Source organism: Misgurnus anguillicaudatus, chromosome 23 (assembly GCF_027580225.2).
Source record: "Misgurnus anguillicaudatus chromosome 23, ASM2758022v2, whole genome shotgun sequence".
NCBI classification, from domain to species: Eukaryota; Metazoa; Chordata; class Actinopteri; order Cypriniformes; family Cobitidae; genus Misgurnus; species Misgurnus anguillicaudatus.
Window position 1 is genome coordinate 15,334,100 of NC_073359.2, and position 72,089 is coordinate 15,406,188.

The following is a 72,089-nucleotide window of genomic DNA, read 5'->3' on the forward strand; positions in this document are numbered from 1 at the left end:
GCATTGTCTTAGACAAGGGAAAGTGTCGCAACACACAGGTAAGTTACTCACAGGGCTTGGGCGTTGCACTCACTTCGGGCATTCACTGGTACACGGGGAGGTGGCTCACACAATTCACACTGTTCATTCCTCCTCAGAACATTCCTATAAACACAGGTGAGAGGCACGACACACTGGTGGCTACTAGCGAAACTTGGGCTTTACACTCATAGGCAGTGGACTTTCGCTACAGCGTCGGTGCACCATATGCCTTCACCCGTCCACTCAAGCTTCTCGGGCGTCGTAGGGACTGATGGGTCGAGTGACACGGAGCCGAACGCTTCCCAAACTCCCCCTCCTGTTTTCGACTGCCGGGGTCACGAGCTGGGGCGAACTCTCGTCGAGGCTCCGCACACCACAGGCTTCTGTTGGATGGATCAACACACACAGCTATGACCCACAATCCGTACAGTGCACTTCGTCTAATACTCACTACGATCTACCGCTGGGCTTCGCCACCCCCCGCTCTCTAGGGGAGTGGAGCTCTCGCTGACACACCGGGGCAAATAGCTTTATTTCCTTCTCTGTAGGGCTCGGGCCACAACGTGTGTTATCGTCTCACGACTCGTCCGAGGCCGGGCAGTTTGGTCACTACAAGCACAGCATACACACAGCAAGCATAGCGTAAACACCAATGATAAGTGAAACTCACCCACAGCACTCTTATACACACTTCACGTGATTTTCAATGGACTTGGCCGCCTGGCCTCGGCTCCCTCGTGAGGGTAGTTGGGCGATGTTCTTGCCACCGAGGAGAATAGGTTGATTCACAATTATAATACTCACAGCCCCGGTATGTTCTTTATTACTTCTCTGGCTCACCCACGCTCTCTGTACCCGCAGGGCCAGCTGACCTCATGGCAGACGGTTTTCCCAACCGAAGTGTCTCGTCCGTGCTTCTGGTCGATCCACGGCTCGCCCACGCTTTCCTCTTCGGTGGGGCCAAGGACCTTAAACACACGTAAAACATACACCAAGCAACTCCTTCTCTGGGTACTTCACATAACACACAACGGTGGTTACTCACTCTTCGTTGTCAATATATTCCTGCATCAATGGACTCAATGACTCTGTTTATTTCCCCAAGGGAATCGATCAAGGCCAGCACAAAGCGTCTGCACAGCAGTAACACAGCGCACACAAAGTACACCAAAAGCACCCTGTTTGATGTCTTCAAAGGTCTTTTTATACTCTGCCTCTCTTCCTTATCGGCCTATCAGCAACCCCTGCGTAAATCACTCTCACCTGTGCGTAATCGGGCTTGATTTCGTGTTTGGGGAAACCCCGGAAATTCCGGTGTTCAGAGTAATCGTCCGGGCGGAACCTCCGTCGGGCGGAACCCGTCTTCCACACTTTTGGTTCCGCCCTCACAGATCGTCACCTGTGACAAACATTTAGCTTTAAAATACAGTGAAATGAGAGTGAGACAGTTATTATATCTGATGCCCCAGAGCAGGTTTATTGCTTATTAGTATTCATCATGAAACTGGTGGTTTGTTTTTTCTTTTTAGCATCCTCTTTTAAGAAGCCACCTCTCCTAACTTAAATTATTTCGTGCAGACCCTGCTCCCAGTTCTGGATTCAGGACTCAATAAATACTCTTAAAGAACAAGTTCGGTATTTTACACTTAAAGCCCTGTTTTCAGATTGTTTATGGTGAAATAGAACGTTTTGACTGAAATTTCGACATATGCGGCTGCCCTGAGAATTTTCTGGTGTTTGTGTTTCACCTCACACCTCTACAATGGGTTTAATGGTGCACTGGAACAATCCTTCCTAAAATGCATTAAACTTTCGTTTACAAAGACGTGAAACTCACCGAATGGTCAGGGGTGTTCACTGATATGCTCACACAAAAATCGCTGCAAAAGATGCTTTCCAACAGCTGTTTTAGCATTCGTTGTTAACTTGTGGACCTATTGTTCCAAATGCCTCACACCCGTACATGCTTCCGCTTAGAGCTTGAATAATAGACACTCCAGCCCAGGTGGTGGTGCTAATCCGCCATTGCCAATTGCAAGAATAGTTCCCGGCGCGGAGTAATACCGTACCTCACAGCACATCTAATACAAGTCAATGGAGTTGGCAGAAACTACGACAAAACCTGTTGGAATGCGTATTTTGCAGCGATTTTTGTGTGAGCACACCAGTGAACACCCCCGACCACTCGGTGAGTTTCATGTCTTTGTAAACGAAAGTTTAATGCATTTTAGGAAGGATTGTTCCAATGCACCATTAAACCCATTGTAAAGGTGGGAGGTGAAACACAAACACCTGAAAATTCTCGGGGCAGCCGCATATGTCGAAACTTCAGTCAAAACCGTTCTACCTCATCACAAACAATCTGAAAACAGGGCCCCAAGTGCAAAATACCGAACTTGTCCTTTAATGATCTTAGTACTGTACATATATTAATTAACAAAATGTTTAAACTTACAGCAGTAAGCAGTAACAATACAAGTTGAATATCGCAGTATTAAAGATAAGTCTGCTGGCTGCTGCTACTGCAGCTGGTTAGCGGTGTCAGGTTACAAATGAGTGTGCGTCAATCGAAGCACCGTGATGCGCTATTATCAGATTTGCAAACATGCAATTAAACATACATTTGAACAAATATGCCATATAGATGTATTTAAATAGATTGACATTCATATTAAATTGAAAATAAACCTTTGAGTTATCGATTTTGTGTGGATTACAGCTGCTTTCCCGAGGTTATTATGGAAGCTTTAATGAGGTACCTTTAACCAAATAAATACTATCATCATGATTTACTGATTTTATTGATATATTCCTAAATTTCAGTTTCCACTTTCTCTTACGTACCCCCTGTAGTACCCCTAGGGGCACGCGTACCCCCATTTGAGACCATCTCATTTCAGTTCGCTTTGTGGACTTCAGAGTGAACTCCCTAGCTCCCGAGTTCGTATTGTATATTCAGTATAATCAGTATATTGTGTATGCAGGATCGGGCACTAGTTAGGAGCCTAGCACTTTACATTGGGACATTGCTCATTTATTTTCCTGTGACGTGACTGCTTAAGCGCATTGTGATAATTCACAGCTGTTATTCGTCAACAACCTGCAAAGCCAAGATCGCTCTGACGTATATTATGAATAAACACTTTCATTATTCTCTTACATATACATGAATTCATTTGGAGGAATTGTCACTGACAGAAGACAACGGAGACAGATGTATATAAAATATAACAGAGTTTATTGAATGACAGGAAATATATGCAGAGTTGTGATGAGTATTGATGATCTCCAGAGGGGAACCACAGACACACAGACACACTGGGGAAGAGGTAATCCGGACGATGATGACGATGATGATGAAGGTGTTCAAGGGAAGTTCTGAAAAGACACATAGGTTAGTGAGTCAGGTAATCACAGGAACAGTAGCGTACGTGTGACGAGACCGGACGATGACTGTGTGTTTGTGACTGGTTTTTAAAGGGAAGACTTCATGAAGGGTGACAGGTGCAGCTGATTAGAATTCTGGTGACAGTGATCTGTGTTGATGAGGGGTGTGTGTAGAAGGACCTGGCAAATCCGTGACAGTATCCCCCCCCTGAGGGTCCGCTCCTGAGGACCCTTGAGCTCTAGGACGCCGAAGGAGGATGGCCTCTGGGTCTGGGAGCTGGCCTGTCCGGATTAGCTTGATGGAAATTGCTGAGGAGTTCTGGGTCCAGGAGAGGGTTGTGCCGATAGACGATAGTATCGTGTATCGACGATCTTTAGACATATCGCCAATGGGAGGCTTTCATGGCGATAGTCATGACGATAGTTGGCGAATGGTTATTATTATCATCATAGTTTCACATTAACATCCACATTGCATGCTTTTCCTCGCATGAGGGTTTGTGGGCTTCGCTTTACACGGAGAGCTTGTAAAGAGAGAATTCCTTCTTGCACGTACCTGCACTTAATGTGCGCGTCTTGGACTCCTTCTAGCAAATCCATCGTGTCATGAACAGCTGCGCTTCTCTCTGTCTCACGTGCACGCGCTCTCGCATCTGTCCGAAGTCTGAACAAAAACTAAAGTAGTAATCCTCATGTCTTTGTTCTGTTTGATGCGTTTCATGCGAGCTGAGGCAAACTTTACTTTTTGTTTAAAACATGACCCGCTGCATATTGGCGCCTCTCACTCTCGCGTACGTGCAGAGAGAGCTGCGCTCTGTCTGAAGTCAGATCACTAATCCTGTTTATGATATGCATTATAATGAGTTCTAGCAACACGTCCCTCGTGTTTAAAATATGATTGTGTTTAAAATATGATCGCGTTCCGCTGGACCAATGTGTTTAAAAAGGCACCTCTGAGAGCACCACTGCTTGACAAGTGTAGTCTTCTGCAACAGCACCTAACAAATGCATTGACTTGTTTGTTTGTGTATGTGCGCGCACGTGTGTGTGTGTGTGTGTGTGCGCGCAGATGCATGTTTTTACAGTTATTAAGTAATCATGATTAGGGTTTTAATGACGCGCTCGCATTAATGGCATCAGTTTTAAGAAGGTTGCGGTCATGACGGTGTTGCTTTTGTTCTTTTTTTGTCCACCAATCAAGTGACTTGTTATAATGAGTAAAAAATTAACAAATAAAAGAACGAGTAAACTACTGCCCCGCCCCCAGATACTACCGGATTGACCTCCTTGATGATGGTGAATGGGCCAATGTACCTGGGACTCAGCTTTTTGCAGGGTAGTCTGAGACGGATATTTTGAGTAGATAACCAAACCTTGTTCCCAACTTGAAAGCTCGGTGTAGGGGCCCTTCTGGTATCTGCTTGGTGTTGATGACGACGGATGGCGGATTGAAGATGATGGTGAGCTGAGTCCCAGACCCTCTCGCTCTCTTGGAACCAGTGCTGCACTGATGGTACATTGCAGGGTTCCTCAGTCCAGGGAAACATGGGCGGCTGGTAACCGAGTACGCACTGGAAAGGCGTAAGACCTGTAGCCTGCTGGTGTAGAGAGTTCTGTGCGTACTCAGCCCAGGGTAGAAACTGGCTCCAAGAGTCCTGATGGTTATGGCAGAAGGTTCGGAGGAAGCGACCCACTTCCTGGATTTTGCGTTCCGTTTGACCATTGGTTTGGGGGTGATAACCTGAGGAGAGACTCACAGTCACATCTAAGAGTTTAAAAAATTCCTTCCAGACTCTTGATATAAATTGGGGACCTCGGTCCGAGACGATGTCTTCTGGGAGGCCAAAATATCTGAAGACATGCTGGAAAAGGAGTTCTGCAGATTCCATTGCTGTAGGAAAACCTTTGAGAGGTATTAATCGCAGCATTTTAGAAAAGCGATCTACCACAACGAAAATACATGTATTACCTTGAGATGGGGGAAGATTGGTAGCAAAATCCACTCCGAGATGTGACCATGGACGATGAGAGACAGGAAGAGGACGTAGTTTACCATGGGGTAAATGTCATGGGGTTTTTGCCATTGCTCATTCCTTACACCCCCTCACGAACCTTCTGATGTCTTCTGCCATATTAGACCACCAGAAGCGATGTTTAAGCAGCGAGAGGGTTTGTTGGGCGCCCGGATGACCAGTTGTGAGCTTTGGTGATGAGGGATGTTCTATGTTGCAAGGGTACATACTTCATTCCTGGGGGACAGCCCGGCGGAACACTAGTGGTTTCGGAAATCTCATCTTCCTGACTCCAGTCTATTGGACAAACGAAGATCTTTTCGGGTAGAATGGTTTCTGGGGGAGAGAGATCTTCATCTGCAATGAACATCCTTGGCAATGCATCAGCTTTACAATTTTTTTGTACCTGGACGATAGGAAATGACAAAATGGAAACGAGTGAAGAAGAGAGCCCACCTGGCTTGTCTTGGATTTGACCTTTTTGCCTCACGGAGATTGAAGATTTTTGTGATCCGTCAACAACGTGAATGGATGATGTGCACCCTCGAGGCAGTGACGCCACCCTTCAAGATCCAGTTTGATTGCCAATAACTCCTGATCACAAATGTCATAGTTCTTCTCTGCCGGGCTGAACTTGTGAGAGTAGTAAGCAAAAGGACGAACGTCAGATGTTCTCAATTCAATTTTAATTCAATTTTATTTATATAGCGCTTTTCACAATTGGTGATTGTTTCAAAGCAGCTTTACATTAATAGAAGCAGTGAAAAGCACAGAAAAACGACAGATAGCACAACATAATACACGATAGCACAAGAAGCTAAATTTGATGCGGCTATGAATCAACATTATAAGCGTGCGTATTGCTAATGTAACGTAAAGAAGTTAACGCTAAGTTAAGCCCAAGAGGGCTGCCTCCCCGGGTTGAAAAACCCCCTAGGAGAAAAAAAACCCCAGGCTCAGCCGGGGAAGTAAAAAAAAGTCATAGGAGGGAAAAACCCTTGGGAGATATATTTATATATACATTGAAACGATTAAGGAGATTAGGCGGAGGTTAAGCGGGTTCTGCCGGTGGTCGTTGGTCATGTATCAGCTGGGCATCACGTTGAAGGTCTGCCGGTGGGTCAGAGGTGTGCCGACTTTCACATTTACCGGAACTGGGTCTGTTTGTCTCATTGTCCTCGGAGAGGAGGACGAGACATAAAGAAAGAAAAACAAAACCCAATTAGCGTAGGGGCCATTCACATGTATACACCTATACATATACACAAACATATATCCATATATATCCACACATATCTATATATACATATATACACATATATATACATACACATACACACACATACACATATATATACACATATACATATATATACATACACACATACACACATGTACACATACATACACACACATGTACATATACGTATTGAAGATACAACGTCATCCTAGTGAAAGACTCTGCACAGTTTGGTTTAGGGAGAATGAGAAAAATGCACGGGACGGCGAATGTTTTGGAAATGGGTGCAGTGACACCCTTTTAAGGACTGAAGTCCCGCCCCCGACTAGTGGGCTTAACACCACAAATCTATACCCATCGTGCTTTATTGAAGTTCGGACGAGCAAGGGAGTAAAGGGGAGACGGGGACGTGACTGCGCCAGCCATCTCCCTGATGCCTGTCTGGGCTTCACAGTACTCCCCTACTCGACTCAGAAACCTCAGGAGATGGGCCGAGCAAGTGATAACATAATTCCATACATAACTTGCAATCACTCCTCTGCGCTTGGCAATTAATGGCCCGATTCGGGGATTTATTGGTGTAGTTTTGAAGTTTAGGCCTTGTATTGTGGTTTGTATGTGCACAGAGTAGCGTTTCTTTTCCTTGTATGTAGCCTTTTCTATTTTATACGTGACCTTTGTTTTTAAAAGTTTATGCCCGGCTCATGGTTTGCTGCACATATGTAAACGAGTAAGGAGAGATTAAACATTTTCGTAAGAATATTTAGTTTATTTATTTATTAGGTTGTTCAAGCTATCTATTGTGAGATGAGTACCATTAATAAAACAATTATGTGAATGCCTTGTTGAAGAGAAAAGTTTTAAGTCTAGATTTAAAATTATCGACTGTGTCTGATTCTCGGACATCGGTTGGTAAATCATTCCAGAGCTTAGGGGCTAAGTAGGAAAATGACCTTCCACTTTTAGACACTTTTGATAGTCTAGGGATAATCAATAGACCAGAATTTTGCGACCGTAGTGTGCGTGATGGATTGTATTCTGATAGTAATTCTCTAAGATATGAGGGTGCTAGGCCATTTAAAGCTTTGTATGTGATTAGTGATATTTTAAATTGTATGCGATATTTAACTGGTAGCCAGTGTAAAGATGCCAGAATTGGGCTTATGTGGTCATACTTTTTAGATCGAGTAAGTACCCTTGCGGAAGCGTTTTGAACTAGCTGAAGCTTGTTTACTTGATTTGCATGGCATCCCCCGAGTAGCGAGTTACAATAGTCTATTCTAGAGGTCATAAAAGCATGGATAAGCTTCTCTGCGTCAGATGTAGACAGTATATGGCGTATTTTCGAGATATTTCTAAGGTGGAAGAATGCTGTGCGGCAGACGTTGGCGATATGACTATCGAAGGATAAGTTGCTGTCGAACATCACACCTAAGTTCCTAACCGTGGAAGATGGCACCACAGCGCAGCCATCTATGTGCAACTTGTAATCTGACATATTATGTTTGTAGCGATTCGGTTCAATAATAAGTATCTCTGTCTTATTGGAGTTCAGTTTAAGGAAGTTATGTGCCATCCAGTCACTAACATCGCTAAGGCAGTCTGTTAGCTTAGAAAACGTGTGTGTTTCGCTGGGATGTGAGGAGATGTAAAGCTGGGTATCATCCGCATAGCAGTGAAAACTTATGTTATGTTTCCTGATAATGTCTCCTAGAGGTAACATGTATAACGAGAACAGGATAGGACCTAAAACCGATCCCTGCGGTACACCGTATTTAACCAGGGAGTGATATGACTCTTCCTCGTTTACATAAACAAAGTGATAGCGATTGGTTAGATACGACCTAAACCAGGCTAGCGCCTGACCACTGATACCAACATAGTTTTCTAGTCTATTGAGTAAGATTGTATGATCTATTGTGTCAAAGGCTGCACTAAGGTCTAATAATATAAGAATTGAGATTTCACCACAATCGGATGTTAATAGGAGGTCATTTGTAACTCTAAGCAACGCTGTCTCTGTGCTATGGTGGGGCCTGAATCCTGATTGGAACTTTTCATATGTACTATTATTTGTCAAGAATGTGCGTAACTGGCTTGCCACTACCTTTTCTAATATTTTCGAAAGAAAAGGGAGATTTGAAATTGGTCTAAAGTTATTAAGCTTTCCCTGATCAAGCTGCGGTTTTTTAATCAGCGGTTTAATAACTGCTAGTTTGAAAGCTGTTGGAACATATCCTATTTCTAGCGATGAGTTAAAGATATTTAGAACCGGGGTTGACACTACAGGGAATACCTCTTTAAGCAGTTTTGTGGGAACGGGGTCTAATATACAGGACGATGATTTGGATGATGTAACTAGTCTAGAGAGCTCGTCTATTGTAGTAGGTTTAAATGAATCAAGATGTTCGTATGGTAGTCTAGTGTTAAGTGAACTAACGGGTTGAGTGGTGGCTGCCTGGGTAGCTACGATGTTTTCCCTTATAGACGTAATTTTGTTAGAAAAGAAGTTCATGAAGTCGTTACTATTGTGTTGAAGTTTACTATTGGTTTCTGTTTGTTCTTTATTTCTAGTCAGTTTTGCAACCGTGCTGAAGAGGAAACGAGGGTTATTATGATTCTCATTTATAAGCCTGCTAAGATAGGTAGATCTGGCGGTTTTAATAGCCTGTCTGTATTGTTTAACACTCTCTTTCCATGCTGCACGCCATACCTCTAACTTTGTGCTTCTATAATTTCTTTCCATTTTCCTAGTTGCCTTTTTGAGTGCTGCGGTGTGATGATCATACCATGGAGCTGGCGGTTTTTCTTTGATTCTCTTTTTTCGAATGGGAGCAACGGCATCCAATGTGTTAGAACAGACATTGTTTAGGTTTTCTATTACAATATCTAGATCGTCAGAGTTATCTGCTACATGTTTAATTTGGGACAGGTCTGGAAGAGTGCTAATAAATCTATCTTTAGTGGTGGAAATTATTGTTCTGGCTAATCTGTAGCATGTTGTGGATTGACTGATCCTATCTAGAAGTACAGTGTATGACACAAGGTAATGGTCAGAAACTGCATCACTCTGAGGTGATATTTTGATGTCATTAATATTGAGCCCGAGTGACAGAATTAAGTCTAATGTGTGCTTACGAGTATGCGTTGGCCCTGTCACGTTTTGTCTAATATTGAGAGAATTTAGAACATCCATAAATGCACGTCCTAGTGCATCTTTTGGGTTATCCACATGAATATTAAAATCACCAACGATAAGAGCTTTATCTACAGTGACTACAAGCTCAGACAGGAAATCTGCTATTTCTTTAAGGAAATCTGCATGGTGGCCCGGAGGTCTATATATTGTAGCTAAGGCAAAAGAGAGCTGTTTGTGGTTACGATCGGTTGTTTCCATATTTAACAACATTAGTTCGAATGATTTAAATTTTACTTCAGATTTTTGGTTTACTTTAAAAATTTTGTTGTATATTGTAGCTACACCACCCCCTCTCCCCTTTAATCGAGGTTCGTGTTTATAATAATAGTCTTGTGGGGTGGATTCGTTTAAACTAATGTAGTCGTCTGCTTTAAGCCAGGTTTCTGTTAAACAGTGTGCATCTAAGTTTTGGTCTGTAACTATTTCATTGACAATAGGTTCTTTATTGGTAAGCGATCTAATGTTAAGAAGGCCGAACTTTAATATTCGAGGTTCATCTGTTAAAGTATTGTTGTCTAATTTTATATTAATCAGATTTGTACCAGATGTGGCAAGCGGTGCTCTGTATTTATTTGTTCGGGGAACAGATACAGTTGAAATGTGTTGATATTCTGGTAAGATTGACTCGAAATGCTGGGATATAAGTGATCTTGACATATCACGGCAGCTAACAGATGGACGGTTAAGCCGATCCGTCTGTTGTCTGACTTGTACCCTGGATAGTCAGACTGTATTCGAAGTAAGACTATTGGTCAGATTTATAGAGAGAATCGCACTTCCTTCCTGAGATGGATGGAGGCCATCTCTCTTTAGCAGGTCAGGTCTCCCCCGAAAATGCTTCCAATTGTCTATAAACCCTACGTTATGCTGAGGGCACCATTTTGACATCCAGTCGTGAAGAGACAATAATCTACTGTAAGTTTCATCCCCCCGGTAGGCGGGGAGGGGACCAGAGCATATTACATTGTCTGACATTGTTTTAGCAATTTCACATATCTCTTTAATATTATCTTTGGTGATCTCCGACTGGCGGAGTCTGGTGTCATTCGTGCCGGCGTGAATAACAATTTTAGAAAACTTACGCTTAGCATTAGCCAGCACTTTAAGTTTTGATCTAATGTCTGAAGACCTGGCTCCCGGTATACAATCGACTATGGTGGCTGGTGCCTCAATGTTTGCGTTCCTAAGTATCGAATCTCCAATGACCAAGGCACTTTTAACAGACGTCTCAGTCGGTGTGTTGCTTAGAATATCGAACCTGTTTGAAATTACCAGGGGGGTCTTGGGTGGGCACCGGAAACGACTTTGCCGCCTGACAGTCACCCAGTTAGTCGGCCCCCTTGACTCAGATGATGGAACCGAGCTATGTGTATTACGTTTAACACTAGGCGCACCCGAAACAGTGTTTGTAGCATTAGCGGTATTAACGTTTGTAGCATTAGCGGTATTAGCGATTGTATCATTAGCGGTATGAGCGTTTGTAGCATTAGCTGTATTGCTTTCATCAACTAGCGTTTGGATGCGCGCTTCTAGTTCTGCAATCTTCTCAGTCAGCCTTACTACTTCAATACACTTAGCACAAGTAAACCCCTCTGTGCTGATGGAAGAAGCTAAACTGTACATGTGGCAAGTAATGCAGGTTACAATAACAAGCGGAGTCTTACCGCTTTCATGTTGGGTGCTGGCGTCTTCGGTCACCTGGACGCGGTCCGTGAAGCTACATCGCGAGGGAAGCTCACTCGCAGCACGCCCCGATCGCTTGCGGACGTCTGTAGTCAGTGTGATGTGAGGCAAGCTGAATCTGCGACGGCCGGGCAGCGGCTCCTCCACGGCTTCCCGATCGCTTTCAATCTGGGCGATGGCGTCTCCGTTCCCTCGAGCGCGGTCCGTGAAGCTGCACCGCGTAGGGTGTTCGCTTTTTGCACTTCTCGGCCGCTTGTGGATGTGTGGAGCCTGGGTGAACTGGGCGCTGTACTTCGCGTAGGATCTGCGATAACCGGGTATCAACTGCTCCACAGCTTCCCGCTCAGGTGAGGACAGGTCTGAATAGCATACAGTGGATGAGTCCGCCATTAGAGTCTCCCCTGCTGCTGAGATAAGACGGCTCTGACACCTGTTGATGATGCATCCACTTCTACGATGAAAGGTTTATTAGGGTTTGGATGAACTAGAATGGGTGCTTCACAAAAAGTTTTCTTCAGAAATTGGAAAGCATTAGCAGTATCATCGTTCCAGGGTAAGACTTTGGGTTTACCTTTTAAAGCAGATGTCAGGGGAGTCACAATTTGGCTGAAGTTCTTATGAATCTCCGGTAAAAGTTTGCAAAGCCTAAAAATCTCTGCAATTCTTTTACCGTCTTAGGTTGGGGCTAGGTTTTTATAGCTGCTATCTTTCCCTCGTCCATACTCACTCCATGAGATGAGACATCATATCCAAGGAATTGGATCTCTGACCGATGGAGTTCACATTTTTCCGCCTTGACGAAGAGTGAGTGTTGGCGAAGTCTTTGTATATACCTCCTTTACATGTTGTACATGAGTCTTGGGATCACTGGAATAAATCAAAATGTCATCAATATAGACTATTACAAATCGATGAAGAAGGTCTCTGAAAATGTTATGCATAAAGTCTTGGAATACAGAGGGAGCGTTTACTAGACCATATGGCATCACTAAGTATTCCCAGTGACCAGTAGGGGTCACAAAAGCGGTCTTCCATTCATCACCGGCTCGAATCCTGACCAGATTGTATGCACTTCTTAGATCGAGTTTGGTGAAGATGGTTGCCCCACGGAGTTGTTCTAGAGCAGTAGGAACGAGAGGAAGAGGGTAGCGAAACTTACGAGTGATATTATTGAGGCCACTGTAGTCAATACAGGGTCGGAGACTGCAGTCCTTCTTGGTCACGAAGAAAAATGGAGAAGCAGCAGGGGAGTTGGACGGTTGTATGTACCCTTGTTCCAAAGCCTCCGTGATGTATTTTTCCATGGCTTTCTGTTCTGGTATGGATAGTGAATAGATTTTGCCTTAAGGTACTGGTTCACCCGGGAGGAGGTCAATCGCACAGTCCCATGGCCAGTGAGGTGGTAGTTTGGAAGCTCTCTTGGGACAAAAGACATCCTCAAATTCCTTGTATTCTGGAGGAATAGATACAGAAACATTTTTGTTATGGCTTTCAATGGAGGTGCTGCATACCTGAAGTTTTTCAAGAGGATGATGAGGTTTTGGGAGATTTGGGAAACATCTTGGGAAGCAATGGTCACTCCAGCGTTTCATTTCTCCTGTGTCCCAAGAGAGCTCCGGATGGTGTTCCATCAACCATGGTCTTCCAAGAATCACATCTGCGGTGGAATTCTCCAGGACCAGAAATTTTATTCTCTCCCGATGTAAGATTCCCACTGTCAGAGTGATTTCCCCGGATCGTTGTCGGATATCTGAGCGATTAAGAGGTTTTCCGGTGATTGACTGTACCTTTAATTTTTGCTCGATGGATTCTTTCTTGATGTGGTACTGTCTACATAACTGGGAAGAGAGTGTAGACACTATAATGGAGGCATTATGGTAGGATAATTTCACCTTTGTGGTAAGAGGTGCGTAAATATGCCTTTCTGGTTGGACAGTACTCACCAACGCCCGAGGTGGACAGATGGGACATTCGGAGATGAGGTGTCCTTTACTGGCACAGTATAAGCACAACCCTTCTTTAATGTGGCGTTGTCTCTCTGACAGTGGGATGCAGGTGGAATCCAACTGCATAGGTTCTGGTCCTGGAGGGGACGGTTCTGGTGAGCGTTAGAGTGCAAACTGAGAGGGATTACAAGCAAGCATACGGTTTTCAGTTCGAATCGCTCTTTGGATAAACTGTTCGAGCACAATACTATCGTCAAAAGCTGCCAATTGTAGTCGAAGATTAGCTTTTAATCCGTTTCGATAAGTAGTTATGAGTGCTCGTTCATCCCAACCACTAGCTGCCGCTAGTGTGCGAAAACGTAAGGAAAACTCTGCTGGCGATTCTTTACCTTGTTTTATATCGTAAAGTTCGTCACAGATGGAGTTGTCACCTACTGGAAATCCGAAAACTTCACGAAAATGTTCACTAAAGGATCGGTAGGATTGGAGAACGGGTCCATTTTGTTCTCGGGTGGAGACTGCCCAGTGAAGCGCCTTTTCAGTAAGTAGAGACATGATGAAAGCTATTTTACTGCTGTCTGTAGGGAAACGGTTAGGTTGCATCTCAAAGTTCACATTGCAATAGAAACCCTGGTAACACTTTACAATAAGGGTGCACTAATAATCATGAATTCATGCTTAACTAATGCACAGATAATACTGAATTAATGTATTACTAATGATTATCTAAGCTATTCATTAGCTATTCATTAATGATTGCCTCATTAGCAACTAATGAAGAGTCTGTCTGATTAATGTATTAGTTGTATTAGTATTAGTATATGAATTGTTATTAATTAAATATGTAATTGTGGATTAATTCCATCATCACTTCTTTTATGAACTAATAGTGTTAATTTGTTAATTACCACAATGAGCCAAAGCCTTATAATACAGGTAAACTAATATGCATGAATACATTATTAATTACAGCATTAGTAGTGTGTTAATTAAGACTATTACTAAATAATGAGTTAATAATGATGTGCCTCAACAAGTAAAGTCACAACATAATGATATATTTGCAAACCATTAGCTAATGATTTATTAATAATTAATGACCACCACTAGAGTTTATAAAAGCTATTTATTAAACACTGGTTTCCAAAAACATTGCCAAAAACACATTTCCATAACACACTACATTTAAACACAACATTAAAACATAAAAAATAATATAAAATGAAATAATACAAAAAGAAGACTGATCCAATTTAGACAACACGTTCAGATACCTCACAGTTATCCGTATTAATCTGGCACCCGTGCTAATACATAACTCAAATGTACATTTTTAAGTCCAACCGTTTCAGTCTGTCAGTCATACAAGTGAATGGTAACAAACTCTTATAGACAAAAAACATGCACAGACAAATCCAAATTAAATCCTGCGGCTCGTGACGAAACGATCGGTTTGTGTGAAAACAAAACAGTATTTATATAATTTTTTTTTACCTCTATCCATTTTTTACACTATCCAGAGCAACACGTGCATTCACTTCATCGTCTTATTCATCTAATGTTTAATGGCGGGTTGCGAAACAACTTCAGAGGTGCATACCACCCCCTACTGTATCGGGTGCACGGCATGAGGGCGCTTATAAACTATACGGGGCTCCCGATACAGTAGGTGGCAGTATGCACCTATAAAGTTGTTTCGCAACCCGACATTAAACATTAGATGAATAAGACGGTGATGTGAACGCACGTGTTGCTCTGGGGTTAGTGTGGTATAAGAGGTAAAAATTATATAAATACTGTTCCGTTTTTCACACAAACCGATCGTTTAGTTTCTTAGGACATCGATGTGTCGTTATGAGCCTCAGGGTTTAATTTGGATTTGTCTGTGCATGTTTTTTTGTCTATCAGAGTGTGTTACCATCCAATTTTTACAACTGACAGACTGAAACGGTTGGACTTAAAAATGTACATTTGTGTTATGTATTAGCACAGGGCCAGATTAACACAGATATCTGTGAGGTATCTGAACGTGTTGTCTAATTTTGATCAGTCTTTTGTATTATTTCATTTTATATAATTTTTTATGTTTTAATGTTGGGTTTAAATGTAGTGTGTTATGGAAATGTGTTTTTGGCAATGTTTTTGAAAACAGTGTTTAATAAATAGCTTTTATAAACTCTAGTGATGGTCATTAATTATTAATTAATCATTAGCTAATGGTTTGCAAATATATCATTATGTTGTGACTTTACTTGTTGAGGCACATCATTATTAACTCATTATTTAGTAATTGTATTAATTAACACACTACTAATGCTGTAATTAATAATGTATTAATGCATGTTAGTTTACCTGTATTATAAGGCTTTGGGTCATTGTGAGAGAGACTTGTACTGTACCTGTGTGGTGCTGCTGGCTGGCATCGGCCTCCTCTTGCTCTCTCCGGGTGCCTTGTGAATCCCGCTGCCCTTTTTGTTCTGCTCTGCCACAGAGGACTTTTAAGTTGTCATTTACCAGCCATCTGGATATTTTTCTGTTCATCTGTGTCTTTGTTGGTGCCGTTATTTTTGCCTGTGGTCAGCTTTATTAAACTGTGACATTTTTCTGCTATCCCTGCATTTGAGTCCTTCATTCCCATAACACATTCACAAAACAAACGTTCATATCCTTATCTGATCCAGAAATGTTAAACCGAAAGCAAACAGCGCGAGTCCGTCCAAGCTTATATACTCCCCAGCGCGTCTGCTCGTAAACCGAAACACGTCCGTGAAATAAACATATCCAAACGCGCGCAAAGTTCCTCAACAAACGTCCATATCCTTATCTGATGCAGAAATGTAATAAAGCAAGCACACAGCGAGAAAACAGGCAGTAGTCTGTCCAAGCTTCTCTACGCAGCAGAGGCCGATGGTTGCGGTGTCTTCCACGGGCTCCTCTACCCAGCCGAAGCCCAGGCTCCGGGCTACTCCTCGGGCTTCTGTTCCTACATCTGCCTCAGCTCTTTGCTGTTTTGTGGCTCATAAAGGTGCAATGTACAGCGGATTAGAGCATCACGCTTGCGAAATCACCCTCTTCCATGTAATATTGATTAACTTCCACTGTTATTGTAACATGAATTCTGGCTCGCTCCACAACTTCTGTTTAGCTTAGCTTAGCATAAAGATGGCGGCTGATCGTTTTTTCCGTCTGTGTTCGTATATTTTCGTAAGTCCCACCCACTGATCTGCAATTGGTCTGAAGCGTGAGTGGGTCCCACCCATAGCCCCCACCTTGGAAACATGAGGAATGAGTGTCTGTAGTCTTTCACACTGAACAGAGATACAGGATTTCCTTCTTTCAATGACGCAAAATGATGATTTTTACATCATTGAAAGAAGGAAGTGCCTCACTGAAATCAGTATTTCTCCCGTCTCAGGAGAAACTCAGGGAATGATGCATGACCATTCAAAAACATGACTGGGGTTCTAATGGTACAAAGCTTAATGCAAATGGGTGAAGTTTCCCTTTAACTAATTCTAGGCATAAGATACATACATATACAATTATATACAGATAGCATATTGTAATGAGATGAGTGGCATGGTAATATGCTTATCCTTTACACGTTTCTCATCTTCTATCCAGTTTTCCTTAATCGGGCACTGATGTCTAAAACCTTTCTTCTCATCTATACTTTTTTGGTGTTAATGTTGACTTGAATTATCCTGTTCTCTTTATCTCTCATCTCTGCCATGTCTATTTAAACATGTGTGCAGGCACATTTTCTCGCAGTTCTGAGTTATGTGTTGACTTTACGCTGGGCTGCGTAGACATATCGGTAGACTTAACTGAGCGCATGGTGACATTAAACACCTGATGCGTCATGCAAATGAGTGGTTAAAACCCGATCGCACATTCCATATTTTTGTCACCGGTTCCCGCATATGAGCAAGTACTTGTAAAAAAATTTTGGTCGCAGTCTGGAGCCCTTGGTGCCCCCCTTTGCCTGGTGCCACAGGGCACTCGCCCAATCCCGTCTATGGATAATCCGGCCCTGCCTTTACATGCCAGTTTGTTTACATTAACTCATGTTTTTTAAACAGAAAAAAACCCCAAAAAATGAAATATATAAAAAATTAAAACTAACATTTGATTATTATTATTATTATTATTAGACCATAAGATGGGTCAAAGATTGGTAGCAACATTGATTTTGATGCATTGTCATTTTTTGAACAGGGTCAGATTTTATACAAAACTCACACTTGTTATCCTAAGGCCAAAATGACACCTTCCCAAAAACTGCAAAAAAAATCATACATAAATATTTTTTCCACTTTGAACGAGACAATCTTTTAAAACTACATCTGCCTGAAACATTCATATGAAATATTAACCCTGGAGAACCCAAGAACCCTTCTCAAAGCATTAATTAACATTGGCCAAATTTGATCCGTGGATTCTCCAGGGTTAAATTTGTGAAAAACCCAATTTATATGCCAATATATTAACATAATTGAACCACAGTGTTTGGCTGATGTCGTGAAACCTTTTTTGGGACATCGTAGCCTGGAAAATGCATCCTGATTTCTCACTCCAGAGGCTGAGGGCTGATTCATTTATTATCTGTAAACACCGGCCAGAATGAGCAGCCCCACATAAGCTTGGAGTTTCTCTGTCTCTGCAACTGAGTTTCTCCCATGCAGGTTCGTCATGGCCACAATATGCTGCAGGATTTCATGCATCAGCATCAATGAAAAGCTTGAAGGCAGGGCACTGATTCGGGCAGTGGCATAGGGTGTAGGCCCCCGGCATAAAATCTCTGGCTGCTGGGACGTAGCGAAGCATCGCCGTGTTTGTTGGAGACCAGAAGATTTTTTCATTTTTGACATCCATCCTGCCGCCACTTCCATCTCCCCTCCGCTGTCCGCTCTCACCTTCTGACAAGTCTTCTGAAGATCCCTCTGATGAATTAGACTTCAGCTGATCTACTTCTACCTCCCCTGTGTCGACCTCAGAACCCTCTGAGGAAGACAATCCTTGCTCTTTAAGTGCATGATTATTTCTATAGCCTTATGTGTGCTGTAATAGCTTACCATTTTACTACTCCAGCTATATTGTTCATACTTATAGCAGTGTACCTGCATAAACAACATGAGCGAGAACCAAAATGAAAATTAATTTTGTTTCGGTTCTGGCCTCTCATTGTTTTTATTACTAAATTAGTTTACAACGCAGAATATGACCTTCAAAGAGAGAAGACTTTGGATATGTTGAATATGCCCCCCCTGCCCCACTCAACACCGACCCCACTCCGACATTACCCCCACCCCTTACCACTCAGACACACTTTTTTAAGCACACACTATTTTTCAGCATAAAGGTTTATCATTTCAGTAGCAGTGCAGCCTGCAGAAAACAGCAAAAGATGCGAAATGGTTAAAATTAGTGCCACCTGGTGGACAAGTATAAAAATCAAAACTTGAAAGCCAGTAGTTCAAAATGATATATTGACATAAAGGTATGCATTAGTTTATGTTAAGATAAATGGGGGGTCAAAAATGGTAGCTATGGTTTTCAATGGAGCATTTTTTTGTCCCTTTTTGTCGGTTTTTGCGTAGCTTAGCCATTTTAAGCTAATAAAAAAAAAACTGAAACCAAAATTAAAAAATGTATCAATATCCAATCATCACAGTCAAGGTGGTTTAAAAATCAAAATGGCACAAAATGTCCCAAGGATCTCTTGAGGTTTAATTAAAAGACACCAGAATACAGGACAGTGGCATCTATTTCAGCAAATTCTTTATACCCACCCACATGTTTTTTGCTTCTGACGTCTTATTAACTCACTGTCATGCATTGTGTGCAACACTTTTTGTCTCCATCGCAAGCTCGTATAAAATTGCAGAGACATTTACAAAAATGCATGCCTTTATTTTATATGTCTGATGATAAAATATTACAACAGTGAAGGGAAATAAAGAATAGCTTTACAATCATCTGCGTTAAAATGCTGAACTGTGACCCATTCTTTACAAACATTTGAGGATGGAGAAGCTGCAGGTGGTTCCGCCTGGACAGCTGCACAGCTTCCCATAGCGTGCGCCTTTCCGCACCGCACACTGCTCACCTGCATCGCACTAAAGACATCAGAGAACTTACATTTAATACTTTTTTTTTTTTCAAAAACCACAATCTATTCAAGTGTTTTTAATGGTTTTGTCGTTGTTGTTTTTTTTTTAAATAAAGCAATGAATAACATAATGGGCCCTATCATACACCTGGCTCAATACACCGCAAAGCGCAACGCAATTCTTATTGCTAGTTTTTAGCATGGCACAGTTATCATTTACAATTCCAGCACGTCTTTTAAATAGCAAATGCATTACGCAAAACGCGGTGTGTTCAGGTGCATTGTTGGCGATTTGCTATTTTGAGGCAACTAAAATAGACTATGCCATTGACCAACTAAAACCTGCACTAAAGTCAGTGACGCAATACCATTTTTGTTATTTAAGAAGTGTGTTAGTAATAAGCTCATATAAACAAAACAACAACACCCGTTTGCGTATTACACACATGAACAGCACACCAACATTTTTAAATATAAAAATTAAAGGATTAAAATTTTAACAATTATTATTGAGTCTCTTGGACATAAATGAGGACCGATTACAAGACGTCAGATGGCGTAAAGAACTGCGTCAGCTATAGCATGGTAAATAATTGAATGTTTTGATTTAAACAAATGGGAATAATGCATTCATTTTTAAATGTTTTTTAAAGGCTACCCCACAAATTTATTGTATTTGATGACTTTGTACCTGCAGATATGGTGAGATGAGAACCTTATTTAAGTAATGCTTTTCAAAAACACTCACGGCGCTGTCCGAGTGTTAAAACGTTTTGGCTCTCCACCCATTTGCAAATTCTTTATCTCCTGTTTGTTACTAATAAAGTATTTTTAGAGTACAAACCCCCGTGCACTTTAGACCATGCGCTTGGATTGTTAAAATAGGGCCCACAGTGGTAATACTTTGTTGTAAATATTTATATATATATTAAACTAAAAGTATTAAACTCACATTTTTTAATTTTTATTACAATAAGTGAAGTTTTTAGTTAAGCTTTAACATACAGGCCTAACCTAAAAAAGACCAGATCCTTTAACTGATTTGCTTCTTAATAAATCAACTACATCAAATAATTTACTTAAACATTAATCTTCATAATTTAAAATTAAGAAATCCTGGTAATTCCAGTGTATGAATCTAAGCCAGCAGGTGTGAGCCAGCAGACGTACAAAAGCAACAACACTTTATTTTAATAAAACTTAATTATATTAAGCTTATTAAAGCCTTTAAAATAATACTAATAAAACTTGACAATGTTGCAATTTCTTTATTAACATAATCATCCAAGGCGTGATAACATTGTGGGTGGGAAAACATCAGTATTACCCTATTAAAAATGTTTAAAAAATCTCAAAAAAAAATAAAAAATCCAAAAGGCCTGTTGACACCCTCATGCAACTGTCAATCCCTTACTCAGATGTTTAACTCTTCATTTCCAACATGTTCTAATTATTAAAGTTTAAGCATCTGAAACTGAGCATTTCTCTGGATCTGGTACATACATTTTTAAAGCAAATACATTTTCAAAATAAATGAAGGTAATATGAAGAGAAATAAACAATGGAATGTGTTATCATATTAAAGTGTTATATGGTTTAAATAAACTTACTGAGGGAACCCAACCAAACTTCTTTTCTGCAGTGGGAATATGTTTGTTTCTCAGTTTTTCAAGAACCTCCTGCAAAGCTTCAATCTATAAAAATATAATTTCCCTGTATTTATTTGTCTTTAATGTTGTCATTTTAAAATCACTGATAATCACATGTAAAGATGTCTTACCAGTTCTTTTTCCTCTTGAGCCTTCATGTCATCTTCAGGCGAGCGGATCTCCAAAACATCATCACAGCTAACTAGCAACATTAAGATGGAGCATGTAACAGATAGTAGAAAGATCCGATCTTTAACCATTGTGTTAAGAGCCAGGACGCTTTGAGACTTGAGACAAACGTGTATTGTGTTCAACTCTTTAACAGGACTACAGGAGGACCATCACGACCATTTATATTGTCTCTGTGCACTTACATAAATTAATTCAAAATGCATTAAATGATAAAATGGTTTAGACGACACAGGTTAAGTCCTTGCAACTCCTTTCAAGGCAATGTAAACAATCAGCTGTCTGTCCCCACAGTTGTTCCATCCACCATTTAACGTCACATAATGGTGAGTCACACATTTGACCCATGAACCTCAAACATCAAACCATTTGGGTACACGTAACCTCATCTTTGCCATTAATTACCAACCTCCTTTATTTCCGGAGACTATCATTTCATTACTGGAACATCTATGAAAAAGACAGATTAGGCAGGAAGAATCGATTGCACATCATTTTTCTGCACAGGTATATAGGTATTTTTTAGGGTTCTAAGTAAAATCTTTAGACAGCATCCCCCAATGTTAATGTTACAATAATGGAAAAATCTAACCATGGATGAATATCTGTCAGTAACAAATTACCAATTAGATCTCTAGCAGTGGTTGTAGCAGAAAATCTTCTCTAGTGGCAACTTCTTTATACCACTAAAGAATAAAAATCATGCTACTGCTTTTCCGTACAATAGGTCTTATTCATGAAGCAGAACAAATTTTTGTGTAAATTTTTTGTAAAGTTGTCTGCCGTAAATGTGAAGATTCATGAAAATGTTGATATGAAAGAAACGGACACCTCCCAGCTAGCCAAAATAAGTGACTGTTACGTAATGTCAATTACGTCAATTATCTAGTAATGTTATGGTGACCAGAAAAGAGAAATTCCTGGATTTGTCGTCTCAACGTTACTAAGTAACATAATCTTCCTGTTGTGGTCACGTTGTTGGAAATCAGTTAGCAATTTAAATATTTTTAAAGGGGACATATGAAAATCTGAATTGATTAAGTGCTATAATTGGGTTCCTAGTGCTTCTATCAACCTACATATGTGAAAAAGAACAACCCAGTAACATAGGCTATGTTTACATTAATGCGTTTACCTTTTAAAACGCATGACTTTTGCCACGTTTACGCATTTCTTTTACACTACGCCACCGTTTTCAACCCTTATAAACGGAGTCGTTCATAAACACTGAAGACCCTGTTTTAGTTTGAGAACTCCGGGGTAGCGCTGCAGTGTAAATGAACGTAGACAGAGTCTTATGTAAAGGAACAGCTGATGTTAACGTGACAGTGCATCATTTTCAAAGTAAAAATTATTTTTATTCAGGTAAATGGAGATTTGCAATGGAGGTTTTTGCCAAAAATAGTAAACATCTACCAACCAGCTATTATAAATGCTATATCAGATTGTTTTAACATGTATCCTTATAGATAATGTCTGTTTTATGTTTGAGTTTTGTTGGGTTTGAATATTGTTGTAATGTGTTTATGTTTTGTTTAAATTTAGTTAGCTTATTACGAAAGATAGACTGTAATTTTAAACGCCATAGGGCGTTGTAAAGGCCAATATAAGGGGAGAATTGTAATGGGTCAGACATTATTTTCGAGTTTAATTTAAGTTTTGTTTGCTACTTTAAAATGAATTTCTTTTCATATTCTCATAGTCTCTTAATTTTAATCAATGTTTATTAATTTTTAATACTTTAGCCGTCCACGCTTTTTTGTCAAAAAACGCGTGTGAGGGAACACACACGGACTGAACAGTAACAGGTAAGGGAAGTTATTTGGTGTTTTTTCTGAAGAAAACAGTCAGTTTGTACGAAAATTTTCAAATGGACTATAAGATCCTAAACATTAACTGCGAACAATGAACTATTATAAATATAACAGCATGAAATGGCTGAAGAGGAACTACCTACATTAAAGCAATAATCATTTCTGTAGGCTAAAACTATACTTCACCTCTTATTATGTTTGATTGAAGTTTGCATTTGCTGAAATGTATTTTTGCTTCAAGTTCGCTACTGTTTACTGTTCACTTGAATGCTTCCTTTTTAAATCATAAAGACCTTTCTGTTTGGTTTATAACATTAACCTATTAATCATATTAATATTGTAGGGGGGAGCTAGAACAATATAAGACTTTCCCAAACACATTTTTATAAGTTCAAAAATAGTGTTTGTTGTAGTTGCCGGCAAATGATCCAGGTATGAATTTTTGTCAATATCGCACACCCCTAGGCTGCATAAATGCGCAAAGGTAAGCTATTAATAATTTATAATAATTTAGAGTAATAAGTTATTTTACACTTTTATGCGCATGCCCAGTTACACGATTGGTCATGTTTCATGCGTTTATGGTCGTGTATAGTGTGGATGAAGATTATTTTTTAAAATGGCAGTATAAACGAGGATCCTTTTCAATTTAAAATGCTCTAATGTAAACAGGGCCTTAGTTTTGGTAAACCATTCTCTGCAAGCATGTGAAAAAATAGGTCAGGACTCAACATAAAGGACTGCCCAAAACCAGTTTGAGAGACACTTGTTACTTGCCCAATCGGGCCAGTGCTTCACCCTCAGTCACTTAAATATATTTTCTGCCTGTGGCCGTTTTCTTGACTAATTATTCTTATACAATGTTACCATCAAGACACATTTTAAGAGCTGCAAAGGTAAATTGCAATGCCATGAGGTTTGTCCTACCTTATTGGTTGTTGTAAGACACTATTGCGCAGTGGTGGCTGGTGACTTCTTTTTTCGAGGGCGCTCAATGCGAAGTTCGTCACAATAGGTATGTAGCACGTCATGTGTGTGGTTCGTAATTTCAAACTATGTGTTCTGCGCGTCGAGTGATCCTATGTTATCACGTGTCTTGTCTGCTGCAGATGCATCTAAAGGGTTTGTGATAAAATGCTCGCGTTTGCCAGATACTTGCATAATCTCATGCGTAATCTCGTAAACTCTCTTAAGAGAGTGTCTTGCATGTATTTTGTGAACGTGAGCATGCGATTTATCGTGCAGCCCTAGTGTGAATATTTTCTACCAGAAGACATGCCCTTTACGATTGGTACAATGGCACCGGAGGGCGGGTTTAATGTCAATTCTTGACAAAATTAAGAAAAAAAAAAACGTAGCTAGACCGCAAAACCAGGGGCACGTTCAATCTCACACCGGTGCACAACGTTTTGCTACGGATTCCGGGTTGAACGACATGTTTCCTGGAAACGGTGTGCAACGGAATGCAACAGGTTTTAGAAGCGTTTTCTCTTGTTTGGTGGGTGTGTCAGAAATGTCGGCCCAATCAGCGGCAAGATGTATAAAACCACGCGGTAGTAAAGAGACGGCTCGCCAAATGGGTTCAAGTTGGATTGTTGTCTTTCATTCTGGACGGCAAGGTCAGTGACTGACATTGAGGGTCTTTTACAGTATTAAACACACATTTATAACGATTTCATCAGGCTTCAGAAACATTTTAAAAAGAATACAAAGAATGGCCTCTCAGCTACCGTAGTTCTTCTTTATAATGAAAATTAATCTTTGGCAATTTACTCATTGTTTGACTCGGTTCAGACTCACGGTCACACTGCAAGATGCCATGTGACCTAATCAGTGACTAAATGAATGCAGGTGTCAGTCAGTGACTAAATTAATGCAGGTGTCAGTCAAAGCGACTGTGTGGTTGGTAAAGACAATCTTCTCGTCTGTTATTTTGAGCGGCTGTTAACAGGCTGATTTAACCAAAGGTGTGTAACGAATTCCATTTACAGTTTTGGGTAACTAGTACTTTTAAAGGATACATTTACTCAAGTACATTTCTAGTGAAAAAACTGTACTTTTACTTCATTCGGTGGTGTTATTATGATAAGCATACTTGTTTTTTTGAACAACTTGTCTTTCTCCAGTTATTCATTGTCAGATGTTTTAGCTGTGCATAGTGCAGCATTTCATTGAAGTTGTAGCCTAATAGATCAAGTATTTTATGTTTGCATTGACCTGGACCTATAAAGCACTAAATTAGGTTTTGACCACAAAAATAATATTTTTAAACAAAAACAGAATATGCTATAACTGTCCATAAATGTAAATGGCAATTTTATATTTCCATTGAGTATTAATTACTTTTGTACATTAAATTGATATATTTTAGTGAAACTTTTCTGTTAGACCTATTTACAATATTGTTAGGTTAAAAATACAAGACAATGCAGATTTAAGGTTCTATATTGCTGCAGTGGCCAGGCCTAGTGATAGTTTTGGTTTTATCCTTTAGTTTAGTTTATCCTATTTTATCCTACAGTAAGAAGGGATTTTGAATTTGAAAGTGAGATAAACGGGTCCAAAACGGACCCGGTCCTGATAGCACTGTCTTCACTGTGTACTGTGGCTTGAATTCAGAGTTTGGGGGTCGTCTCACAAACTGCCTGTGGCCCTTGGACCCAAAAAGAACAATTTTACTCTCATCAGTCCACAAAATGTTCCTCCATTTCTCTTTAGGCCAGTTGATGTGTTCTTTGGCAAATTGTAACCTCTTCTGCACATGCCTTTTTTTTAACAGAGGGACTTTGCGGGGGATTCTTGAAAATAGATTAGCTTCACACAGACGTCTTCTAACTGTCACAGTACTTACAGGTAACTCCAGACTGTCTTTGATCATCCTGGAGGTGATCATTGGCTGAGCCTTTGCCATTCTGGTTATTCTTCTATCCATTTTGATGGTTGTCTTCCGTTTTCTTCCACGTCTCTCTGGTTTTGCTCTCCATTTTAAGGCATTGGAGATCATTTTAGCTGAACAGCCTATCATTTTTTGCACCTCTTTATAGGTTTTTCCCTCTCCAATCAACTTTTTAATCAAAGTATGCTGTTCTTCTGAACAATGTCTTGAACGACCCATTTTCCTCAGCTTTCAAATGCATGTTCAACAAGTGTTGGCTTCATCCTTAAATAGAGGCCACCTGATTCACACCTGTTTCTTCACAAAATTGTGATTCTTCAAAAAAAAAGTGATTGAATGCCACACTGCTATTTTTTTGAACACACCCCTTTCAACTAATTCAACTAATTGCCCAATTGCACAGCCTTAAGAGCGTGCATATCATGAATGCTGGGTCTCATTTGTTTTCTGAGAATCTACTGAACCTACTGGTAACTTGTTTGCCACGTAGCAATAAAAAAATATACTAAAAACCTTGATTATTCTGGTTAGTCACATTGTACTGCTATTATTTTGAACAATACTGTACCAAAATTTCTTCTTTAGTACTTATCATAATCTTAAAAACATAGGTGTCCTTATCTGTGTTATTTTTAGATGTCATGAATATCAACAGAAATGCATTTAACATACTATCTCGCATTTCAAAAATGTATACCAGTTGAAGTAAACTTGTACTAATCTTTCATACAAAGGTGGGTTCAAATTTATTACAAGTGGTACCTAAATACATGTTTAAATTACATTTTAGCATATTTCATATGAATGTACTAAAGCAGGGGTCTTCAACGTTTTTTGGGTCGGGGACCCCTTAGATGAGAGAGGCATGGAGCAGGGACCCTCTGATACTAAATGTGTAAAACTGATATTTAAGTAATCAGTAAGGTACGAGAGGCTGCCTTTTTGTATTAGGCACAAAGCAAAGTGGAGTAAAGTACAACTATTGATCAGAATCAAGGACTGGAACTGTTTTATAAATAGAAACAAACCATATCGTCACACAGCCATATATTAAGACAGTACATTGGCACTATTATGCTGTTGTTGTACATGCATAATTTTTTTGATAAGGTAGATTTAGTTTTTATATGAATATATTAATAATAATAATATTATGAATATAATAATAATAATATGAATATAATATTATTTTAAGGTATTTGCAGTGTAATAGATTTTCATTTTACTGTGAATTTACCTGAACCTGGGCTTTCAGTTTATAAAGATGACTGATCATGGTGAATGGCACAAAGACTCTCTAGTCTGGTGGGAATAGGGGTTGTGCTACTTTATAATTAAGAGGTTTGTTGCCTTTCTCGTGTATCGTCATTGTCACGAATTTGAGTAACGCAGGTTTATTTTCTGCATAGCTTCATATATCAGACTCAGGAGAAAACATGCATTAACTCCGCGCGCATCTTTGGGGCAACTTTTTGAAAGGCGGATTTCAACCTGACTATAAATCTTGCACAAAGCACCATGACGGAGCGCGTTTCATACATTTTTAAATGCGGGCGATAGTTTTGTCAAAGTTTATAATGCAGACGCGGTGTGGTGTCATTTGCCTGTTGAGTTAGCGCTTTAAATCGGAACCGCGTGAAACAGCCGTCCAAGTTCAGAAATATAACTTAGATGAGAGACAATGTCGCACTGATTCTAAAATAACTTTCTGAAAGAAAGACACACATGTCTATTAGATTTACCTGTTTTATGATGCCTTTTCTGTCGCTACTGCTGCTTCCTGAGTGTACATTTACACTGTCAGAAATAGGGGTACAGTAGGGGTCCATTTCTGTCCCCCAAGGTACAATCTACACAAAAGTACAACAAAATCATATTAGCGTAGGGGCCGTTCACATGTGTCACACAGTGATGTGGTTTAATCAGCTTAGTTTCAGACAGACTAACTATTGCGGCATAATTATATTATCCAAAGTTGAGGATTTTGCAAATTGGGGGCCCACTGCGACGGTATATATGGTAACTAAGGGTCACCTTCCGATTTTTAAGAGAAAATGAAACCTGTCGACCCTTTTGACTAAGGCCTGTAACCCCACTGTCGTTGTTAATGCAGGTTCAGTGGCAAACGGGTCTATATTACATACTATTTACAAGATCACGAGAAAACGCCAACATCGCAACCTGACCATACGTGTCAACCCGTTTGACTAAGGCTGGAGGCCCCACTGTCGTCGTTAATGCAGGTTCAGTGGCAAACGGGTCTGTATGGCATACTATTCACAAGACACCAGAAAGCGCCAAAATCACAATCCAACCATACGTGCCAACCCGTTTGACTAAGGCCAGAAGCCCCACTGTCGTCGTTAATGCAGGTTCAGTGGCAAACGGGTCTGTATGGCATACTATTTGCAATACAAAGAAAGCGCCAAAATCACAACCCAACCATACGTGCCAACCCGTTTGACTAAGGCTGGAGGCCCCACTGTCGTCGTTAATGCAGGTTCAGTGGCAAACGGGTTTGTATGGCATACTATTCACAAGACACACAAAGCGCCAAAATCACAACCCAACCATACGTGCCAACCCGTTTGACTAAGGCTGGAGGCCCCACTGTCGTCATTAATGCAGGTTCAGTGGCAAACGGGTTTGTATGGCATACTATTCACAAGAGCACGAAAGTTCCAAAATCGCAATCCGACTATAGGTTAAGATAAGGTTTTTATTTATTTATTTGGTTGGTCTGTGTTATGACCGCGAGTGCTTTGTTCCGTACAGATAACTATTTCGAGTTAAGTACTTGTACTAGACAAATTATGCGAATGCTTTGTTTAAGAGAAAAGTTTTAAGTCTAGATTTAAAATTATCGACTGTGTCTGATTCTCGGACATCGGTTGGTAAATCATTCCAGAGCTTAGGGGCTAAGTAGGAAAATGACCTTCCACTTTTAGACACTTTTGATAGTCTAGGGATAATCAAGAGACCAGAATTTTGTGACCGTAGTGTGCGTGATGGATTGTATTCTGATAGTAATTATCTAAGATATCTGAGGGTGCTAGGCCATTTAAAGCTTTGTAGGTGATTAGTGATATTTTAAATTGTATGCGATATTTAACTGGTAGCCAGTGTAAAGATGCCAGAATTGGGCTTATGTGGTCATACTTTTTAGATCGAGTAAGTACCCTTGCGGAAGCGTTTTGAACTAGCTGAAGCTTGTTTACTTGATTTGCATGGCATCCCCCGAGTAGCGAGTTACAATAGTCTATTCTAGAGGTCATAAAAGCATGGATAAGCTTCTCTGCGTCAGATGTAGACAGTATATGGCGTATTTTCGAGATATTTCTAAGATGGAAGAATGCTGTGCGGCAGACGTTGGCGATATGACTATCGAAGGATAAGTTGCTGTCGAACATCACACCTAAGTTCCTAACCGTGGAAGATGGCACCACAGTGCAGCCATCTATGTGCAACTTGTAATCTGACATATTATGTTTGTAGCGATTCGGTTCAATAATAAGTATCTCTGTCTTATTGGAGTTCAGCTTAAGAAAGTTATGTGCCATCCAGTCACTAACATCGCTAAGGCAGTCTGTTAGCTTAGAAAACGTGTGTGTTTCGCTGGGATGTGAGGAGATGTAAAGCTGGGTATCATCCGCATAGCAGTGAAAACTTATGTTATGTTTCCTGATAATGTCTCCTAGAGGTAACATGTATAACGAGAACAGGATAGGACCTAAAACCGAACCCTGCGGTACACCGTATTTAACCATGGAGTGATATGACTCTTCCTCGTTTACATAAACAAAGTGATAGCGATTGGTTAGATACGACCTTAACCAGGCTAGCGCCTGACCACTGATACCAACATAGTTTTCTAGTCTATTGAGAGAATTTAGAACATCCATAAATGCACGTCCTAGTGCATCTTTTGGGTTATCCACATGAATATTAAAATCACCAACGATAAGAGCTTTATCTACAGTGACTACAAGCTCAGACAGGAAATCTGCTATTTCTTTAAGGAAATCTGCATGGTGGCCCGGAGGTCTATAGATTGTAGCTAAGGCAAAAGAGAGCTGTTTGTGGTTACGATCGGTTATTTCCATATTTAACAACATTAGTTCAAATGATTTAAATTTTACTTCAGATTTTTGGTTTACTTTAAAAATTTTGTTGTATATTGTAGCTACACCACCCCCTCTCCCCTTTAATCGAGGTTCGTGTTTATAATAATAGTCTTGTGGGGTGGATTCGTTTAAACTAATGTAGTCGTCTGCTTTAAGCCAGGTTTCTGTTAAACAGAGTGCATCTAAGTTTTGGTCTGTAACTATTTCATTGAAAATAGGTTCTTTATTGGTAAGCGATCTAATGTTAAGAAGGCCGAATTTTAACATTCGAGGTTCATCTGGTAATGTATTGTTTTCTAATTTTATATTAATCAGGTTTGTACCAGATTTGGCAAGCGGTGCTCTGTATTTATTTGTTCGGGGAACAGATACAGTTGAAATGTGTTGATATTCTGGTAAGATTGAGTCGAAGTGCTGGGATATAAGTGATCTTGACATATCACGGCAGCTAACAGACGGACGGTTAAGCCGATCCGTCTGTTTCCTGACTTGTACCCTGGATAGTCAGACAGTATTAGAAGTAAGACTATTGGTCAGATTTATAGAGAGAATCGCCCTTCCTTCCTGAGACGGATGGAGGCCATCTCTCTTTAGCAGGTCAGGTCTCCCCCGAAAATGCTTCCAATTGTCTATAAACCCTATGTTATGCTGAGGGCACCATTTTGACATCCAGTCGTGAAGAGACAATAATCTACTGTAAGTTTCATCCCCCCGGTAGGCGGGGAGGGGACCAGAGCATATTACATTGTCTGACATTGTTTTAGCAATTTCACATATCTCTTTAATATTATCTTTGGTGATCTCCGACTGGCGGAGTCTGGTGTCATTCGTGCCGGCGTGAATAACAATTTTAGAAAACTTACGCTTAGCATTAGCCAGCACTTTAAGTTTTGATCTAATGTCTGAAGACCTGGCTCCCGGTATACAATCGACTATGGTGGCTGGTGCCTCAATGTTCGCGTTCCTAAGTATCGAATCTCCAATGACCAAGGCACTTTTAACAGACGTCTCAGTCTGTGAATTGCATAGAATATCGAACCTGTTTGAAATTACTAGGGGGTCTTGGGTGGGCACCGGAAACGACTTTGCCGCCTGACAGTCACCCAGTTACTCGGCCCCCTTGATTATTGATTATGATTATTCTGTTTCATACTTTTGTTTCATGTGACTTTTATTTTGACATCATGCTATCGGTAGGAGGGGTTAATATCTTCACTCACACTCTTACGCTCGTGCTCTACCTTGTTCAATAGAGAGCACGTGAAGTCATGTTACAAGACGATGCATGTTTAGAGCCAGAGCTCGTAAAAATATTGCTGTAACTTTCAACTAAAGATGTTTTTTGAAGTGTTATATCTCAGTGCTTGATTCGTTTGGCAGAAGTAATTTAAGAATAATTTGTGAAGTTTCTAGCTAGCTCTCCAATGTTTAAGTTAAGTTAATGGCTAGCTCTCCAATCTCTAATTTAAGTTAATGGCGGCAGCTTTCCCTGGATTACCACTTTTAGCACCCTTTGATATGCGGAGCAAGGTATGTGGTTCATGTGTTATTTTTATGTTAATTAATTTCATGTTGTTGTTATGTTCATGTGATGATAACGATACCCATTTCATATAATGGCTGTTACCTGCTATGCTGTAATTAATGTGATGCATTTGTAAAGGGATTATTTGATATCTGGCTAAATTGCCTTTGTTATTTCCCTTTTTAAGTTTTCACGGTGTTGGTGCTATGCACATTCATCTCAATTAAAGTACACCCGTCTGGAAACACTCCCAAGCCTGTTTATTCCAAGTTGAAGGGCTGCTACAGTGAAAACTCGTCGCTCGATGTGGAGTGAAACTCAACTCAACTCAACTCGATGTTAGAAGGACTGCCATCTGCTATTCTGTGTACAATCAGAGTGAGAGTCAGAGTGAGCGTCGTGCATCAGAGCTCCGTCGAGTTTATCATCCAAATCCTATTTTCTGACTACCTTGTTCCTATTTATATAATATAACATATTCGTTTATCTCAAGAATACTTTACCGTGACGACTATTGAGCAGTACTCCCACGTGAAACGATTTATCACTGCTAAACACCCAGTGTTAGCATATAGCCCGCTAGAATCAACAAACAGGTGCCGGTTTTAGTTACCATTTTGCCGATCTAATGGCGGACTCATCCACTGTATGCTATTCAGACCTGTCCTCACCTGAGCGGGAAGCTGTGGAGCAGTTGATACCCGGTTATCGCAGATCCTACGCGAAGTACAGCGCCCAGTTCACCCAGGCTCCAGACGTCCACAAGCGACCGAGGCGTGCAAAAAGCGAACACCCTACACGGTGCAGCTTCACGGACCGCACTCGAGGGAATGGAGACGCCATCGCCCAGAATGAAAGCGATCGGGAAGCCGTGGTGGAGCCGCTGCCCGGCCGTCGCAGATTCAGCTTGCCTCACATCACACTGGCTACAGACGTCCGCAGGCGATCGGGGCGTGCTGCGAGTGAGCTTCCCTCGCGATGTAGCTTCACGGACCGCGTCCAGGTGACCGAAGACGCCATCACCCAATATGAAAGCGGTAAGACTCCGCTTGTTATTGTAACTTGCATTACTTGCCACATGTACAGTTTAGCTTCTTCCATCAGCACAGAGGGGTTTACTTGTGCTAAGTGTATTGAAGTAGTAAGGCTGACGGAGAAGATTGCAGAACTAGAAGCGCGCATCCAAACGCTAGTTGATGACAGCAATACCGCTAATGCTACAAACGCTAATACCGTTAATGCTACAAACGCTAATACCGTTAATGCTACAAACGCTAATACCGCTAATGCTACAAATGCTAATACCGCTAATGCTACAAACACTGTTTCGGGTGCGCCTAGTGTTAAATGTAACACACATAGCTCGGTTCCATCATCTGAGTCAAGGGGGCCGACTAACTGGGTGACTGTCAGGCGGCAAAGTCGTTTCCGGTGCCCACCCAAGACCCCCCTGGTAATTTCAAACAGGTTCGAAATTCTAAACAACACACCGACTGAGACGTCTGTTAAAAGTGCCTTGGTCATTGGAGATTCGATACTTAGGAACTCAAACATTGAGGCACCAGCCACCATAGTCGATTGTATACCGGGAGCCAGGTCTTCAGACATTAGATCAAAACTTAAAGTGCTGGCTAATGCTAAGCGTAAGTTTTCTAAAATTGTTATTCACGCCGGCACGAATGACACCAGACTCCGCCAGTCGGAGATCACCAAAAATAATATTAAAGAGATATGTGAAATTGCTAAAACAATGTCAGACAATGTAATATGCTCTGGTCCCCTCCACGCCTACCGGGGGGATGAAATTTACAGTAGATTATTGTCTCTTCACGACTGGATGTCAAAATGGTGCCCTCAGCATAACGTAGGGTTTATAGACAATTGGAAGCATTTTCGGGGGAGACCTGACCTGCTAAAGAGAGATGGCCTCCATCCATCTCAGGAAGGAAGGGCGATTCTCTCTATAAATCTGACCAATAGTCTTACTTCGAATACAGTCTGACTATCCAGGGTACAAGTCAGACAACAGACGGATCGGCTTAACCGTCCATCTGTTAGCTGCCGTGATATGTCAAGATCACTTATATCCCAGCACTTCGAGTCAATCTTACCAGAATATCAACACATTTCAACTGTATCTGTTCCCCGAACAAATAAATACAGAGCACCGCTTGCCACATCTGGTACAAATCTGATTAATTAAAATTAGACAACAATACTTTAACAGATGAACCTCGAATGTTAAAATTCGGCCTTCTTAACATTAGATCGCTTACCAATAAAGAACCTATTGTCAATGAAATAGTTACAGACCAAAACTTAGATGCACTCTGTTTAACAGAAACCTGGCTTAAAGCAGACGACTACATTAGTTTAAACGAATCCACCCCACAAGACTATTATTATAAACACGAACCTCGATTAAAGGGGAGAGGGGGTGGTGTAGCTACAATATACAACAAAATTTTTAAAGTAAACCAAAAATCTGAAGTAAAATTTAAATCATTCGAACTAATGTTGTTAAATATGGAAATAACCGATCGTAACCACAAACAGCTCTCTTTTGCCTTAGCTACAATCTATAGACCTCCGGGCCACCATGCAGATTTCCTTAAAGAAATAGCCGATTTCCTGTCTGAGCTTGTAGTCACTGTAGATAAAGCTCTTATCGTTGGTGATTTTAATATTCATGTGGATAACCCAAAAGATGCACTAGGACGTGCATTTATGGATGTTCTAAATTCTCTCAATATTAGACAAAACGTGACAGGGCCAACGCATACTCGTAAGCACACATTAGACTTAATTCTGTCACTCGGGCTCAATATTAATGACATCAAAATATCACCTCAGAGTGATGCAGTTTCTGACCATTACCTTGTGTCATACACTGTACTTCTAGATAGGATCACTCAATCCACAACATGCTACAGATTAGCCAGAACAATAATTTCCACCACTAAAGATAGATTTATTAGCACTCTTCCAGACCTGTCCCAAATTAAACATGTAGCAGATAACTGTGACGATCTAGATATTGTAATAGAAAACCTAAACAATGTCTGTTCTAACACACTGGATGCCGTTGCTCCCATTCGAAAAAAGAGAATCATAGAAAAACCGCCAGCTCCATGGTATGATCATCACACCGCAGCACTCAAAAAGGCAACTAGGAAAATGGAAAGAAATTATAGAAGCACAAAGTTAGAGGTATGGCGTGCAGCATGGAAAGAGAGTGTTAAACAATACAGACAGGCTATTAAAACCGCCAGATCTACCTATCTTAGCAAGCTTATAAATGAGAATCATAATAACCCTCGTTTCCTCTTCAGCACGGTTGCAAAACTGACTAGAAATAAAGAACAAACAGAAACCAATAGTAAACTTCAACACAATAGTAACGACTTCATGAACTTCTTTTCTAACAAAATTACGGCTATAAGGGAAAACATCGTAGCTACCCAGGCAGCCACCACTCAACCCGTTAGTTCACTTAACACTAGACTACCATACGAACATCTTGATTCATTTAAACCTACTACAATAGATGAGCTCTCTAGACTAGTTACATCATCCAAATCATCATCCTGTATATTAGACCCCGTTCCCACAAAACTGCTTAAAGAGGTATTCCCTGTAGTGTCAACCCCGGTTCTAAATATCTTTAACTCATCGCTAGAAATAGGATACGTTCCAACAGCTTTCAAACTAGCAGTTATTAAACCGCTGATTAAAAAACCGCAGCTTGATCAGGGAGAGCTTAACTCATTCACCGCCATTGACGAGTTATCTCGTCATTTATGAGTTCATATTTAACTAATAAGTATGCCTTTCTGGACGAATTTCAAAGTGAAAGTGTAATACCGCTTTTATCCACCAGATGGCACCAAAACGAATTTATCAAAAACGGAAGTTAAAAAATATAACGTTTTATTTTAACGCTCTTTATGTTTGATAGTCATTCTGAGTCTGATCTCTAACATAAATTTCTTTACAAAAACGCAATTTTTTTAAGCTTTTTGCTCAAAATGTTGTATTTTTGAAGAGAAATATCCATATTTCAGTGGTTAAATTAAGTAGAAAAAGTAAATATATAATGAAACGTTTTTTCCCCATTTTGGTTGTGTGTTTGTTTGTTTATTGCTTGTTTGAAAGCAGAGGGTGTGTTCTTTAATTTGATATAATTTGTATGTTTATATATTTATAGAAAATAATTTTTCCTGCAAGGAATTTTGTGAAAATTTTGTTAAAATCACAAAAATGCAGGTGGGCAACTTTTCTCAAAAAGGCTGGCGGTGAATGAGTTAATAACTTTAGACCAATCTCAAATCTCCCTTTTCTTTCGAAAATATTAGAAAAGGTAGTGGCAAGCCAGTTACGCACATTCTTGACAAATAATAGTACATATGAAAAGTTCCAATCAGGATTCAGGCCCCACCATAGCACAGAGACAGCGTTGCTTAGAGTTACAAATGACCTCCTATTAACATCCGATCGTGGTGAAATCTCAATTCTTATATTATTAGACCTTAGTGCAGCCTTTGACACAATAGATCATACAATCTTACTCAATAGACTAGAAAACTATGTTGGTATCAGTGGTCAGGCGCTAGCCTGGTTTAGGTCGTATCTAACCAATCGCTATCACTTTGTTTATGTAAACGAGGAAGAGTCATATCACTCCCTGGTTAAATACGGTGTACCGCAGGGATCGGTTTTAGGTCCTATCCTGTTCTCGTTATACATGTTACCTCTAGGAGACATTATCAGGAAACATAACATAAGTTTTCACTGCTATGCGGATGATACCCAGCTTTACATCTCCTCACATCCCAGCGAAACACACACGTTTTCTAAGCTAACAGACTGCCTTAGCGATGTTAGTGACTGGATGGCACATAACGTTCTTAAGCTGAACTCCAATAAGACAGAGATACTTATTATTGAACCGAATCGCTACAAACATAATATGTCAGATTACAAGTTGCACATAGATGGCTGCACTGTGGTGCCATCTTCCACGGTTAGGAACTTAGGTGTGATGTTCGACAGCAACTTATCCTTCGATAGTCATATCGCCAACGTCTGCCGCACAGCATTCTTCCATCTTAGAAATATCTCGAAAATACGCCATATACTGTCTACATCTGACGCAGAGAAGCTTATCCATGCTTTTATGACCTCTAGAATAGACTATTGTAACTCGCTACTCGGGGGATGCCATGCAAATCAAGTAAACAAGCTTCAGCTAGTTCAAAACGCTTCCGCAAGGGTACTTACTCGATCTAAAAAGTATGACCACATAAGCCCAATTCTGGCATCTTTACACTGGCTACCAGTTAAATATCGCATACAATTTAAAATATCACTAATCACTAGGGCTGTCAATAGATTAAAATATTTAATCGCAGTTAATCGCATGATTTCATGAGTTAACTCGCGATTAATCGCAAATTAATCGCACATTTTTATCTATTCTAAATGTACCTAAATGTAACACTTTTTAAGATTTTAATGTTCTAATCAGCATGAATTTGGATAATATATATGCTATATGCAAATGTATGTCTACAACAGCCTGTTTACATTTTCAACAGAACCATCAGCCATAGTTTTATAAATGTTTTTGCCTTTAGAAGACCTTGTTCTTTCTCCATTTCTGTTTGCTGCTGCATCATTTGTGACCTGTGCTGGCAAATTGAGTTGGGATGAGCAAATTTTCTAAAATGTGTCATTTATATTTTAACATTCTCTATTAAAAAACTTCAAAACAATTGGACCAATTGTTGGAATCTGACAAAGCATGACAGAACTATACAGTACCTGTTAATGCAGAGCAAAAACAATATCAATATACATATATGTTTTTCTTTTCTTGTTTAATTTTGACATTGAGACAGACCACTTTAAGACTGTAGGATAATGCAAGGGTTTAATATAATGATGACACAACAGATACTTTTCCTTAACAGTTAACCAAACATTCACTTCAGATATAACAGATTATAGGTCATACCTGCGTGAATTCTTGTCAAAACAGATATTTTTAAACCTGTAATTTTGTGTTAGATGTCTATATATATCGAGCCCAGTCTCCTGAAGATGCGTATAAATAGCACGAAGTGTCACGCACTCACGCGTTTGTGTGCATGCGCTTCAGACGTCTGCGTCTGACATCGCTTTTGAGCCTTGTCACTCTTAATAACTCTTTTAACATCAATCAGATCCCGAACTTTATCTCTCTTAATAATTATTTTAACATCAAGAAAGTCCTGCGGTCTATTTTCTATAATTTCTTAATGCTTTTTAAAACGAAACTAAAAAGTGAAAGAAGACGCATCTTTGTTAATATGGATTTGGGACGGTACACCTCACAGAAAACGTGCAGATAAAGAAAACTGCACGTGCAGAAAACGTGCATTTTAGATGTTTAATTACCATTTAGAGCATTGGATTCGCTAGACGAGAGCTTAATGTTCTTATTTTTATGAAAAGCTCCGACTCATCTAGACAGCGCCAGTCACTTGCTGCGTCTCAATTCATCCAGCTGTGGGTCAAACAGAAATTACGTGTTGCCTTAATCGCGCGTTAATAAAATTAGTGCCGTTAAAATGAATTTGCGTTAACGCGTTATTAACGCGTTTATTTTGACAGCCCTACTAATCACCTATAAAGCTTTAAATGGCCTAGCACCATCATATCTTAGAGAATTACTATCAGAATACAATCCATCACGCACACTACGGTCGCAAAATTCTGGTCTCTTGATTATCCCCAGACTATCAAAAGTGTCTAAAAGTGGAAGGTCATTTTCCTACTTAGCCCCTAAGCTCTGGAATGATTTACCAACCGATGTCCGAGAATAAGACACAGTCGATAATTTTAAATCTAGACTTAAAACTTTTCTCTTCAACAAAGCATTCGCATAATTTGTCTAGTAAAAGTACTTAACTCGAAATAGTTATCTGTACGGAACAAAGCACTCGCGGTCATAACACAGATCAACCAAATAAATAAATAAAAATCTTATCTTAACCTATAGTCGGATTGCGATTTTGGAACTTTCGTGTTCTTGTGAATAGTATGCCATACAAACCCGTTTGCCACTGAACCTGCATTAACGACGACAGTGGGGCCTCCAGCCTTAGTCAAACGGGTTGGCACGTATGGTTGGGTTGTGATTTTGGCGCTTTCTTTGTATTGCAAATAGTATGCCATACAGACCCGTTTGCCACTGAACCTGCATTAACGACGACAGTGGGGCTTTTGGCCTTAGTCAAACGGGTTGGCACGTATGGTTGGGTTGTGATTTTGGCGCTTTCTTTGTCTTGCGAATAGTATGCCATACAGACCTGTTTGCCACTGAACCTGCATTAACGACGACAATGGGGCTTCCGGCCTTAGTCAAACGGGTTGGCACGTATGGTCGGGTTGCGATTTTGGCGCTTTCTTGTGTCTTGTGAATAGTATGCCATACAGACCCGTTTGCCACTGAACCTGCATTAACGACGACAGTGGGGCCTCCAGCCTTAGTCAAACGGGTTGACACGTATGGTCAGGTTGCGATGTTGGCGTTTTTTCGTGATCTTGTAAATAGTATGCAATATAGACCCGTTTGCCACTGAACCTGCATTAACGACGACAGTGGGGTTACAGGCCTTAGTCAAACGGGTCGACAGGTTTCATTTTCTCTTAAAAATCGGAAGGTGACCCTAGTTACCATATATACTGTCGCAGTGGGCCCCCAATTTGCAAAATCCTCAACTGTGGATAATATAATTATGCCGCAATAGTTAGTCTGTCTGAAACTAAGCTGATTCAACCACATCACTGTGTGACACATGTGAACGGCCCCTACGCTAATATGATTTTGTTTTTCTCTCCCTGTCTCGTCCCTGGGTCCCATTGACCCTGAGGACAATGGGACAAACAGACCCAGTTCCGGTGGATGTGGAAGTCGGCACACCTCTGATCTACTGGTCATCCTTCAATGTGATGCCCAGCTGATGCCTGACCAACGACCACCGGCAGGACCCGCTTAATATCCGCTTAATATCCGCTTAATCTCTGCTTAATCTCCGCTTAATCTCCGCTTTAACTCCTTATCCGTTAATATGTGTGTATATACATGTATATCTCCCAAGGGTTTTTCCCTCCTAGGACTTTTATTTTTATTTTCCTCGGCTAAACAACCCGGAGTTTTGTTTTTTTTCTCCTAGGGGGTTTTTTACCCCGGGGAGGTAGCCTGCTTGGGCTTAACTTAGCTTCTTCTTCTCGACGTTACATTAGTAATATGCTCGCTCATAATGTCGCGTCATAGCCGCAGCAAATTTGACTGCTTATGCTATTGTGTATTATGTTATGCTATCTGTCGTTTTTCTGTGCTTTTACTGCTTCTATTAATGTAAAGCTGCTTTGAAACAATTGAGTATTGTGAAAAGCGCTATATAAATAAAATTGAATTGAATTGAATTGAATTGTACAAGACTGCCACCTGCTGTTCAAACACCCTCATTTCAACTCAGGCAAGATCGGTCTATTGCGGTTATGCTGATTGTTGCATAAAGTCACGGGACTCTTTGATTGCAAACACTGAACTTAAGTCACCTTTATAAACAATATACTGTACATGTTTGATGCTCTAAATTAATCATACATCTGAAAGGTGAATTTAAAGATACAGAAGGGTGATAAAAAATATATAAATATTGAACAAATTGAACCTGTTAATGTAAATTCATTCACGGGTAAATCTGTATTATAGCATTCATTGCTAAGCTGTTTGTGTGTTAGCCTACATTTTATTGACAATAATTGAGTTATTAACTATATTTCAGTAATTAAACTATAGTTTAGTAGTTCAATATAACCAAACAGCAACACAACTTCAAAATGTCACTTAATGGAGAAGAAGTAGCTGGCACACATAACCCACTCACAAAAACAGATAACCCACAGCCAGTCAGGTCTAGTTCCCGTGAAAGAACATTTACAGAAAAGGGATACGAGATGCACAAACAGGAAGCAATTAAACACAAGAAAGAATTCATGAGAGCTTATGGCTACTGGAAAGAGGTGGCAGGAAAGGTTAGGACCGCACTAAAATCATTCTGTTCTCAAGATGATCTAAATAAATTCAGAGAAGAAATCCAAAGTCGACACAGTGCAGTAAGTGAATGTTATGAGCCTATTCAACGCAACCACAATGCTACCCCAGACATTGTCCCAAAAAAGGATGCTTGTATAGCATTCACTGCAGAGATCAGCGAAATAATAAGGCAACGGCTAGAAACTGTAGATGAGGCTTTCAATCCTGAACTTGAGAAACTACGAGTGAGGATGGCACTTAAGAAGGATGAGTATGGATCTATCTTCGGACACACAAAGACAGATACTGTACTTTCTCTATCAGAAAATTCCCTCCACTCACAGGGCTCAAGCAAACATGTAGATACAGGAGCAGAACTCGCAGCTCAACAAGAAAGGATTAAAGCAGTATATCAAATACAAGCTCAAGAAGTTGTTCTTAGCAAGTTAGAAGAAGAGAAGCAGCTAGTTCTTAAAAGGTTAGAAGAAGAAAGGCAAGTAGCTCTTAAAAGGATAGAGGCAAATATGCGTCAGGAAAAGAAAAGACTACAGCAAATTCAAGCAGAGTCAGAAGTAAGAATAGCGGAGGCGAGAGTAAACGCATACGAGAGCCTTGAACATGACTCCAACTCAATCCAAGGGCCAACGCATACCAGCCTCCACAAGCATGCGCCAATGCGCTAGCATCTCCTGAGAAAGACAGCCTTACCCAAGCTCTCATTAACTCACTCAGTATTAATCGCCTGCCTGCTCCTGAGCCACCAAAGTTTTCTGGCGAAGCCCTAAAGTATGTAGACTGGAAGATGTCCTTCATGGCCCTCATAGACCACCAGCCTCTCCCAGCTCATGAAAAAATGTTCTACTTAAAAACCTATCTGAGCGGAGAAGCACGTAAAGCTGTAGAGGGATTCTTCTATAGAAACACTGAAGAAGCATATCAGGGAGCCTTAAAGGTCCTAGAAGAAAGGTACGGAAACCACTTCATTGTGCAAAGGGCTTTTAGAGACAAGCTCATGAAATGGCCCAAGATTGGTACCAGTGATCCCGCTGCACTTCGAGAGTTTGCTGACTTCCTGCAAGGATGCGTTGAAGCGATGCCTCATGTGAAGGGATTGGCCATCTTAGACGACTGTGAAGAGAACCACAAGTTGCTGAAGAAATTACCTGACTGGATCACACGCAGATGGAGCAGAGTCATCACGGAAAGGTTGGACGAATCCGGGGATTACCCAAGCTTTTCCTGTTTCACAAGGTTCATCCAGAAGGAGGCTCGGATAGCCTGTAACCCTGTCGCCTCTCCACTTCTGATCAAGAACACAGATGACAGGCAGTCCAAAAGAGCTAGAGCACTTCACACAAACATTAAAAGAAACAATCCCACGGAAAGGGTTGAGAAAGTGTTCAATACCAAGTCAAGACCACCTTGTCCTATCTGCCAAGATGAGATGCACGGCGTCGTGAAGTGCCCTACCTTTGCAGCAAAGTCTCTAGAAGACAAGAAAGCCAGCATATGGGAAAACAATTTGTGCTACGGATGTTTGAGAAAGGGACATAACAGTAAGGATTGCAAAACACGACACACTTGTGTCACCTGCGGCAGACGTCACCCCACCTGTCTACACGAAGAGAGAGAGAACCGATCTGTGGAATCAAAAGAGAGACAGTCCACTTTCACAGACAAAGGCACTAGTCAGGAGGAGATCAAAGTGACGTCCCACGCAGTGACGCAGCGCGTCTTCGCCACCTCAAGCATCGTCCCTGTTTTCATGTCATCTGCAAATGAACCAGAGAAAGAAGTTGTAACGTATGCTCTTCTAGACACGCAGAGTGACTCGACATTTGTATTGGAAGACTTACTTGAAAATCTGAACGTGGAGACTAAACCAGTACAGCTCAAACTAAGCACCATGACATCTGTTGACACACCCATAGCCAGCAAAAGTGTCTACGGTCTACGAGTACGAGGACTACAGTCTGAAAAACAGATTCAGCTACGCCAAGCCTACACTCGTGGCTTCATCCCGGTTGACAAGTCCTACATTCCAACTTCCAAAACAGCGCTGCTCTGGCCTCACTTAAAGTCAAACAAACTTCCGCTGCTGCAGGACTGTGAGGTGGGACTGTTAATTGGAAGTGATTGCCCGTTGGTGTTAGCCCCCCAGGAAGTCATCACAGGAGGCGAAAATGATCCATTCGCCCAGAGAACGGAACTTGGCTGGAGTATAGTAGGCTCATCCAATCCACATCTGGATCGCCAGGGAAACCAGAGATTCGTCCATCGAGTGACAGTGAAGGAAATACCTGCGCCATCAACCAACGACGTGCTAAAGGTCTTGGAATTAGTCTTCAATGAAAGGAAGTATGCAGACAAAGACAAGTATGTGTCTCAAGACGACGTTCGCTTCATTCAGCTTCTGGGTGACAACATAGTTCAAAGGAAAGATGGACACTATGAAATGCCCCTTCCCTTCAAGAGCACAGAGCCTCCTCTTCTACCAGACAACAAGAAGCTGGCAACAATTCGACTGCAGCACTTGAAGAAAAGATTGAAAAATAACGAGCGGTATAAAGAACAGTACAAGTCCTTCATAAAGCATATGATAAAGAAAGGTGATGCAGAGCCAGCCTCTCCTGCGACAGGACAGCAAACTACATGGTACATACCACACCATGGGGTGTTCCACCCCAAGAAGCCAGAGAAGCTAAGGGTCGTCTTTGACTGTTCAGCGAAGTTACGTGGCGTCTCACTAAATGATACGTTGCTAACAGGTCCTGATCTGATCAACTCTCTCCTTGGAGTGCTTTGTCGTTTTAGGAAAGAGGCTGTAGCCATCATATGTGACATCGAGAAAATGTTCCACCAGTTTTACGTTTCTCCTGAACTGCGAAACTACTTACGGTTTCTCTGGTGGGAAGATGGAGACCTCGAAGCAGAGCCTCAAGAGTATCAAATGGCTGTCCACCTATTCGGCGCCACTTCGTCACCTGGATGTGCCAACTTTGGTTTGAAGTACTTGGCACGTCAACACAAGGAAGAGTATCCTTTAGCATCAGCCTTTGTTGAAAGGAACTTCTACGTCGATGATGGGCTTATCATCGTCCCCTCCGTAGAAGAAGCAAAGGAGTTGATTGCTGAAGCACGAGAGTTGTGCAAGAGAGGAGGTTTGCATCTACACAAGTTCAACTCAAATGAAAAAGCAGTTCTGGACTCTGTGGACCCAACTGAGAGAGCAGTCACATCTGAACCCCTCAATCTGGACCTAAATGCAGCTCCAACAGAACGTGCTCTTGGTATTCAGTGGTCCCTTGAACAAGACACCTTCAGCTTTAATGTAAATCCTCAGACCAGGCCCTCCACACGTCGCGGCATTCTATCCATCATTGCCTCCTTGTACGATCCAGTCGGATTCGTGGCTCCATTTATCTTAACTGGAAAGTGCATCCTCCAGGAGTTGTGCCGTCGAGGCATTGGCTGGGATGACCCACTTCCCGAAGACTTAAGTCCACGGTGGAAGAGATGGAAGAATAACCTACAACTGCTGAAGGAAGTCTCAATACCGAGATGTTACCAACCACAAGGCTTCTGTAAAATTGTCACAAGGGAACTCCATCACTTCTCGGATGCCAGCAATATAGGATATGGCTCGTGTTCCTATCTGAGAAGCAAGAATGAAGATGGTGAAGTTTACTGCAGCCTTGTGATGGCAAAGGATAGAGTTGCGCCAACAAAACTCACAAGCATTCCAAGATTGGAACTTTCAGCAGCAGTGGTTGCTGCAAGATCAAGTGTCATGCTGAGAAACGAGCTTGAAATGCCGATCCAAGCAGAATTTTTCTTGACTGACTCCCAAGTTGTCCTGGCTTATATCAATAATGAAGCAAGAAGGTTTCATGTCTTCGTTGCCAATCGTGTGCAAATGATCAGGGAACACACCAGCCCCAGCCAGTGGCACTACATAGACACAACAGAAAACCCTGCTGACCATGCGTCGAGAGGTCTAAATGCAGCAGACATCTCCTCATCAAACTGGCTATCAGGTCCCAAGTTCCTGTGGGAACAAGAAATACATCCAGAGTCTTACCTAACTCCTGAGTTGCTCCTCGGTGATCCTGAGGTCAGGTCAATGCAGGTGTTCACAACTAAACTTGAACCTTCAAAGTCAGACCTTCTTACACGTCTAGATCGATTCTCCTCCTGGTCAAAACTCTTGAAAGTCATTGCAAGAATCAAGAGGCTGAATTCAAAGCAAACTCATCTTGGCAAACTTGTGAGTGTGGAAGAACGCGAGAGAGCTGCCGAATCAATAGTGAAGCTTGCACAAGAAGAAGCATTCTCCCAAGAGATGAAGATACTTCAAAAGGGAAAAGGTCTTCAAAACTCCAGCCCTCTGTTTCGCTTGGATCCCATCTTAGAAAGAGGAGCACTTCGTGTCGGTGGGAGACTGGATCAGTCATCCTTAAGCCCAGAGGTCAGACACCCTTTGATTTTACCCAGAGGAGGACATATTACCAAGTTGATCTTGACCCACTGTCACGAGAGGATCTGTCACCAAGGACGGAATCAAACTCTAACAGAACTTCGAGCCAATGGGTTTTGGGTCATTGGGGGAAGTAAGTCGGTTGCTAAGCTAATACACAGATGTGTGAAGTGCAGAAGACTCAGACGGCCTGCAGAAGAGCAACGCATGGCAGAGTTGCCTAAGGAGCGTGTAGAAGTCTCTGCCCCCTTCACATACTGCGGTATCGACTGCTTCGGCCCATTCATCACCAAGAAAACCCGTAAAGAGCAAAAGCGCTACGGCTTAATCTTCACTTGCCTAGCTTCTCGATCCGTTCACATTGAGATGCTTGAGGACTTATCCACAGATGCATTTAGCAATGCTTTAAGATGCTTCATCAGTCTCAGAGGAGCCGTTCGGCAACTCCATTGCGATCAAGGAACAAATTTTGTAGGAGCTAAAAATGAGTTCAAAGAAGCATTGAAGCAATGTGACACCAGAACGATCGAGAGCTTCCTCGCAGAAAGGCAATGTGAGTTTATATTCAATGCTCCCTCAGCAAGTCATGCTGGCGGCGTCTGGGAGCACCAGATTCGGACTGTCCGTAATGTCTTAAATGCCACACTCTGTCAAAACTTAGGCAGACTTGATGACTCGTCCCTTCGAACCCTGTTCTATGAGGCAATGGCCATTGTGAACAGCCGTCCGTTAACTGTAAATGGAGTAAATGATCCTACCTCGCTCGAGCCATTAACTCCAAATCATCTCTTACTAATGAAGTCCAAAATTGCCCTTCCACCACCTGGAAAATTTGAAAAGGAGGATGTCTATGCAACTAAAAGGTGGCGAAGAGTCCAGTACTTCGTTGAACAGTTCTGGAGCCGGTGGAAGAGAGAGTATCTCATGAACATTTCCACTCGCCAAAAGTGGCATACGACTCGACGCAACCTTAAGGTAGATGACTTAGTCATTATAAAGGAAGACACCCCTAGAAATCAGTGGCGTTTGGGAAGAGTGGTTGAAACCACAAAGGAGAGTGATGGACTAGTGCGTCGCGTCAAGGTGTTAGTAGGAGAAAGATCATCAGCAAAACAAGATCGCCCTACCAAACCTTTGATTATAGAAAGGCCCATTCAGAAACTAGTCCTCCTCCTTGAGAGTGAGTGATCAGTCTAGTTGTCTACACCTTTAACCCCCCTTATGACATAGTTTACTCTCTTTAGTCATTAAGTAATACTTACTTGCACATATCTAGAAACACTGATACAGACATAGGACTCAAGTATGAGCCGTTCAGCCAGGTTGGTCCTTGTCTTCACTTTTCATAATGTGAGTGGTGGGAGTGTAAATGACCACTAGCAGTGTTTTATTATGATTATTCTGTTTCATACTTTTATTTCATGTGACTTTTATTTTGACATCATGCTATCGGTAGGAGGGGTTAATATCTTCACTCACACTCTTACGGTCGCGCTCTACCTTGTTCAATAGAGAGCACGTGAAGTCATGTTACAAGACGATGCATGTTTAGAGCCAGAGCTCGTAAAAATATTGCTGTAACTTTCAACTAAAGATGTTTTTTGAAGTGTTATATCTCAGAGCTTGATTCGTTTGGCAGAAGTAATTTAAGAATAATTTGAAGTTACTAGCTAGCTCTCCTATGTCTAAGTTAATTTAATGGCTAGCTCTCCAATGTCTAATTTAAGTTAATGGCGGCAACTTTCCCTGGATTACCACTTTTAGCACCCTTTGATATGCGGAGCGAGGTATGTGGGGGAGGTAGCTTGAGTGAAGGAATGTCCAGCTGGTGATGGCCGAGATAAGAGCAAAGCTTGAAGGAGAAAACACACAGACAAAGAAGTGCATGCTTTTGATATTAGTTCACTGGCAATCATTCATTTCCAGATTGTTACATGTAGAGGTGTTTGGATTTATAAAATTATATGTTGCTATGAACATTAATGTGTTAAAATATATAAATGATTATGCCTTTGTGCCCATGACTAATGTAGAAGATTGCCCTGTAATAAGACATTGCCATATAGGGATGAAACGCTTGAGGGTACAAAATGATCTGTGTGTGTGTGTGTGTGTGTGTGTGTGTGTGTGTGTGTGTGTGTGTGTGTGTGTGTGTGTGTGTGTGTGTGTGTGGGAGCCGGGGGGCTGTAAAAAAGCCCTGAAGGGAAAACACCCAGAACAGATGGTTTCAATAAACAAGTTGCTTGCTTTATAACTATGTTACATTTAGAGAACGTGAAAATTAGTATGTTTAATTAATGAATGCATTTAACCAATTTATGAACAATGGAGTATTGTTGTGTTGTTGAATAATGTTTTACATATTTACTGCCTACATTTCATGATGATTGCCAAAAGTGTTAAAGTTACAAAGATGTCCAGATAAGGACATAATGCCTTAGGGAACAGAATGGTCTGTGTATGTCTTTCTGTCTGTGTGGTATGCAACCCCCCACAGGTTACAAAGGTATGTGGAGATGGAGTCAGATGAATGAGAACAGCCCATTGGGGGAGGAGGAATTGTGAAGAAAGAACGACGATAAATACTCATGTTTTTTGTCCTGAGCTGGTAGTCCGTCGAATCCTGCTGTTAGGACGTGAGACGACCCAGCATGCTGTAAACTTTTTCATATCTGATCAATAAATATTCAATTTAGATATTTGTGTCTTACTCAAATTATGAACATGCTTTGGACGCCTAAAAGTCCAACAACCTCAAGGTACATGTATGTACCTTTTTGAGGGTCAAAAAGGTACATATTTGTTCCCAACCATTAAAAGGTACATATATGTACCATTTCTTTTAAAGAATAAGGTACAATGTTAAGAGACAGCCTCTGTCATTTTTTTTTCATTGTTGTTCTAGACAACTGCTGTAAATAACCATTGTAACCATTGTGTCAATTTTTGTTTCCTTTAGTTGGGCACATGGGTCTTGAAGTAGTTTTAGTTTTCTTCTGTTCATTGACAGTGTGTTTAATTTAAAATTTTAATTAAAAAAAAGTTAATTTCACTTAATAAAAACTTTGATAAGAAACTCAAAAACTGCAATTGATTAACCATAACTTAAACTGAATAAATACTGAATCTGAATCCCTCACACATCCACCTGAAGAAATGCGCTTTTATTTTGACACGCGCCCATCCCCCACTTCTCACGGTCGGAGTTGAGCTTCACAGAGCAGCGCAACAGGAGGACGACACGACAGACATGAAGAGCATTAGGTAAGCAAAGCACTGTAAACTCCTTCGTCGTCTTTAAAGCATCTTTAAACTTTAAAAACATGTTGCTTGTCGTGAATCTTGATTTTAATACTGATTCGGTTATGGTAATTTGTGTAAAGTTGTATACAACGCGACATTGACACAGCACTATTGCCTCAGACTCATTTTTATGAGCAGGTTAATGTGCATTAAGTACAGCACAGTTCTGTAAGTGGAAAAATAATTTTAATTTATGTGTGTTTTCTCACAGTTCAGCGCAAATGTTTCCCGCGCAAGTTTGAATCTCAGTCAGGGGGGAGATTGACTGACAGACGAACGTTACTCTACCAAACGGTTATTCACTTATAAAACCTTTTAAAGGTAACGTTACCACATTTATAAATGTATTTATTATGTTGTTTGAGTACACCACAGCTCGGTAAGTGAAAAATTAATTCATATTTATGTGTTTTCTCTCACAGTTTAGCGCAAATGTTTCCTGTGCAAGTTTGAATCTCTCTCAGTCAGGGGGGAGATTGACTGACTAACGTTACTCTCTACCAAATGGCTATTCACTTATAAAACCGTTTAAAGGTAACGTTACCAAATTTATTAATGTATTAATTATGTTGTTTGAGTACACCACAGCTCTGTAAGTGAAAAATTAATTCATATTTATGTGTTTTCTCACAGTTTAGCGCTAACGTTTCCAGCGCAAGTTTGAATCTCTCTCAAGCTAAGTTTCCATCCACTTGTCAATCGAATTATCTGAAGTTCGGTTAAAAAACTTATGCGAATAAAGCTGGTGAAAGTGTGTTTCCATCCAACGGCTTTAAAGCAAATAAAAACCTGTGCGTAATGACGTCACATGCTGGTTTGCGATCAAATTGGTATATCGAATTGATTTGAGACATTTGAAGGTGTTTCCATTCATTTTCGCACTGAATCGCACAATATTCAAGCAAACATTTGCGAACAAAGTTTTGCTAGACAAATTTGCGGCATTTCACAAGTTATAAGTGCTTATGTGCCAGCTGAGCTGATAGCGACATATCAAGCTATAATAATAAGAAAATTACGTTAACATCAAATTGCTATGATGATGCAGATGCATGTAAATGCCCAACGACAACGGAGGCATTAACGTGAAATGATAGGCCGGATCAATTCTTAACGTAAATGAGAACGAAAAAATATCTTTAGAGTTATTAATAAGCCAATAAAGCTACGAGGGTTCTTTGGCCGAGGATCCATCTCATCAAGGTCGAATTTGCTTTTATTTTCCCTCCGGCACCGTTGCGAGATAACTCTCTTTTTTGAAACACGTATCGCTGTTTGAGCGCCTCATTTACTCCGGAGGACGTCCCACGTCTTGTCATTACCATTGTTGGACATAAAAATAAATAATAATAAATAAATTATGGCATTTCTTAGATTTTTGCTATCTAAAATAGAGCTGTATTCGAACCCGAAAGTATATTTAGATTGACAGCTTTTTAAAAGCCCGAACCCGTTTACAGCCATACATTATTTAAATTTGCGCACGCAAACAGCTTTTATCAAGAATGAGTAATTTACACAGGTTTTAACATTATTTATTAATGACTAACTGGGCTACACGTCACTTGGAAGTTGAAACAAAGAAAAAAAATAAGTCATCTGTAACATCGTAACATCTCGTTCTAAATAGGCATATGCAATACATTATAGGCCAACATGCCAATAAAAACAATTATTTCTTAACGAATTAAATTAAGGTAATACATTCTGAATAAGATGGTTATTTGGGAATAACGAAATTAGGATAAAGGTTCTGTGGTATTTGCTTCGGCACTTTCTTTACATTAATGCCAACATTAGTCTATATCCTCTGTCTAAATTATGTATTTAAGACTAAGTAATATTTAGTTATAAATTAAAAAACCTTTACTCACCAAGATTAGGCATTTTTTTTTTGAGGAAATAATTAAATCCACTGTAAATGGCTTCAGCGTGGTACTGCGCTTACTGATAGGGCATTCAGCAGCATTGAACTTGACCGATCATTTACCGTGCAAAGGCGGAGCACGAGCCCGTGTAAAATGTTAGAAATGAAGCCCGAATCCGACCGAACCCATCGGGTTCGGGCAAAAATCTTCAGCTCTATAGCCGTTATTTTCTCTGCTAAATTAAATTTAAAATGAATCTCGTCTCGTCGTTTGTCCACTTACATCTGACTTTGTTGACACACGCCATTTGTGCCACCAGAGCGAAAATGACCTAAAACTTTTTCTTCTTGTTTTGTGTGTGGGTTGCAACCATAAAAGGACCTAAACCTTAATCGCAAATCATTATTTATTCGGCAAATAACGTTTCCATCAGCGTTTATCGCATAAGCTATATATCGATCAAGATAAAATCCGATGAGATCGAACGTATTTCTTTTGAGTCGATATTCATGAAATTCAATCAAATTTTACTGTTTCCATAACGCATTTTTCATTACTCTTCCAAACGGTTATTCACTTATAAAACCTTTTAAAGGTAACGTTACCAAATTTATTAATGTATTTATTATGTTGTTTGAGTACACCACAGCTCTGTAAGTGAAAAATTAATTCATATTTATGTGTTTTCTCTCACAGTTTAGCGCAAATGTTTCCTGTGCAAGTTTGAATCTCTCTCAGTCATGGGGGAGATTGACTGACAGACTACGTTACTCTCTACCAAACGGTTATTCACTTATAAAACCTTTTAAAGGTAACGTTACCACATTTATTAATGTATTTATTATGTTGTTTGAGTACACCACAGCTCTGTAAGTGAAAAATTAATTCATATTTATGTGTTCTCTCACAGTTTAGCGCAAATGTTTCCTGTGCAAGTTTGAATCTCTCTCAGTCAGGGGGGAGATTGACTGACAGACGAACGTTACTCTCTACCAAATGGCTATTCACTTATAAAACCTTTTAAAGGTAATGTTACCACATTTATTAATGTATTTATTATGTTGTTTGAGTCCACCACAGCTCTGTAAGTGAAAAATTAATTCATATTTATGTGTTTTCTCAAAGTTTAGCGCTAACGTTTCCAGCGCAAGTTTGAATCTCTCTCAGTCAGTCAGGGGGGAGATTGACTGACTGACTGACTACTCGCCACCAAACTGTCATTTACCCAGAAACCTTTTAAAGTTAAGGTTACCACATTTTTTAATGTATTTATTATGTTGTGTAAGTACACCACAGTTCTGTAAGTGGAAAATTAATTTATATTTATGTGTGTTTTTTCACAGTTTAGCACAAACGTTTCCTGCACAAGTTTGAATCTCTCTGTCAGGGGGTAGATTGACTGACTGACTGACTACTCGCCACCAAACAGTTATTTACCCAGAAACCTTTTAAAGGTAACGTAATAAATAAATTAATAAATTTGTTTATGTTGTTTGAGTACACCACAATTCTGTAAGTGGAAAAGTAATTCAGATTTATGTGTCTTCTCACAGTTTAGCACAAACGTTTCCTCGCAAGTTTGAATCTCTCTCAGTCAGGGGGGAAATTGCCTGACTGACTGACTACTCGCCACCAAACAGTCATTTACCCAGAAACCTTTTAAAGGAAACGTAACCACATTTATTAATGTATTTATTGTGTTATTTGAGTACCCCACAGTTCTGTAAGTGGAAAATTAATTCATATTCATGTGTTTTCTCTCACATTTTAGCACAAACGTTTCCTGCGCAAGTTTTGATCTTTACCATTCAGGAGACTGGCTGACTGGTCTCAACCAACCATCATTCACAAGCAAAAACTTTAAAGGTACCACTCTTATTTATGTTGTGAGTATACCACAGTTCTGTTAGTGGAACATTTATTCATATTTTTGTGTTTTTTCACAGATAAGTATGAAAGTGCCCAGAGCAGTTTTCGATGTTTACCATTAAGGAGGCTGACTGACTATCATCTACCACCCGTCATTAACACAACAAAAACTAAAGAAATATTACTCCATATGGACTAGGGGTGTCCATGGTTAACCGATTAACCGATTAACCGTTAAAAATTGTTTAACCGAGTAAAACATTTTGCTCGGTTAAATGGCATCAATGGCGTGCATTGAATTTAGTTGTTATACATTTTTGCACCACCAGAGACTGCCAAAGCGCTCCCAGACATTATAATGTCCACAAGTAATAGCAGTTTTCTAATATGAAGCGGGCAAAGAAAAGCACAGCGTGGGAGCACTTTAAAATCGAGAATGACAGGGCAAAATGCAAGTATTGCAATGCAGTGCTTATATACTTCATCTACAACCTAGGGGTGCTGCGGTGACAGAATTTTCCCACCGGTTAATGCATGCAGACGTGCGCATTTTACTTTCACTTTTGAATTACGCAATTGTTTAAATGCAGCGCTTGCGTAAGCTGCATTAAATCGCGTATGAATTTGCGTGCTTATGAATAAACAGCTGGTTTAATTAAGTCCAAGCAGTGCAACCGGCTACTCCTCCATAAAGCGCTGCTTAAATGATGGGTTTATTATTTTTCTTGATAAAAAATACAACAAAACTATCTTGCTTATATTAAACATCATATATGTGCATTATAACAAAAACGAGTAAGCACGCGGCTGCTATCGTCTGGTCATTCAGCTCGCCTCGCAAACTCTGACAGAAATAAATGAAATCTGACACCTGCTGCTTTGTGACGTGACGCGCGTTCAGCTCCGCTGTGAATTCATGCAGCAGACACATTCAGTTATAAGTGTTCGCTCTCTCTAACGAAGCTAAATGATTTAATTACAAGAAAATATCAAAACGACGGTGAAAGACGGTGGCGGGGTGGGCAAGTGATCTAACCGGTGAGAGGCTGAAGCACCGGCAATCACCGTTTCACCGACTATCGCGGCAAACCCAGCCAACACCCGGGCATCATAGAGAGGCGGCCGCGGAGCCTGCGAGTACCTTCGCCCAGCCTACCATCCCCGCGAATGCAAAAGTCAGTGACATACTTGGGGGGATGCTTCGCCGATTTGGCGTTCGGCTTTGTGTCTGTGGAGGCCCGGCAGTAGCCTATTGCTGGGTGGCCATGTTTCCCTCCCTCGTTTCCCCCTTGGAGGAGGGGTGTCTGCATTTTGGTTCTGCAGAAAAGTCCTCCGATGATGTAATATGACGATTTTTGCATCGTCGGAGGACTTTTTTGCACAACCAAAATGCAGATATCTCTCCTCTCGGGGGGAGGTGATGGGGGGAGGCATGGTCATTCAGTGGTGCTGCCGGGTTTCTGCAGGTGCAGGGCTGGGTGCTGGATCGGTGAAGTATCCCTTTAAGCTGCTCTGTCCTTACCACTGCGTTTTATTTCTATAAATTAATTTTGTTTTAAATGTGGTCCAACCAGTTATTAAAGGTGTTAAAAATTAATACCTACCCATTTCTCGTGTGTCTGTATCTCTGGGTTGCCTTGCGCATAATATGGTTAACCGAGTAATAACCGCTAAGGGTGTCGGTTAACGGTTAATTAAAAACTTGAAAACGTGCAGCCCTAATATGGACCTATTCATTTACTCATTATGCTGTGAGTACACCACAGTTTTATCAGTGAAAAAATGTATATTTGTGTGTTTTCTCACTGCTTGGCATGGACAGATGTGGCCCTGTTAAAAATGTTTAAATGTTGTTTGGTTTAAGGAACAGCACACTGATTTTGTTATAAAATATTCCTGTTTGGACAGTCTGTTAAAGTCATAAAGGAATGGTTGATATATTTCATAAGTAAAGTGTAAATGTAATATTAGTTTTTAATGTTGTGAATTTGGACTGAACAACACACTTCTGTTTTATATCTAAACCTTTTGTAAAATAAATGATTGTTCAATAAACTCACTGTGTATTTTATCTTTTTCTGTTATAATTTTTTATACTAATGTTTAAAATGTACCTTTACTCTAAACAATTGGCTAAATCAACACAAATATATTCAGTCATATGCACTTATAATTTAAATTTTACAGTACTTGAAATATATGTATAAGTTTTAAAACCATAGACAATGAGTGGACCCTGTCAAAGCCAATTTTGTACCCTTTTTGAAGGGTCCATTTTTGTACTGTTAAATAAAGGTACAAAATTGTCACCGGAGGTACAAAACTGGTCTCTTAAGGTACAAATCACAAGGGTACAAATTTGTACCCTCTGTCAAGGGTACAAAAACTGTACCCTTGAGGGTACAGCCCCAGTGACAAGCCATTGTACCCCTAAAGGTACAATTACGTACTTTTATTTCTGAGAGTGTATAATCTTCAGATATTTAATTTTTAAACTGAACCGCGCGCCTTCGCGGCCACGCATGTGCACAATTTAAAGGGGGCATGTAACGTTTTTTTTTGTACATATATATTACGTTTTTTAGCAAAAAATAGCTTGTGGTCAAACATCATTTGGCGGACCCCCTGCAGTTCCGTCGCGGACCCCCGGTTGAAGACCCATGTACTAAAGAACAAAAAAAGTAGGCTATATTAAGTACAACATTAGTACATGAAAATAGAACACTTTACGTAGATTATGGAATTGTACTTTTTTAACTTGAGCTTACTGTACACATACAGTATTATTGCAGAACATTTAATGATGAAAGGGCAATAATAACAGGGCTCTACGCTAACCTTTTTCCCAAGGAGTACATGAAAAAATTTAGGAGCACACAAAGAAATATAGGAGCACAGTGAAAAAAGTTGATTAAACTGCCCAATTCATAAGGATATTCTATTCCCGCGCTATATGCAGATTTAATGTAGGCCAGAGTTCACGTCACCAAAAGCAGCATATATTCACCTTATTTTTCACTACAACAAGGGCGGCGCCATTGCGCCCATTTTGTCAACGTACTTCCGGCCGCATAGATGATGAGCAGCTGAGGCAGTGGCTGAAGGCGACGCGTTAAACTTAAAAAGCTCACTCAAGCGCCTTTATGTTTGTTTCTTACCAATTTTAACGGACGGGAAGCCGACTGAGGAACACCCTTATCCCAAGGAATGGTTCGACTACGATGTTCCGGTAACTTAAACCACGCCGGGTGTTGAAAAGGTGGCCAATTTCAGGTAAGCTATCTTAGCTATCGCGTGCTCGTTCGCCTAAAGTTAGATTTGTGAAGTCCGTTTTAATTGTCCACCTATATTTTTATATTTACGATAGTACAACGAGAAATTATAGTACATTACATTCCTAAAGTTAGATTTGTGAAGTCCGTTTTAATTGTCCACCTATATTTTTATATTTACGATAGTACAATGAGAAATTATAGTACATTACATTCTTACAGTAGCCCACGTGATTCCTACAAGTTACTAAGATTTCAGATGCTAGAATGTCAGTTCATTCCTCATTCAGATATTGATAATGACCTATTAAACAACATATTATTTAACACTGAAGGTAGAGGTTGTGTGTATAATGTTACCGTCTCTTTTTAATGCATCTCTCTCTTACACACTGTTCTGTTTGAGTATGGGTGCCATTTATATATTAATTCTCATGATGCAAGTTTATTTTAAATACTAACATAAAACATTTTATGGTTATATTGTTTTCACAGATGCATTGATGTTTAGTGATGCAGTGGAGAACTGTGAGGATGATACAATCAACATGTTCCTGTGATGCAGAAACACAATGGGAGGATCCATCTGTCTTTGATCACAACTACACTTTAAAATCACAACTCAACCTGAAGCAACCTACATCTGATATGGGAAAACAATGGTGCGGTTTCCCTGACAGGGCTTATCCTGGTCCCAGGCTAAAATGCATATTTGAGCTACAATAATTTAAAAACACCTTGTACTGACATACCTCAACATATATGAGTGCCATTGTTTTGTCACAAGATGCGCACCAGTCTTGTTTTTTGTAGGGTTTGTTTGTAAAAACTAAAATGTCCTAAAATAATTAAGGCCTAGTCCTGTAAACCCTGTCCGAGAAACTGCTCCAATGTGTTCAGCTGGCACAAATGTACATAACTCTGCTGAGAAACAACCATCTTTGTCAGCTTTACACAGGGTTGATATTGCATCCATTACACAGTCGCCAAGCACTTTACCAGTACATACACCACATGGATTAAAGTGAAAAAAATTCTTCTGACTGAAGTTTTTTTCAGGCCAAGTCATATTTCTTTAACTAAAACTTAATGTAGGCGAGACCAATAGCATTTTAAGGGGAGATTTTTTTTTGCCATTAATTCCATATTAAAGGTGGAAAAGAGGATGTTTGTTTAATACATTTTTGCAATATTACTTGAAACTGTATTTACTAAATGATAAAAGACTATTTATTAGGTGCACTGAAAGTAATAAATTTAATATATGTCATCTGTGCATAAGGTAGGGCCTTAAAAACATCAGCCCTCTGGCTTGTCAATCACTGCCATTACGTTCCTTGTGAGAGACGTGCACGCTCCAGTAACTTTACACGAGTGACGCATGGGCATAACGCATGTAACTCCGTCTTTAGTTTTGGTTTGTTTTCATTGTAACTCCTGCTTTCCTCCTCGAATTTGCACCATGGAAGAGAAGAAACTCGAAGGAGGACGTAAAAGAAAGACTTTTTAAGTGGCTGAGAAGAGGAGAAAATTGTCAGAATAACGTAATCTAACCAGAGTCGTTATTGGAGAAACATTTCAACACTGGAGAGCAATGAAGGAACAGAGAGGTGTCAAGACAGATGCGCAGTTCGCAAAAATTCTCCTCGACAGGTAACAGTGATGATTATTCTTTCTTTGTGGAATAATTATTGTTGTACTGTTATTCAGGTATATCGACGTTGTTCTTGTACTGTAGTTGTAAGGCAGTGACCAGTCTGCTTAAGGCTAGTTGAAATGGGAATAGCGTCGAATGATCTAACTTTACATCTTATGTGTTTATTATCATATCATTTCACACAATGAATCCACTGACGCGACACAGCATATGCCATGGTAAACAAACACTCGTGTTCAAATACTCGTGCACGAGTTTTGGAAGGCGTTCCCTTGAAAGCTGTTCTTACGCATGCGCTTATTTAAAAAACTCAGTAACGGTCTTTGGATTCTCAGTTGGCGGAAACATCCTCTTTTGCGCCTTTAAGGTCTCCTGTGGCATATAGGTAGCTGTAGTTTGCATGGCATTTAAGATGAAGGCGAAACAGCTACATAACTCACTATATAAAAAGAAAACATGAATATCACCACCTTTAATGAATCTTTTATTAATTATTTATTAATTGTAAATGTATTTATTTTAGCATTTACTAATAATTTTTTTAATCAAAGTTGAAACTGTTAACATTAGTAAATGGACCATGAACAACCATCAATTACTGTAATGACATAAACAAGAATTCCTTAATGCTTATATACTCTATATTTTAAATTATTTGTTCATAATGCATTTACTAATGTGAACAAATACAACTTTTAATATCATATTATTCAGTATCCATAAACGAATAATCCAGGGTCTGTTATGTTCACAAAACAGCTTACAGTCACAGCTCTAATACAGTAACGTTATGTATGAATATAAACCCTGAGCGTGTAACTCGAGTTAAACTTGTGTGCAATTCGCACAGGATGTCTGTAACCATAGTGACAGTTGTTAATTGAATGACTGTACATTTATCAACAAATTATTATGTTACAATAGAGGCAGCGCTGATGAGCTATTTTATGCGCAATGGTTCTGCTGTTTACTCTCTCCTAAGACCTAAATGGTCGTGTTTATATGAGGATACTTGCAAAGACGGGATTTTTGACGCATATTTGTACTTAAGGCCAATAAAGTGGCAAAAATACTCACAAGCTCAATAAGAAGCGAATGCGCGGCTTACGTGTTCAGCTCTGACACACAAACAGCGGACGCATTAAGCACTTTTGTTTGTGTTTGAATGGCTTAATATCCAGGCCTGGTGTTGTGTCGAACTCAGTTCCCTTTCAGTCGGTCACTACGACGTCACGTCGTGACCGACGAATTGGGAACTCGCTTAGAGAGACCAATCTGCTTCGTACTCTACTAAAACGCCAATGAACTTGGCATTGAGATATTTGCATAATGCTGGCGCCGCCCCGCCAGGTGCGCATATAAGCCACAGGTGCAAATATGGAATTAGCTTTTTCGCTTCGAAAGCCAGCATTATCTGCTACTGAGAAGCTACTCTCTGCTCTTCTGGGAACGGTTGCTGAAGTTGATTGACAAGCAGTACTGACACAGCGGACGCTCGCAGTATTCAATTCAATTCAATTCAATTCAATTTTATTTATATAGCGCTTTTCACAATACTCAATTGTTTCAAAGCAGCTTTACATTAATAGAAGCAGTAAAAGCACAGAAAAATGACAGATAGCACAACATAATACACAATAGCATAAGCTGTCAAATTTGCTGAGGCTATGACTCGACATTATGAATGAGCGTATTACTAATGTAACGTCTAGGAGAAGAAGCTAAATTAAGCCCAAGCAGGCTACCTCCCCGGGGTAAAAAACCCCCTAGGAGAAAAAAAAACAAAAACCCCGGGTTGTTTAGCCGAGGAAATAAAAAATAAAAAGTCGTAGGAGGGAAAAACCCTTGGGAGATATATATGTATATAAACACATATAAACGGATAAGGAGATTAAGCGGGGATTAAGCGGAGTTTAAGCGGGTTCTGCCGGTGGTCGTTGGTCAGGCATCAGCTGGGCATCACAGTGATGGACGACCAGTAGATCAGAGGTGAGTCGACTTTCACATCTACCGGAACTGGGTCTGTTTGTCCCATTGTCCTCAGGGTCGAGGACAGGACAGGAAGAGAAAAACAAAATCATATTAGCGTAGGGGCCGTTCACATGTAATGCAAGTGTCACACAGTGATGTGGTTTAATCAGCTTAGTTTCAGACAGACTAACTATTGCGGCATAATTATATTATCCACAGTTGAGGATTTTGCAAATTGGGGGCCCACTGCGACGGTATATATGGTAACTAAGGGCAGAGGTGGGTAGTAACGAATTACATTTACTTCGTTACATTTACTTGAGTACATTTTTTGGGTAACTAGTACTTTTAGAGTAAATTTAAGGATGGGTACTTTTTCTAATGAAAAAACTGTACTTTTACTTCGCTACATTCGGTGGCGTTACTACGCTACTTTCAAATGGTAATAATTAATGAATATATTTTATTTTTTAAGTTTATATGGCTTGCTCGAAAGTCTCGCGAGACGTTAGAGAGGCTGCGTGCGTTGCGAGGGGTGGCTACGTATCACCCTTTAGCGCGCGTAGATGAAACATAGATGAAAGGAGATGACTGAAGCAGAGGATGACCTATGCAAGCTATCGGAGGCAGATCACGCGTGGCCTCAAGTTTGGTCTATGTTTACACTACAAAAGGTAAAAAATAATAGTTTCATAATGCAATGTATGCTTTGTGCACCAAAACGAACTGACATCTCAGCGTACAGGAATTCAAGCTCCAACGCGGCGGTACGTGTCACTTTGTGCAGTGCCTTATTATAATATAATTGCATGCACTGTTTTTGTCATATGCGCTCTTGTGCAAGCAATGAAAATTACTCTAACCTTACAAACAACACACGTTCACATCTGCACATTTCCATATCATTTCCTCATAAAACTAAACAAATAGAACAGCATAGTGTTAAGTCTTGCATTAATATAATACGGGAGAACCGGGGCAAAAGTAACACTGGACGAAAGTAACAAAGCGATTTTCTCAGAGGACTGATAACATTTGCATCCCAAACTATGACAGCATCTTTGCAACCTTTGACAGAGCTGACAAATATCGCGTTATTTACTCACCCATTTTCCGGGTGTAGATCCAGAAAGGTGTTTTCAAGTAAATTCCAAAAGCGGTCATTGTTTTCTTAACGCGTTATGTTTCTCGTTTCATCAATCTTCAGGTTATTTAGTGCTCTAACACATCCTGAAGTTTGACTTCTCAAGAGTTTTTCAAAATAAAAGTAAATCTGGTTTAAATGTGAGGAGATCCTGTCGGGACGAAAGTAACACTTACTTTTGTACCATTTATATTATTCTAATTTAATTTAATTTAATTTTCATAGTGTTCAAACTGTTGAATTTAAGTTTGTACTGTTTGTTGCTTTTGAAACATTTGATAAAACTGAAATTTAAAATGAAAATATAATTTCATTATTTTTTACAAAGATAAATTACAAAATATGTTTGCAGTTACATATTAAAGAGGTCATAGTCATGTATAGTTAATAAAAACAAGTGTAACACGAAAATCTACATTGTTTTGTTGTGTTAAAAAAAAGTAACAATTCACCACTACTGTTCAAAGTGAAATTATACTAGTCATTTTACATTTGTTCAAAATTCTACCTGGTATTGATAGACCACACTTGTGAGTTACTGACCACAGCAAAAATATATCTCTGTCTGAAACATTATCTTTAAAAATTTAAAAAACTTAAAAAAAAATCTGAAAAATTTCTCCCCTACACATAACCGGACACCTTACTTAAATGTGGAAAATACATACGAATAATAACTGGATTGTATTTTATTTAATTCCTTCCTAAATAATCTATATACTTATAAAAATAAAAGAATAAAGTACGTTTTTAAAGAAACATGTTTTATACAGTGGGGCAAAAAAGTATTTAGTCAGCTACCAATTGTTCAACTTCTCACACTTAAAAAGATGAGAGAGGCCTGTAATTTTTGTCAAAGGCACACGTCAACCACGAGAGACAAAATGAGAAAAAAAAATCCAGAAAATCACATTGTCTGATTTTTTAAGAATTTATTTGTAAATTATGGTGAAAAATAAGTATTTGGTCAATAACAAAAGTTTATGTCAATACTTTGTTATATACCCTTTGTTGGCAATGACAAAGATCAAACGTTTTCTGTAAGTCTCCACAAGGTTTTTACATATTGTTGCTGGTAGTTTGGCCCATTCCTCCATGCAGATCTCCTCTAGAGCAGTGATGTTTTAGGGCTGTCGCTGGGCAACTCAGATTTTCAACTCCCTTCTATGGGGTTGAGATCTGGAGACTGGCTAGGCCACTCCAGGACCTTGAAATTATTCTTACGAAACCACTCCTTCTTTGCCCGGGCGGTATGTTTGGGATCACTGCCATACTGAAAGATCCAGCCACGTTTCATCTTCAATGCCCTTGCTGACGAAAGGAGGTTTTGAGTCAAAATCTCACGATACATGGCCCCATTCATTCTTTCCTTAACTCGGATCAGTCGTCCTGGTCCCTTTGCAGAAAAACAGCCCCAAAGCATGAGGTTTCCACCCCCATGCTTCACAGTAGGTATGGTGTTCTTTGGATGCAACTCAGCATCTTTCTCCTCCAAACACAAGAAGTTGAGTTTCTACCTAAAAGTTATGTTTTGGTTTCATCTGACCATATGACATTCTCCCACTCTTCTTCTGGATCATCCAAATGCTCTCTAGCAAACTTCAGACGGGTCCGGACATGTACTGGCTTAAGCAGGTGGACACATCTGGCACTGCAGGAATTGAGTCCCTGGCTGCATAGTGTGTTACTGATGGTAGCCTTTGTTACTTTGGTCCCAGCTCTCTGCAGGTCATTCACTAGGTCCCCCCATGTGGTTCTGGGATTTTTGCTCACCATTCTGGTGATAATTTTTACCCTATGGGATGAGATCTTGCGTGGAGCCCCAGATCGAGGGAGATTATCAGTGTTCTTGTATGTCTTACATTTTCTAATAATTGCTCTCACAATTTATTTCTTCACACCAAGCTGCTTACCTATTGCAGATTCAGTCTTCCCAGACTGGTGCAGGTCTACAATTTTGTTTCTGGTGTCCTTTGACAGCTCTTTGGTCTTGGTCATAGTTGAGTTTGCATTCTGACTGTTTTAGGTTGTGGACAGGTGTCTTTTATACTGCTAACAAGTTCAAACAGGTGCCATTAATACAGGTAACAAGTGGAGGACAGAGGATCCTCTTAAAGAAGAAGTTACAGGTCTGTGAGAGAAAGAAATCTTGCTTTTTTGTTATTGACCAAATACTTATTTTCCACCATAAATTGCAAATAAATTCTTAAAAAATCAGACAATGTGATTTTCTGGATTTTTTTCCTCATTTTGTCTCTCATAGTTGAAGTGCACCCACGACGAAAATCACAGGCCTCTCTCATCTTTTTAAGTGGGAGAACTTGCACAATTGGTGGTTGACTAAATACTTTTTTGCCCCACTGTATATTATAATAAATGTAGAGTTGATTTGCAAAAACAGATAAGTTCCATTTGAAATTCTAAAATAAGCATTTTATCAAGCTCCTTATGTTCATTAATTGCACATTAATGACAATGAAAATAACCTATTCATATAAAAACATGATAACAAACAGACACACACATTCTTTTTTGCTTACTGTAAGCTTGTCTAAAGGCAGATCCAGCCAAATTTTGTTGTGAACGTGAAAATAAAGACACAGTTAACTGTCAGAAAACAGTCAGTGTTTGTTTAAGATTTTTTTTTAATGACACGTTATGTGGTGTTGGAGGACTGAGATAGACTGCTTTACTTTAACCTAGGTTTATTAGTAGTATATAAGCAGAACAATGAGACTTTTAAGGAGAGGTTTGTGAAAGCCCTCCAAGTAGTCTGAAATTCAGGGATTTTACGCTTCTTTTCAATCAAATTGGAAGTAACGAGTAACTAAATACTTGAGTAGTTTTTTCATCTAATACTTTTTTACTCTTACTCAAGTAAATAATTAGATTGTTACTTTTACTTTTACTTGAGTAATTTTTTGTATAAGTACTTGTACTTTTACTTGAGTACAGATTTTGGGTACTCTACCCACCTCTGACTAAGGGTCACCTTCTGATTTTTAAGAGAAAGAGAAAATGAAACCTGTCGACCCGTTTGACTAAGGCCTGTAACCCCACTGTCGTCGTTAATGCAGGTTCAGTGGCAAACGGGTCTATATTGCATGCTATTTACAAGATCACGAGAAAACGCCAACATCGCAACCAGACCATACGTGCCAACCCGTTTGACTAAGGCTGGAGGCCCCACTGTCGTCGTTAATGCAGGTTCAGTGGCAAACGGGTCTGTCTGGCAGCCTATTCACACCACACACAAAACCGCCAACATCGCAACCCGACCATACGTGCCAACCCGTTTGACTAAGGCTGGAAGCCCCACTGTCGTCGTTAATGCAGGTTCAGTGGCAAACGGGTCTGTATGGCATAGTATTCGCAATATAAAGAAAGCGCCAAAAGCCCAACCCAACCGTACGTGCCAACCCGTTTGACTAAGGCCGGATGCCCCACTGTCGTCGTTAATGCAGGTTCAGTGGCAAACGGGTTTGTATGGCATACTATTCACAAGAACACGAAAGTTCCAAAATCGCAATCCGACCATACGTTAAGATAAGGTTTTTATTTATTTATTTGGTTGGTCTGTTTTATGACCGCGAGTGCTTTGTTCGGTACAAATAACTATTTCGAGTTAAGTACTTTTACTAGACAAATTATGCGAATGCTTTGTTGAAGAGAAAAGTTTTAAGTCTAGATTTAAAATTATCGACTGTGTCTGATTCTCGGACATCGGTTGGTAAATCATTCCAGAGCTTAGGGGCTAAGTAGGAAAATGACCTTCCACTTTTAGACACTTTTGATAGTCTAGGGATAATCAAGAGACCAGAATTTTGTGACCGTAGTGTGCGTGATGGATTGTATTCTGATAGTAATTCTCTAAGATATGAGGGTGCTAGGCCATTTAAAGCTTTGTAGGTGAGTAGTGATATTTTAAATTGTATGCGATATTTAACTGGTAGCCAGTGTAAAGATGCCAGAATTGGGCTTATGTGGTCGTACTTTTTAGATCGAGTAAGTACCCTTGCGGAAGCGTTTTGAACTAGCTGAAGCTTGTTTACTTGATTTGCATGGCATCCCCCGAGTAGCGAGTTACAATAGTCTATTCTAGAGGTCATAAAAGCATGGATAAGCTTCTCTGCGTCAGATGTAGACAGTATATGGCGTATTTTCGAGATATTTCTAAGGTGGAAGAAAGCTGTACGGCAGACGTTGGCGATATGACTATCGAAGGATAAGTTGCTGTCGAACATCACACCTAAGTTCCTTACCGTGGAAGATGGCACCACAGTGCAGCCATCTATGTGCAACGTGTAATCTGACATATTATGTTTGTAGCGATTCGGTTCAATAATAAGTATCTCTGTCTTATTGGAGTTCAGCTTAAGAAAGTTATGTGCCATCCAGTCACTAACATCGCTAAGGCAGTCTGTTAGCTTAGAAAACGTGTGTGTTTCGCTGGGATGTGAGGAGATGTAAAGCTGGGTATCATCCGCATAGCAGTGAAAACTTATGTTATGTTTCCTGATAATGTCTCCTAGAGGTAACATGTATAACGAGAACAGGATAGGACCTAAAACCGATCCCTGCGGTACACCGTATTTAACCAGGGAGTGATATGACTCTTCCTCGTTTACATAAACAAAGTGATAGCGATTGGTTAGATACGACCTAAACCATGCTAGCGCCTGACCACTGATACCAACATAGTTTTCTAGTCTATTGAGTAAGATTGTATGATCTATTGTGTCAAAGGCTGCACTAAGGTCTAATAATATAAGAATTGAGATTTCACCACGATCGGATGTTAATAGGAGGTCATTTGTAACTCTAAGCAACGCTGTCTCTGTGCTATGGTGGGGCCTGAATCCTGATTGGAACTTTTCATATGTACTATTATTTGTCAAAAATGTGCGTAACTGGCTTGCCACTACCTTTTCTAATATTTTTGAAAGAAAAGGGAGATTTGAGATTGGTCTAAAGTTATTAAGCTCTCCCTGATCAAGCTGTGGTTTTTTAATCAGCGGTTTAATAACTGCTAGTTTGAAAGATGTTGGAACGTATCCTATTTCTAGCGATGAGTTAAAGATATTTAGAACCGGGGTTGACACTACAGGAAATACCTCTTTAAGTAGTTTTGTGGGAACGGGGTCTAATATACAGGACGATGATTTGGATGACGTTACTAGTTTAGAGAGCTCTTCTATTGTAGTAGGTTTAAATGAATCAAGATGTTCGTGTGGTAGTCTAGTGTTAAGTGAACTAACGGGTAGAGTGGTGGCTGCCTGTGTAGCTACGATGTTTTCCCTTATAGCGTAATTTTGTTAGAAAAGAAGTTCATGAAGTCGTTACTATTGTGTTGGAGTTTACTATTGGTTTCTGTTTGTTCTTTGTTTCTAGTCAGTTTTGCAACGGTGCTAAAGAGGAAACGAGGGTTATTATGATTCTCATTTATAAGCTTGCTAAGATAGGTAGATCTGGCGGTTTTAATAGCCTGTCTGTAGTGTTTAACACTATCTTTCCATGCTGCACGCCATACTTCTAATTTTGTGCTTCTATAATTTCTTTCCATTTTCCTAGTTGCCTTTTTAAGAGCTGCGGTGTGATGATCATACCATGGAGCTGGCGGTTTTTCTTTGATTCTCTTTTTTCAAATGGGAGCAACGGCATCCAATGTGTTAGAACAGACATTGTTTAGGTTTTCTATTACAATATCTAGATCATCACAGTTATCTGCATGTTTAATTTGGGACAGGTCTGGAAGAGTGCTAATAAAGCTATCTTTAGTGGTGGAAATTATTGTTCTGGCTAATCTGTAGCATGTTGTGGATTGAGTGATCCTATCTAGAAGTACAGTGTATGACACAAGGTAATGGTCAGAAACTGCATCACTCTGAGGTGATATTTTGATGTCATTAATATTAAGCCCGAGTGACAGAATTAAGTCTAATGTGTGCTTACGAGTATGCGTTGGCCCTGTCACGTTTTGTCTAATATTGAGAGAATTTAGAACATCCATAAACGCACGTCCTAATGCATCTTTATGGTTATCCACATGAATATTAAAATCACCAACGATAAGAGCTTTATCTACAGTGACTACAAGCTCAGACAGAAAATCTGCTATTTCTTTAAGGAAATCTGCATGGTGGCCCGGAGGTCTATAGATTGTAGCTAAGGCAAAAGAGAGCTGTTTGTGGTTACGATCAGTTATTTCCATATTTAACAACATTAGTTCAAATGATTTAAATTTTAGTTCAGATTTTTGGTTTACTTTAAAAATTTTGTTGTATATTGTAGCTACACCACCCCCTCTCCCCTTTAACCTAGGTTCGTGTTTATAATAATAGTCTTGTGGGGTGGATTCGTTTAAACTAATGTAGTCGTCTGCTTTAAGCCAGGTTTCTGTTAAACAGAGTGCATCTAAGTTTTGGTCATTAATTATTTCATTAACAATAGGTTCTTTATTGGTAAGCGATCTAATGTTAAGAAGGCCGAATTTTAACATTCGAGGTTCATCTTGTAATGTATTGTTTTCTAATTTTATGTTGGTCAAATTTGTACGTGATGTGGCAAGCGGTGCTCTGTATTTGCTTGTTCGGGGGACAGATACAGTTGAAATGTGTTGATATTCTGGTAAGATCGACTCGAAGTACTGGGATATATGTGATCTAGACATATCATGCCAGCTAAGAGACGGACAGTTAAGCTGATCCGTCTGTTTTCTGACCTGGGCCCTGGATAGTCATACTATATCAGAATTAAGAATATTAATCAGATTTCTGGTGAGTATAGCACTTCCTTCTGATGTCGGATGAAGGCCATCTCGGGTTAGGAGAAATGGTCTACCCCAGAAATGCTTCCAATTGTCTATAAACCCTACATTATGCTGAGGGCACCACTTTGACATCCAGCCATTGAGAGACACTAATCTACTATGTGTTTCATCTCCCCGGTAGGCGGGGAGGGGACCAGAGCATATTACATTGTCTGACATTGTTTTTGCAATTTCACACATCTCCTTAATATTATCTTTGGTGATTTCCGACTGTCGGAGTCTGGTGTCATTTGTTCCGGCGTGAATAACAATCTTAGAAAACTTCCGTTTAGCATTAGCCAGCACTTTAAGTTTGGATCTAATGTCAGACGTTCTGGCTCCCGGTATACAGTCGACTAGGGTGTTTGGTGCCTCAATGTTAGTGTTCCTGAGTATAGAATCTCCAATGACCAGGGCACTTTTAACAGGTGTTTCAGCTAGTGTATTCCTTAGGGGATCGAATCTGTTAGAAAGTACCGTAACGTTATGGGTCTTAGATGGACGCCGTATATGACTATGCCGCCTGACAGTCACCCAGTTAGACCGCCGACTTGACTCTGATGTCGGAACCGAGCCATGTGTATTATGATAAACACTATGCGCGCTCGATACAGTATTTATAATGTTTACATTAGCATCTGATGTCGGAACACTATGTGCGCTCGATACATTGTTTGTAATGTTTACATTAGCATCTGATGTCGGAACCGAGCCATTAGTCTGTTCGCTCGATACAGTATTTACAACAGTAACATTAGCGGTTTTGCTATCCTCAACTAGCGTTCGGATGCGCGATTCTAGTTCAGCAACCTTCTCAGTTAATCTTAATACTTCAATACACTTAGTGCATGTAAACCCATCTATGCTAACGGCAGAAGCTAAACTATACATGTAGCAAGTAGTACATGTTACAATAACAAGCGGAGTCTTACCGCTTTCATGCTGGGCGATGGCGTCTTTGTTTACCCGAACGCGCTCCGCGGAGCTGCATCGCGTTGGGGGTTTGGTTGTGGTACGCCTCAGTCGCCTGCGAACGTCTGGGTCCAGGGTGATGTTGGGCATGCTGAATCTGCGAAGGCCGGGCAGCGGCTCCTCCACAGCTTCCCGATCGCTTTCATGTTGGGCAATGGCGTCTCCGTTCACTCGCTTACGGTCCGTAAAGCTGCATCGCGTGGAGCACTCGTTTGTCGCATTCCTCGGTCGTTGTGGACGTCCGGAGACAAGGTGAAGTGGGCGCTGTAGCTCGCGTTGGATCTGCTCAAACCGATCAACTCCTTCGCAGCTTCCCGCTCAGGCGAGGACAGGTCAGAAAAGCATATATCAGATGAATCCGCCATTAGATCGGAAAATGCTAGCTTCAGTCGGCAGCGTTTGTTGAAGCTAGCGGGCTATATGCTAACACTGTGGGTGTTTATTAGTGATAAATAGTTTCACGTGGTAGTACTGCTCAATAATCCTCACGGTAATGATTCCTAGGTAAAACTTAATATATAAATAGGAATAAGATAGTAAAAAAGGCTTTTAGATGAAGAACTCGACGGAGCTCCGATGCACGATCTGTTCAGCGTGAAACCGGAAGTGAAGGTCACCATCCTATTCCACTGCTCTGCATATTTTTTGTTTTGAGTTTAGTGTGTGCGTTGCCTCTCCCTGTGCGCATCATCAGCTGAGCACCTAAAGAGTGATTTCCCTAAAGAGTGATATGTGAGAGCTCTGTGTCTTTTTACACTCTCTCGTATATTCGGAGATCAGCGTCCTTTTCAGGATAGCTTTTCCTCCGTGCGATCTTGGATGCGAGAAGTACAGGGATTCCAGTGACGGTCACGAGCGCTGTCTTCGTGCTTGGGCATCGAGCACTCCGAGACTGCGTTCGTGGAGAGCTTTTGTTCTCTCTGTGAGAGCATAACCCTCTTGGATTGCGGAGACGACTGTCGTTTCTACGGGAACGACGTCCGCGCCTTTGCAGTGCTGAACGCCGCCATGGTGCGGCTGTCAAGCGCTCGCAGGACGCTCTTCGCATCATTACGCTGAATAGGACCGAGGATGCGTCCTTCACCTACCGGCCTTCTCATCCTCAGCCGGTTGAGGCTCCGGTGGAGACTGCAAAGTCGTGTTCTGCGATTTCTGCCGAATCCATTGGACCTCCTTCTGGTCCCGTCACTTCTGCAGCATCAGAGGGGTGCCCATTTTTTTTTTTTCCGAGGCGGAGTTGTCCCGGAGATGGCGGCCGTGCCCGCTCAAGCGGCGGCAACGGTAGAGTTGGAGGGGTTAACCCCTCTCCGCCCGAACCGTCCCGCCCACATGATTGGTACTCTGGAGCTGCCCGGGCCTCTACGGTCCTCACCTCCTGTGCCTGCCTTTCCCGACGGCACGAAGAGCTGACGTGATTTGCGGCCGTCTCGGCCGTTCAGCTTTCACCTCTCACCTCCCTCACCAACGGAGCCGCTAAAGGGGGGATCCCTTCAGTGGAGCGGGGGGTTGCGATGCAGCTGCGTTCCTGGAGGGACCACCCAACCCTTCCCTCCCGTGTTTGTTTAGACAGTCGTCCGGTTACGGGCGCTGCCCATCAGGCATGCGGAGACGCGGCTTCAGCCCTGCACGCAATAACGTTACTGCAGGTTCACCAAGCGAAGGCTTTAGAGATTTACGAGGGAAGCCGCGACCTTCAGTCGTGCGATGTCCACCAGAGTGTTCAAGATCGCCACCTTTGGCTATGTCTGGCGTACATGACGGACGCAGACGAGAACAACTTCTTGAATGCTCCTGTCTCACAGACCGGCCTCTTTGGCGAGCCTGTGGAGTCGTACAGCTCCGCTGCGCAGACTGAGGCGATCTCCTAGGTCATGCCCCGGCCAAAGAGAGCTGCCCTTGGTCCACCACGCCGGCTAATCAGTCTGCCTCTCGCCGTTGGCGTCCTGCGGCGGCCACCTCTGTTCCCCCTTTCTCTGACCCCATCTCGGCAGCGCATGGGAACCGGTCGTCAGCAGCTCGCCCCGCCCGCTTAGCCGCTTCCCGTGAAAATTGGGAGTTTAAGTGGCCAGTAACGGGCGACCCGGATTGGCAGAGGATCACTCTTCAGGAGACGGTGATGCGCTCCTTCCCCCGATAGAGGGTCGGGTGGAAAATCCTTGGTTTGCATCTGTTCCACCGACTGTCCAGCCGGTACCCACTTAACCACACATAAGAGTGCATTCCTCTTCCCTCTCCAGGTCTCCAGAGGATCGAGAGAGCCGTGAGCGGGCACACCAGCTCACCCTACCTCTCCTCTATCGCCAGCGGGTGTTTTTCCGGAGTCTGCGCTCTTCGCGCAGGAGACCAGACGACCGTCACCCTCAGCGGGCTCAGGTCAGTGTCACACACACACACATACTGTAGATGTTTATGCTGTCACAGCAGACGCACCGGCAGTCTCACCTGTCTCGCTTCGCTGCCCCACCCCGGGTACTTCGGTAGTGTCGTTAATTCTCCTCGTACAGTCCCTGGATGCTTCGCTTCAGTTCCCAGCCCGTCTCGTTGGGTTTTACGCACTATCCGCCTCGGTTACGAAATACAATTACCGGCACTCCCCCAAATTCTCGGGCATTCATTTCACTATAGTGAAAGCGTCCGATGCACATGTACTGCGTGCAAAAGTCGATATCCTGCTGGCGAAGGATGTATCGAGCCGGTCCCTCTTACCGAGAATGATGATAAGGTTTTTCCAGCCTTTATCTCTTGTTACCCAAAATACCCGGTGGGTTACGACCGATTTATTTACGCACCGGCTCTACAAATGTGATCCTTTAGGATGATACGCCGAGGCTCGTATTTCAATATTCAGATCGGTTTGCAGCCTTAGACCTGTAGACGTGTACTTTATGTGTCCATCTCCCCTCGCCTTAGACCGTTTTTCGCTCTGCGTTCGTGGGGTGGGCATATTATTACTAAGTACACCATTCGAGCTGTCTCTCTCTCCCCGTGTCTCCATGAAAGTGCTAGTCACGGCATTAAAATCTCCGAGAGAGAGAGCGTTGTTCGCATTCTGCTTATATTTACGTCAACTATAAAGGCTCGTTCTTGGCAGACGTGCGCGAACACAGAGATTTAATGCTTTAGCATCTCGCTCGTTTTAGTCTTCAGGTCAGCTGGGAAAAGAGCAACTTTGCCCCGTGCAGAGGATCCTTTTCTCAGTATGGAAATAGACTCGATCGATTCATTGGCGTGTTTTACAAGAGCGCTCAACCAGTCAGTTCTGACTTGCCTCGGTTTAATTCGAGGGAAGTACGCGGTCCCTCTTAAACAATTTCAGAAGCTCCTGGACATATGACAGCATGCTGCGGCTGTGACACTGCTCGAGCTGCTTCATATGAGACCGCTTCAGCATTGGTTTTACGGTCGAGTCTCGAGGAGAGCGTGGCGCAACGGCATACACTGTGTAACCATTACACCTGCGTGTCATTTCAATTTTACCCCGTGGCAGACCCAGCAAGATATAGCAAGATAGCAAGAAATGCCCCTGAGTCGGGTCTCCTGGCATTCTGTAGCACATACGATGCCCCCAGCACGGGATGAGCAGCCACGTATGACGGGCTTGCAGTCTCAGGGGTGTGCATACCACCCCAACTGCCGCGAGCGGTGCGCTGAGTATCTGGGACTTGTACGCTCCGCTATGGAGATGCGAGGGAAGGATGTATTAGCCGACATGACAACATTGCGCATGTTGCGTTATTTACCGTTAAGGCGGTTTTTGCGCTCTCGTCACCTGTCGCATCTCGCTCGTCATCTCCTCCTTTGGAGTCAGAAGCATCTGAGGTCCCTTCGTGCCATTTACATCCCGGGTACGCTCAATACAGCGG

General features: G+C 40.9%; 2 protein-coding genes across 13 annotated transcripts; one reads left to right on the plus strand and one right to left on the minus strand.

Annotated features, from left to right (window-relative positions):
• Positions 1–18,831: 18,831 nt before the first annotated feature.
• On the minus strand, positions 18,832–22,234 carry cart1 (cocaine- and amphetamine-regulated transcript 1). Its single transcript, XM_055217521.2, has 3 exons — positions 21,381–22,234; positions 21,211–21,294; positions 18,832–19,607 (listed from the first exon to the last, which is right to left on the minus strand). Exons 1-3 carry the CDS (start codon positions 21,507–21,509, stop codon positions 19,500–19,502), a joined length of 321 nt encoding a protein of 106 aa, XP_055073496.1. The 5' UTR covers positions 21,510–22,234; the 3' UTR covers positions 18,832–19,499.
• Positions 22,235–38,487: 16,253 nt separating this feature from the next.
• Positions 38,488–53,776, plus strand: LOC129453324 (uncharacterized). Of its 12 annotated transcripts, XM_073861489.1 has the most exons (9): positions 38,488–48,626; positions 48,877–48,986; positions 49,088–49,199; positions 49,299–51,128; positions 51,230–51,344; positions 51,444–51,559; positions 51,659–51,780; positions 51,882–51,987; positions 52,087–52,290. In XM_073861489.1, the coding sequence occupies exon 1, from the start codon at positions 41,688–41,690 to the stop codon at positions 46,548–46,550; it is 4,863 nt and encodes a 1,620-aa protein (XP_073717590.1). In that variant the 5' UTR covers positions 38,488–41,687; the 3' UTR covers positions 46,551–48,626; positions 48,877–48,986; positions 49,088–49,199; positions 49,299–51,128; positions 51,230–51,344; positions 51,444–51,559; positions 51,659–51,780; positions 51,882–51,987; positions 52,087–52,290. The 12 variants fall into 12 exon arrangements, with proteins under 12 accessions (XP_073717590.1, XP_073717591.1, XP_073717589.1 ...); XM_073861490.1 differs by lacking the exons at positions 51,882–51,987; positions 52,087–52,290 and adding exons at positions 52,305–52,399; positions 52,480–53,776 and having other exon boundaries at positions 38,488–48,986; XM_073861488.1 differs by having other exon boundaries at positions 38,488–48,986.
• The last annotated feature ends 18,313 nt before the right edge of the window (positions 53,777–72,089 follow it).

Excerpts from the sequence above, each read along its gene's own strand:
- LOC129453324 (XM_073861490.1), top strand. The coding sequence starts at position 41,688 with ATGTCCTTCATGGCCCTCATAGACCACCAGCCTCTCCCAGCTCATGAA.
- cart1 (XM_055217521.2), bottom strand. The coding sequence starts at position 21,509 with ATGGTTAAAGATCGGATCTTTCTACTATCTGTTACATGCTCCATCTTA. Across the intron at positions 21,295-21,380 it reads CTCAAGAGGAAAAAGAACTG|ATTGAAGCTTTGCAGGAGGT; the intron begins GTAAGACATCTT and ends ATATTTTTATAG. Across the intron at positions 19,608-21,210 it reads AGTTTGGTTGGGTTCCCTCA|TGCGATGCAGGTGAGCAGTG; the intron begins GTAAGTTTATTT and ends TGATGTCTTTAG.